The sequence below is a fragment of the Diachasma alloeum genome, unplaced genomic scaffold (assembly GCF_001412515.2).
Source record: "Diachasma alloeum isolate Michigan unplaced genomic scaffold, Dall2.0 Dall_scaffold_00288, whole genome shotgun sequence".
NCBI lineage: Eukaryota > Metazoa > Arthropoda > Insecta > Hymenoptera > Braconidae > Diachasma > Diachasma alloeum.
In genome coordinates, this window is record NW_021680427.1 from 577,741 (window position 1) to 640,819 (window position 63,079).

General features: G+C 35.0%; 6 protein-coding genes across 11 annotated transcripts in view; 2 read left to right on the forward strand and 4 right to left on the reverse strand.

Annotated features, from left to right (window-relative positions):
- LOC107038822 (molybdenum cofactor biosynthesis protein 1) overlaps window positions 1-558 on the reverse strand; it is a 10,628-nt gene extending 10,070 nt beyond the window's left edge. For all 3 annotated transcript variants that reach the window (XM_029126155.1, XM_029126153.1, XM_029126154.1), the window contains exons 1-2: window positions 386-558; window positions 98-213 (exon numbers count right to left, since the gene is read on the reverse strand). In XM_029126155.1, the coding sequence (XP_028981988.1) occupies window positions 98-181 (84 nt within the window). In that variant the 5' untranslated portion in view covers window positions 182-213; window positions 386-558. The remainder of the gene's footprint in view (window positions 1-97; window positions 214-385) is intronic.
- LOC107038823 (MIP18 family protein galla-1) lies at window positions 505-3,276 on the forward strand. Its single transcript, XM_015258124.2, has 4 exons — window positions 505-597; window positions 689-997; window positions 2,632-2,895; window positions 2,966-3,276. Exons 2-4 carry the CDS (start codon window positions 844-846, stop codon window positions 3,061-3,063), a joined length of 516 nt encoding a protein of 171 aa, XP_015113610.1. The 5' UTR covers window positions 505-597; window positions 689-843; the 3' UTR covers window positions 3,064-3,276.
- A 1,913-nt stretch (window positions 3,277-5,189) lies between these two features.
- LOC107038754 (dynein regulatory complex protein 10) lies at window positions 5,190-8,799 on the reverse strand. Its single transcript, XM_015258007.2, has 5 exons — window positions 8,541-8,799; window positions 7,603-7,738; window positions 7,373-7,522; window positions 5,624-5,753; window positions 5,190-5,548 (listed from the first exon to the last, which is right to left on the reverse strand). Exons 1-5 carry the CDS (start codon window positions 8,797-8,799, stop codon window positions 5,333-5,335), a joined length of 891 nt encoding a protein of 296 aa, XP_015113493.1. The 3' UTR covers window positions 5,190-5,332.
- Window positions 8,800-11,746: 2,947 nt separating this feature from the next.
- Window positions 11,747-17,050, reverse strand: LOC107038820 (putative uncharacterized protein DDB_G0282133). 4 transcript variants are annotated; one of them, XM_015258114.2, is made up of 5 exons: window positions 16,808-17,050; window positions 16,461-16,676; window positions 16,201-16,359; window positions 12,014-13,575; window positions 11,747-11,939 (listed from the first exon to the last, which is right to left on the reverse strand). In XM_015258114.2, exons 2-5 carry the CDS (start codon window positions 16,668-16,670, stop codon window positions 11,837-11,839), a joined length of 2,034 nt encoding a protein of 677 aa, XP_015113600.1. In that variant the 5' UTR covers window positions 16,671-16,676; window positions 16,808-17,050; the 3' UTR covers window positions 11,747-11,836. The 4 variants fall into 4 exon arrangements, with proteins under 4 accessions (XP_015113600.1, XP_015113599.1, XP_015113601.1 ...); XM_015258113.2 differs by having other exon boundaries at window positions 16,800-17,049; XM_015258115.2 differs by having other exon boundaries at window positions 16,201-16,254; window positions 16,285-16,359; window positions 16,461-17,049.
- A 760-nt stretch (window positions 17,051-17,810) lies between these two features.
- LOC107038777 (26S proteasome non-ATPase regulatory subunit 2) lies at window positions 17,811-24,067 on the reverse strand. Its single transcript, XM_015258035.1, has 2 exons — window positions 23,871-24,067; window positions 17,811-22,130 (listed from the first exon to the last, which is right to left on the reverse strand). Exons 1-2 carry the CDS (start codon window positions 23,946-23,948, stop codon window positions 19,452-19,454), a joined length of 2,757 nt encoding a protein of 918 aa, XP_015113521.1. The 5' UTR covers window positions 23,949-24,067; the 3' UTR covers window positions 17,811-19,451.
- Window positions 24,068-24,202: 135 nt separating this feature from the next.
- On the forward strand, window positions 24,203-52,626 carry LOC107038828 (uncharacterized protein CG10915). Its single transcript, XM_015258127.1, has 8 exons — window positions 24,203-25,111; window positions 29,056-29,157; window positions 32,282-32,506; window positions 40,848-41,478; window positions 42,222-42,320; window positions 43,651-43,901; window positions 46,355-46,684; window positions 52,027-52,626. Exons 1-8 carry the CDS (start codon window positions 24,896-24,898, stop codon window positions 52,039-52,041), a joined length of 1,869 nt encoding a protein of 622 aa, XP_015113613.1. The 5' UTR covers window positions 24,203-24,895; the 3' UTR covers window positions 52,042-52,626.
- The last annotated feature ends 10,453 nt before the right edge of the window (window positions 52,627-63,079 follow it).

Sequence of the window (63,079 nt, forward strand, 5' to 3'; positions counted from 1 at the left end):
AAAAATTGCATTTCCGAACTTTTTGGATCATCACGAGTCGATACAACACGAAAAATCCAAAACTAAAATTTGAACAATAACAAAAACAAAAACTTACTCTGGAAGTTTTCGGTTGGAGAATCGTCTCAACGGAGTAACATCTTCGTATTGCCATAATGAGAACATTATTCCTGAGGTACATACTCCGCGAATTATGTGACAGACTGCTGAATACTGGAACAACCACAACAAGCACAAGTTTCTCAACGATTCGAATTGAACTACCACACAACTAGAATGTCATCAGCTCCAAAAAAATTGCGTAAGTGAGCCGAGTAATTTCGAGCACTCGATAATTATCTGCACGACTTACAAGATTACATGAACATGTGATGGTTAATGATACCTCGTTATGAGCTCTCCAGTGCCTCTGGTGCAACGTGTCCCTGATAAAATGATAAAGTGTTGGGAGACCATTTTTTACTGCTGTCCACGTTCTCCCACACATGGATGTTGACGTGCCTGCGACCACTGATGGGCATGAGAGCGCCACACACACAGTAAAGCCGGTGTTGTGATGATTCGGAGCATCAGATGGTGCACAAACATAAACACCAGGTGATTGATGAATTTAAAAATCGAGATTTCGATCGATAATTGGAGCGAATCGAGTTTAATGACTGATTTGACATGACAATGATGTTCGCAGTTTTTATGGACTTTTGGAGCCTCGAGGGTGTGAGAAACTTGACACTTGGTTAGGTTGTAGATCATGAATGAAAACTCATTGTCATAGTGGTTGGAAGGGATTTTTTGACCCACGAATGTTCGGCACTGCGATATCAATTATATCTTGGATAAGCAATGTTTTCACTGTTACGCAAGCTATCGATCGGGAGCAAAGTCAAAGATGGTTTGATGCCTGATCATATGATGGGGACTGCCAGGGATTTGACTGATGAGAAGAATCAAAACTGCTTTATTGTGGATGCTGCGGAGCTCAAGGAGACTGTTTATGGCAAGATTTTGGTGTTTTTTTTAATTTCAAAACATGCGTCAATCATTAATTTAGTAATATTGTGGGAAGTGGCACCTTACAATAATCAAGATTTCCTTATCTTCATTGCAATTTGAAGAATAATATAATAATTGGTAATTTAATTTTTTTTCAATTCACTATTAAGTAAATAATTGACAATATGGGATTGTCAATTGACTATTGAGCAAATATTTCTAAATACTGAAAAGTATTTTTCGATTCGCCAAATAATCGTTAATCTGTTGAACTCAATTATTGACTGATAAAATCATTCGGAATTTGAATATTTAAAGTGATGATTAATTTAATAATTAACAAATTGGTGAGTACTATTAACAATTGAATTATTCAAAATTTTAAATTTATGATAATGCCGGTGTCTGTTTTAAAATAACTTATTGTTTTTTCATTCTATTGTGCTTTTTTTTCATCAAGAAAATGAAACAATAAAACTTGAGTTCATTATTTATAGTAAGGTTCTCTTGAGAATATTTCCTGCAATTCCTGAAGATTGAGATGATTAAAACATTAATAGGTCGAACGATTTCGTATTTCTAATTCCATGAATGATATAACAACAATGAACAAGATTTTTATTTTATATTTTATTTGTGATTTTAATTCAATTATTGATTTGGGGCATAATCAATTCTATGAAGAATCAAAACTGCTTTATTGTGCAAGCTACGGAACCCAAGGAGACTGTTTACAGCAAGATTTTGGTGTTGTTTTGAATTTTAAAACATGCTTCAATCATTAGTTTAATAATATTATGCGAAGTGGCACCTTACAATAATTCAGATTTAGTTATCTTCATTGAAATTGTCAATTAACTATTGAGTAAATATTTCTAAATGTCATAAAAGTATTTTTCGATTAGCCAAATAATCATCCATCTTCCGAACTCAATTATTGATTGATAAAATAGTTCGGAATTTGAATATTTAAATTGATGAACTTAATAATAAAAAAATTGGAGAGTAATATAGACGATTCTGTTGGATTTCTATTGAACTTTGTATTAGTTTTTGATCGATTCGACTGAAATGTTTAATAGAAATAGTCTACAGAAAACGTCAATAGAACTCGATTTTTCCTCGGCTCAAACTTTCTAAATTTTTTTCATTATATTTTGTTTCATCATGAAAATGAAACAATATACCTTAGGTTCATTGTTTATCATGCGGTTCTCTTGAGAATATCTCCTGCAATTCCTGCAGATGGAGATAATTATAGTACATTAGAGTACAAGGGCACAAATTTCGTTTTCGACGAATGTGAAGTTTATAGGCCGAACTGAAGGCGAGGTCTGTACTCACATTCGTTGAAAACGAATTTTACGACCGAGTGATCTATAATATTTTATGTCACACTGTGTGGAACAAGAAACAATTAACTACAGGGAAACATGTTCAGTTTTTATGTACCAAAGAAAAATTGTTCAAAAGAAAAGTTCTCTCGAGATTTTCTCAAAAGACAATTGAAAAAATCCCACAAATTGATAATTTATCAGGTGAATGATTTCGTATCTGTAATTCTGTGGATAATTCCTTGTAATTTAGATCTTGGAGCGTCGGTTTTTACAATTAAATATTGAATAAATGTTTTCACAGATCTTCTCAGGACAATAAAAGACCCAGAGAAGCCCCAAACCTTAGAAGACTTGGATGTAGTCTACGAAGACTGCGTAAGTGTAACCCAAGGAAAACCCTGTGATGCCTACATAATTCGTGTTGAATTCAATCCAACTGTTCCCCACTGCTCCCTGGCCACACTCATTGGACTGTGCATTAGAGTTAAATTGGAGCGGAATCTGTTGGCATCATTTAAACTGGATATTTTCATCAAGAAAGGAGCACACTCCACCGAGGATGAAAGTATGTTTTCAATTCCGTCAGCTTTTTTCTCCATTGCTTATTTCTATGATCATGCTGTGCTCTTTTGCAGTCAATAAACAGATAAATGATAAAGAGAGGATCGCAGCTGCAATGGAGAACCCAAACTTGAGTGATTTGGTGGAGAAGTGTATCAAAGAGGACGAGTGAAAGTGATTTTTTATTGATTTAATGCTGACGATCTTTTCTGTTGATTCAATAGTGAAATGATGAACATGATGAGTGAATTTCTTTTTGGAAAATATCTTGGAATCGAAGAGAGATTGTGAAATTTTTATGAGAACGTTTTTCAGGGAAAGATTGAGCACTCATAAAAAAATTTAAGGCCTGGATGGATTATCTTTCGAACGTGGTCTTGGTTTTTTTTAAATTTTGATAATCTGAAATGATCTCCAATTGCTATTCTGTTTTACATAGCCCTGGAGTCTCCAAAAATTATGATTGTACAATTAAAAGAGCGTTGAAAAAAAGCTGAACATTTTCAAAGAGCGTTTTTGAATACTATTGGGAAATAAAGCCAATAGAGAGGAAATTGCAAATTAACAATATCATGTATCTAATGGCTGTTAGGTCGTCATTTATAATAGTAGTCAATGGCTGTCAGATCGTTAGTTACCATGATAAATTATCCATTCACTATTTCCTCTCTATCGGACCGATTTCTTAATATTTATTAAAAACGCTCTTTGAAAATGTTAGGTCTTTTTTCTATTTTTTTTTATCGTACAATCACAAATTTTAGGGACTCCTGCGCGATGTAAAATCCAATGGAAATTGTGATATATTTTACGTTATGAAGATGGAAAAACAATCGAGATAACGTTCGAAAGACCGGCCCGTTCCACCCGGCCCTTAACGAAAAAACCTAGTGTTTTCTCTGAAGAATTCTAGTGAATTTCTATTGGAAGTGTATAAGAATTTTCTTGAAGTTTTGTCAGAATTCTGTTGAAAATTGTATTTGTTCCTATGCCAATTCTAAAGAATACTATACAACTTAACTGCGTCATTTTGTTAAAAGAAATTTGATTAAAAAAAAGTCAGTAGTTGTTGATTTTTCTGTAGAAACACTTAGACGCAAATTTTCCAAGTTTTTTCTATTGTATTTTTATTTTTTTCTCATAACAAAATCCAAGAAAATTTTTTTTCTAAAAAATCATGTCCAAGAATTCTTACAGAAAAAATCCCAACAGAATAAGTTACAGAGAAATCAACATCTATAGACTTTTTTGTATAAACATATATCCATTTAAAAACGCACGGGGAAGTTGCATAATTTTTTATAGAATTGGAGCAAAAGCAAATAGAATTTTTCAATAAAATTATAATAGAATTCGTCGAGAATACACTAGATTATTCAATTAAATTTTTTCATACGTGAAATATTCAGAGTTTCGATTCAGAAATGTTTCACAATAAACACTATCTTACACACTATCAAATCTCCGTCCTCTTCAGGTCATTTTTGTGATTAATAATTACAATTTTCAATTTAAGGCCCGGGTGTACTATCTTTCGAATGTTATCTGGATTTTTTTCATCTTTCGTAATCCAAAATTGTCAATTGAGTGGTACATCATGTAGAAATTCCCAAAAATTATGATAGAATGATAAAAAAAATGGAAAAAATTCTGAACTTTTTCAAAGAGCGTTTTTAATTGAGATTCAGAATGAGTTGAAAAAAGTGGAAATTACAAATATCTGATTCGCTGTGGTAAATTATCTATTAGCTGGCATTTTCCATGGTGGATAACAAAACACTAAAGTCCTCATAGGAAGTGACAGCTAGGTATCTCAATTTTCAAAACAGTGGTATGTAGTCATCTGCCATTTTTATGTGATAAAAGTGTGATTAAAAAATTCTCCAAAATATTACAACTTTTTTCAAAGAGCCTTTTCCGTAATAAATGTCTCTGTGCAGTGTGGGAAAAGATTTACGAAATCAGTCTTCCCCCTGCATGATATTGGGTGACAGGCCGCCATTTGTCACCGTAAATCAGATACATTTTTCAATTTCTTGTTATCCAACTTATTCCGAATATAAATTAAAACTGCTCTTTGAAAAAATTGAGAATTTTTTCTACTGTTTTTTGATTATTCATTCATAATTTTTCGAAACTTCTACATGATACAGGACTTAATTGACAAGTTCAGAAGACTAAAGATGAAAAAAAGACATCGAGATAACGTTCGAAAGATAGTACACCCGGGCCTTTAATCCAGAATACATGGATTTCTACTTAATATTTTGAGTAGTAAATCCACTCCTCATCAGGGTCATCTTCATTCTCAGTGCATTTTTGGAAATGGCTTGGAGAGAAAAGAGGTTTCATAATGTCAATAATGGCTATTGAAATAATAATTCAACTAAAACTATCTTTTATTCGGAATTAACTGCTGTTTTGATTTTTTTACTACTGAATTATTTCTTTCGTTTTCCCTTCTTTTTAGATTTCTTAGATTTCTTCTTCTTTCTAGTTCGAAGAGAAGGGAGGATACTCCGCCACCAGCGTTGTATCTTCTTTGCTGCAATAGTTCTTGAGATCACTTCGAGCTTTGATCTTATTTCTGCCAATTTCGATTCCTCTTGTTCGTTGAAACAAGAGTCGTATAGACAGGATTGTTCCTCCATATTCTCCTGTTGAGTAAATTTGTAAAATTGGTCAGAATGGGATAATTGAAATGATCTATGATTTTTTAGAAATTTTATTACTTCTAATTGATGAATCTTCTTCGTGAGATCATTCAGGACGGACTCGAGATCAGAAACGGTTTTTTTTCTCTCCCCAATTTCTGTGTCGTATCGATTCAATAGTGACAGAAATTTTGCGGACATTTTCGACCTAATAATTAATTAATAATTGTTAATTATTAATTAACGAAGAAAGTTATTGATATTTTTTTGTATTATTTAATATCTAGGCATATTTTAATACTGACACAGTATTTTCGATTTTCCGAACAAAATGATCTATTTCGCACAATGGTGCCCACAATTTTTGGCAGATCACGAAATTTCATAGAAAAACCCAGCGAATTCGCTAGGATATTCTATTGTATTTTTCTAGAACTTTCCATCGGTTTCTGGCCAATTTTATTGGAAAATTCTGTAGCGGATCTTCGCGTAATTTTTTCCAATAAAAATGTTCAATGGAAAATATTCGGTATATAAAATAAATAGAATTTGATTTTTCTGTACTACAACTTATTTTTTAAAGATATTTTCTGTAGAAAATCCTCAGTTCAACTTTTTCTCGATTTTCTTGATTTTTCAAATGAAAAGAAAAGAAAAATTGAGTGAAAAATATTTAGAAAATTCATATCGAAAGATTCCTATAGAAAATTTTTCAACAGAGAAAGTTGTAGAAAGATGGAATTCTACTGATTTTTCTATTGAGGCTCTTCTATTGTTTTTCCATCTTCATAATGCAAAATATATCACCCTTTCCATTAGATTGTACATCACGCAGGAGTCCCTAAAAATTATGATTGTACAATCAAAAAATGTAGAAAAAAAACTGAACATTTTTAGAGAGCGTTTTTAATGAAGATTAAGAAATAATACCGATAGAGAGGAAATAGTGAATGGATAATTTATCATTAACTAACGATCTGACAGCCATCGACTACTGTGACAAAAAACGACCTAACAGCCATTAGACACATCAAATTATTAATTTGCAATTTCCTCCCCATTGGGTTTATTTCCCAATATTATTCAAAAACGCTCTTTGAGAATGTTCAGCTTTTTTCCAACGTTTTTTTGATTGTACAATCACAATTTATGGAGACTCCAGGGCTATATAAAACTGAATAGCAATTGGAGATCATTTCAGATTATCAAAATGAAAGAAACAATCAAGATTACGTTCGATAGATAATCCACCCGGGCCTTAAGTAGTTTCTATTGAATATTTTCTATCAAAAAATACACAGTAAAGTTAACAACAATAAATACTTGAAGATTGACAATTCGTCTATCCGCTTTGAATGAGTTCATGTGCGACAAAATCATACTTGAGTACAAAAATATTTGAAAGGACGCGACCTTTCTCGGGCCACGTGAATTGAGATCCCTGGAAGAATTAAGCGATCGAAGAAAAATTACTTGTCTCAAGTATGTTTCAGATAGTGAACATTTTTTCTCAGTGCATGTATATCGAGTAACTAGAATGCAAAAATTACAATTTCTGTGGACAAAGTCTTGGTGCAAAACATTGAATAGATAAAAAAATGAAGGGACTTCATTGGGTGTAATAGATAATTTTTTTATGAAAATGCTATGTCGACGTTAAAAAACACAAAATTCGAATTAAATTTGTCTTGAGACAGAACGAATCTAGGCAAAATTGTCTAGAGATCTCCCCTAGAGAAGATCTCTTGATATTTTCTCCCTGCAATTGCTCACTATTGAGATAATTCAATAAGGAATGTAATAAATAATTCCGAAATTGCTCCCTACCTTTTCTGAAAGATCTCTTGCTCCAACTTTCGAAGGCTAAACTGAAAAATCTGGAATTTATTCCTGGAAATTCCACAAATCTCCCTCAAATCATTTTTGCGATCCTCAGATTGTTTATATTCGTTAAGTTGCATACGCTCGAACTTTAGTCTGTACGTAGTAATAATAGAGAAGTGATTTTTATACAATAAAGGGATTTTTGAAGTTAGGAGAATAATGTTTGAATGTACCTAATAGTCACAGCATCTTCCAAGAATTTGTCCCCTATTCGCGATACTAATTGACAGTTTCGTAAATAATTGCTATGAATTCTTTCGATAATTTCTTGATTGAGATGTCTTTGCTCCTCAATGGCAGCTGTCAGTACTGAATGAGAAAAAATTAATACTGCAGTGATTATTTTGCGAATAATATTCGCCAAATGATAATAAATTATTGTTCACAAAATAATTATTAAATAATTATTTACAACAAACGAATAACTATTAAAATAATTATTTTGGAAATATGTTGTTTTATTTATTTATTTATTTAAAGTCGCGTAAACGACGAGGTTCTTAGCGACTTTGGTAAAAAAATTGGTACATTTCGTTTACTTTTGGTTTTGGTTAATAATTTATTATATTAGATGGTATACTTTCATCAGTTTGAGTAGTTTCAAGATTTTTGCAGCATTTTTTTCCTCATTTAATAATTCGTTTAGTTAAAATAATTATGTTAGTGTAAATAATTATGTCAATAATTATTCACAAAATAAATATTAAACATTATTCGCAAAATAATCACTACAATATCAATTATTTTGAATTTACTTCTAAAGAACTGTTTTTCGACAAATTCAAATTAATTTAATCATTTCTGAGATTTTTGTGGAATTCTCTAACCGTTACTTTTCCATTTCTTTCAATGGTTTCATTATTTTTTTCTCTGAGTGATGTCAATTAGAGAAGAGTTGGGGTAAAATGGACACTTGTGATTTTTTTAATGTTAATGACGGGTTGAATTATTGATGGAATGGAATATTTTTTTGTCAAGAAACAATTCTTTCTCTTTGAGTCTAAACTGATGAGTCTAAACTGATAAATCTGTTTCTGAGTTATAAATATTTTTTAAATAATCAAAAGTGTCCATTTAATCTCCCCCCCCCCACATAAAAACCTGTGATTACCCGTCAATTTTTCTCGTGTTTCCCTATTCTCGTGCCAAAGTTTCCAATAGAAATCTCTCCTTGTCTTCTCTTCAACTGGGGTAGTCCTCAACCTGAACTGCACGTGTTCAACTAAATACATCAAGTGTCTCAAGAAAATCCACGTCCTATCCGATTTCTTCTGTTTTGGTAACTCTTTTATAGCCGTAAGTAGACTCTCAAGCACATTCTCGATATTTGAGACGATTGTTTCGACGATTTTTTCAGAAATTTCTCCCATTTAAAACGTGATTTTGACATTTAAACAAATGAAAGTATCTCCCAATAATCCAAACATCGAATAATACTGGAATATGTAATGCGGATGCAGAATTATAAGCCAATTTATCCTTTGAAATTGCCTTTCTAGTATGAAAATTTATAGAATGAAGAGAAGGATTTAATAGTGAAGTGCTGAAATCTAGGAGAACAAGTTTATTTTCGACATTCTGTCTAATTATTTCAGTAATGAATTGATTTTCGCTTCCGAATGGAAGCTTTCACGCATGAAAAAATAGAATAGATAACGGAGCGAATTCATTCAAAAATTTTATCGGAATTCTATAGGAATTCTATGGGGAATTCCATTTCTATAGGATTTCTATTGGAATTCTATTGAAAAGTTCTACTAATTTTTTGCGCTGATTCTATTGCACATTTGATAGGAAAAAGTCAATATATTTTGAAGTTCTGCTAGAATTTTTCTCTTGAGATTTTTTCTATTAGAATTATTGGAATTTTTCTAATTTTTTTCGGCCGGATTTTGCTTTGTTTTGCATTACAGAATCCGAGTGGAAAAAACTTAGAAAATTGATGTTCAAGCATTCTTATGAAAAAATGTCAAGAGAAAAATTCAAACGGAAATTCGAAATGTTTTGACTTTTTCTTATCGAATATCCAATAGAATCAGCGCAAGAAACGAATAGAATTCCAATAAAAATTCTATAGGAACCCCATAGAATTTCTATAGAATTCTCAAATAGCCCGGTGGCTTGGCGCAGTGGGTAAGTTCGTTGTCTCACATGCGAAAGGTTCCGAGTTCAAATCCCGGCCGGGTAGAATGGTGCGATCTAACCAGTTAAAGTCGTTTGATCATCATCGCGGTATACCCTAACCGGGTCGAAACGATGTAAAAGAACGGTAAAAAAAAGAATTCTCTAACCCGGGCTAAAGAATCCTGCTGCTGATAGCATAGTTTTCGTCTGCACTATTTTTGGACTTTTGATTTTGATTTTGATTTATCATAGTTGGTCTGTACCGAGTTCTAGGACCGTTCCCATCAGCGGATTGTTTCAGGCCAAGTGTTTAGGCTAAATGAGGCTATTTTCTCTTACTTTGTACTTTGTTATGAGTTTAAGCTAAATGATGCTATATTCTGTATGCTTTTCTTCTTGTTATCTGCTAACTATTATTTTTCTATCAACTACTGTGCACTATTCTCTACCAACACTTGCAGTTACTCATACTGGAATGAGATGTATACCAGCATAGCTGATCTTTCTCAATAAATGAAATAGTGATAATAATAATTCAAATAGAATTTTCTAGCGAATTCGCTAGGCTTTCTATTGAATTTTTTCATACGTGTTGTAATCGTTGATTTTGACGATCTTCTAATTTTGCATGGAAATGACGTAGAGTGCCATGAAACGTTAAGATGTGATGTTTTTCGAAAATGTATGTATGTACGTTTGGATGTGTGTGCGAATTCTTAGGAAATTTTTTATAAATCTTCACAGAAAAAGGACTAAAGTTGAAGCTAAAAATCTGAAGTTTCGTCACATAATTGATATTACTTTGGAGCACGTCTAGACGCAAATTCAGCTCAATCGATGGAGTAGTTTTCGAGATACAGCAATTTCTCAAAAATCTTTTTTCCACAATATCTGGAAAACTACGTGACTAAATTGAATTTTTTCGACGTCAAAATATTCCCTGTGATAATATTTATCAAATCAAATCACAATATTGCTATTCAACTAGGGTCACTTTGATAATAATCGGCATTTTTCGTTTTTATGAGTGAATCGTTCGGCGCACGATAACTCCCGAAAAAATTTAGATAGGATGTTGAAATTTGGTGAGATTGTAGCTTTTATAACATTACAGGATGGGATTGTGGGTAGGCGAAATCGGACAAGTGGTTTAGAAGATATTCATCTTTTTGTGAAAAAATGTTTTGTTCAATATCTCCCCAACTACTGGTCTGATTAATTTTATTTGTCTTTCAAAATACTCGTCTTGGCGCGCCCTATCAAGATCAATCAAAATGTGAATATCCGTTCATACAAAGTTTTCGAGATATTGGTGTTTTTCTAATTTTTTCAATTGAGAGTTAATGTGGCGTTCCATAATACGCGTAAAACTCGGAATAAACATCTGAGATTCTGGCTACTAATTAGTATCATTAAGTCACACTTGTGTATAAAATTTTGTGTCGATCGATTCAATGCATCCTGGTGTAGAGCAAATCATCTAAAAATATTTTGTTCTAAAAAGTCACACATCGTCTTTTTATCGAGTGCTTTCGAGACTGGGCCCTTATCCTCGACTTGTTTCTCTCCCAAAATTTCCCAAAACTACCATTTTTTCCTGAATTCAAGATGATTTCACTGCAAATTGTTTTTACAAATTCATTCAATCTCATTCTACAACTTCACCTTCAAATAAATCACAAATAACAACCTCATAACTAACACATACCATATCTTTATTTCAATTAATCAATATCACTCGTCGCTATTGTCGACAGTACAGCCATTCAATTTGGTAAAAATCAAGCCCTTAAACACCTTACCACTCCCTAAAGTACATAGATCTGATCTCCACAATCAAAAGTATCAGAGAAAAAAATACTTTCCACCCACATTTCAGAAAACTCCAGGAATACACGTAGTTATAAAAAAGACATACACCCAAAAAACATTCATTTTGAGATTTCTCATCTTAAGTTAGAATTTAAAAATCTAAAGTTGAGACTCTCAGGTGGAGAAATTAATTTTTTTAATTTACAAGTTGAGACTTTTAAAAACGTTTCAACTTCAAATTGAAACTTTCGAAAATCTCAACTTAAGAGCTCTTAAATTTCCAATTTAAAACTTTCAGGATCCAGATTAAGATTTTTTGAAAATCCTCTATTTAAACATGCAAAATTTTGTTTGAATTTTTCGAAATCTTGAATTAAGTTATTCGAAAAATTCAAATGAAGTTTTTCAAAAAATCTTATTTCAACACCTTTGAAAATTCGAAACAAATATTTTTTTGGGATGTGATACTCGTTAGAAACCAAGTCTTGCGCGTTCTCGACCCTTCGCTCGGTCGTCATACCACACACCGTACTTGTCTTCCTCGTCAAAACGATATTTCCTTCTGCCTTGGGCCCTATCAGTAAAAAAACGAAAAAAATAAACTCTTCCCATTAAGAACTGATCCATAGTTTTGGTTTATTTAGATACCTTTCGAATTGCCACTGTCCATTCTTTCCATTCCCCTTTCGATCATTTTTCTCGTCAGTGTCGTGAGGTTTCGAACATTTCTTCGAGTAACAAACATTCTCATTCTGCCCTCTGTTATCATTTTCATTGAAAGATTGGTAGTTATTTCTGTGCTTCTTCTCCACAAAGTTCTCTTTCGGCTCTCCCTTGGGGGTTCCGTACTTTTTCAAGGGCTTGAAATCATTCCTATTTCCATTTTTATTCTCCTTTTGGTCGTCCGAAGAAGTCAAATCACTGTCCTCAGAGAAATTTTCACTAGATTCCTTCGATTGTTTGTTATACTTCTTCTTCGACTTTGAATGATTCTTTCCTTGATTCTTCATTCGTTCTGATGAATCAAAATCCTTTTGTTCGTTTGAATCCTCATTCGAACCTTGATAATTCGATTTAAATTTCTTAAACTCTTTTTGCTCGTCTGAATCCTCATTCGACTCCCGATGATTCGATTTAAATTTCTTAAAATCCTTTCGCTCGTTAGAATTCTCATTCGACTCCTGATAATTCAATTTAAACTTCTTAAACTCCTTTTGCTCGTCTGAATCCTCATTCGACTCCCGATGATTCGATTTCAACTTCCTGAAATCACTTTTCTCGTTTGAATTATCGCCTGAACCTTCTTTGTTGGAAACATACTGTTTCTTCTTTCGAAATTCCTCAGACTTCTGGTTCTTCCGCTTATTTTTGTGGCTCTCAGGGAGTTCGCTGCTCTCTCCCATCTCCGAAGACTCCACTTCGCTCGTTTCTTCAGAAATCGAATCAATTCCTCGCTCCTCTCTTTTACTCACTCTCCTCTTTTTCTCTGAATTTGGGACTTTGGGGGGCGAGTAGTTGCAGTTCTCGAGGGATATTGATCTCTGGCCCAGAATTTCTTGGATCTTTGCCCCCTTGTCGTACGTATTTCTGATCAGGCAAATCCTCTGGTAGAGCTTCCCTCGCATCTTCTCCACGATCTTCGACAAACGATCCAGGAATGATGTCATCATCGTCTCGATCTTCGAGTCTATGCCCTCGATGAACTTCTTTATCGAGGCATCTTCCGTGTAGCCGAATTCGTTGACAATGTACTCCACTGTCTCTTTCAACTCAATTACTTCGAAGATTTTTGAATTTCTGCTGCAGATGTTTTCGTAGTTGATTCTCTGATTTTTGTCTATCAACGAGCACAACGTTTCCAGGGATAGTTTCAGCTTCTGGAGGGAGTTCTTGAACGTGGGTATCTGCTCCAGTTTTCGAATGCGGAGATTCTGGTCGTTCATTTTAGTCAAGTGGTCATGTCTCATGGACTCTTCGGGGATATTTGGGGCATGTAGCGGTGGATCAAATGGCTCGGACTCAACGGTGATGGACGTCTCCCCTGAGACGTCAGTATTTGAATCCTCGACTCGTCGGAAAGACGGTTTTGGTGACACTTGAATGTTGGGTGATGGAAGTTGAGTCTTTCCGGTGCCAACGACGCAGCCAATGCCAAAACCAATAGCAGCCGCCAGGCAACACGCTGCGATGAAGTTCGCGTGCAGTCCGAACTGAACAAAGAAATCGACAGTTTCTTAGAAATGCGAAGAAATCGGATTCGTTTCTTTGTTCCGAATTGATTTTTATATGCTAAAAGTGTTAAAAATACTCTGGTATATACACATCTTAATTTAAATGGAGATACGTTTTTTCACACAAATTTTCAGGATTTTTGAAATTTTGGTAGATACGTGACTCTATTACTAAGCTGTTGAAATGGATTCTGTCAGGATTCAAGAGTTTCGAGGGTTTATATTTAATTTTTTACGTTGTTAGAAAATTACCTCAGATTGAGAAATCCGAGTCGAGTCAGAACGGTAGATTTTATTCTGCTAAAACCTATTATATCTAATATTCTAAAAATAATTTCGCAGCTACGGGGGAAGGGGGAGTCCATCGAATTAGGGATAGAGTGTGAGGCTTAACAGAACTGAACAGAACGCCAATTTTTCACGTTTTATGGGATATTGGAAGATTTTGATAGCGAGGGATTCTGGGAGAAAATATGTCAACTGTTCTTTTGAGATCTCAGAGGTGTTAGAATAAGCCTTTACGAAGAACGAAATTGGAGTTTTCACACAATTTGTTTTGAGATTTGAAAGTTTTGTTTTCGCATTATAAGACGCAAAATAATTTTTTTTTCTTTTTTTTTGTAAATTGGTGTCTTGAGATTTTCCTTTAAAATCACTCATCTCCAAGATGAAGGATAATCAACAAAAATGTTTTACAAAATAAAAAAATATCTCCGGAGTGTTTGGGTTTACGAGGTCATGCCGAAGGACCTTTTTTTATATAGAATTGAATTCCCTATGAAAAAAGTTTTTGGATATTTTTTCGCTAAACTGCTCACTCCGAAAATGAAGGAACGATTAATAGGAATTTCCTAATTGGTAGCTCATGGTTCACCGATTTGCTATGAAATATTAGAAGATAGTCTTTGTTGGAAATTTAATTCTTCATGTCATGTCAGCAGACTTTTCTTGTAGAGGATTAAATTTCTAATGAATAAGGTCTTTTGAATTTTTTTCACCAAACTACTCGCATCGCGAATAGAAGAACAATCAACAGAAATGTCCAAATTGGCAGCTCATGGTCCTCCACTCTACTATAAAATTTCGTTCGAACAATTCAGTAGCGAAGTGATAAAACGAGACAAGTCAATTTTGACTATTGACCAGTTTTCAACGAATATCTCGGAATCTGAGGAAGATAGCGAAATTGTTGTTATAACCTTTTTTGTAGAGCCGATTGAGAGTTACAACAAATGTAATTACGAAAATTTCGTTATCTCCGTTAGATTCGGAAATATTCCTCAAAAACTCAATTGGGAGCTAAGTCGACTTAAATCGTTTTACCACTTCCCTACTGAATTCTTGGATTATCTCTGGAGCTACTGGATTTTGCAGAAAATGTCACAAGCCAATTTTCGTCAGGAATGTAGGTCTCGACAAAATAGGTTTTTTAATAATTTTTTAAAAATCCATTTGTTTCTGAGATAAATGGACAATTAAATTTCACCACTCCACTATCTTTGTTCGAATCTTTCTGCAAATTTCGCTAGAATCCCAGGATCTAAGAAAAAATGGGAGACGTTTCATTGTTTCTTATCTTAACAAATCATTATCAACCCTTCCTTCCAATTTGACAAAAAAAATCGTAAATACGTTCACTCTCTCTTCATCTCTCCCTTCAATTACGTTCACCATAGGCAAGAGAATCGTAAAAAAACGTTTTCAATTATATCAATAACTCAAAATCCGTCGAGTGCAATTCGACATTTTTTTTTACCATTTTGAAGAAATTTTTCTCACGCTTTCAAATGAGACCTGATTCATCTCAATCACGTCATTCGGTCAATAAACAGATGATTCAGGATAATCTATTTTAGCTTACTCCCTACACCCTACATTATGAATTCTTACTTGTCATTTTCTTACGATTTAGGGGAGGGCGGGGTAAAATGGACACTTCTGACTTTTTTAGAAATATCCATAACTCAGAACGAGATTTATAAATTAAAAATCTCTCAAAGGAGAACAATTGTACTTTCAACTAAAACATACCACGCACAAAAAAATTTAATAGAAAAACCTATTGAATTCATTAGAAAATTCTATTCAATTTCTATTAAACTTTCTATTAGTTTTTGGCTGATTCTGTTGACATGTTCAATAGAAAACATTCAATAGAAAAAGTCAACAGAATTCGATTTTTCTGTATAACTTATTCTTTTCATATATTTTCTATAGAATTTGCTCGACTCAAATTTTCAAAGTTTTTTTCATTCTATTTTTATTTTCTTCTCATCAAGAAAATGAAACGAAAAAACTTAGAAAATTTCAGCCGAGGAAATTCTATAGAAAATATCTCACTAGAATAAGTTATATAGAAAAATTGAATTCTATTGACTTTTCCAACTGAATATTTTCTATTGAACATTTCGGCCAAAAACTAATAGAACAGTTCAATAGAAATTCAATAGAATTTTCTAACGAATTCGATAGGTTTTTCTATTAACTTTTTTCGTCCGTGACGTCATGAACATTTGAAAAAAATCTAAAGTGTCCATTTTACCCCACTCTCCCCTAATTCAGCAGTTCATTCACACCACGAGAATTCACAAAGCAATACTGCACCCGTGGGATTGTTTGTTCAACAGGCTCAACAATTTTCGAAATCTCTTCCCTCGCCTCATCCCTCTCAGTGATAACAGAAATTCCATCAGAATGTTCTTCACGTGGACGTACAGGTACAACAGAAGAGGCAAAAGTGGATGGATCAATCTCCTCAATCACCTGAAAAAATAATAAAAAAACAAAATAAACTCCATGAGTTGTTTTAAATGCTTTTCCCAAGGTCGTGCTCTTCCAAAAATATATTAACCAATTTTAAATACCTCACGTGCTTCCTCGACGACGTGACACTCTTCCTCTTTGTCATTATCCTCATCAATTTCCTTCGGTTTCACTTCCGTAACGTCTGGAACCGCATTTTCAATATTTTTATCCCTGTCATCATGAATTATGGTCCACTCGCCCCACGAAGACGAGTCCTGGGGCACCTGCTCCTCCATTGTCACCGATTTTTCACTTTTTGCGTCTTCCATTTAAAACTAAAAATAATTATCAAGACTGATTTTATCTTCAACCCTTTTCCCCTTGCATTGGCCCACGTAAACGCAGGGATTTGACTTTCTAATGCACTGACACTAAATCCCAACCGCAACAGCACTCACCAACTCACCGAAGAACCAAAATTCAATGCCTTCACATTAATGGAGCACTCGTGGTACGCAATAAATGCGGAAGGAACATGAATTATTTTTACAACTATTTGGGAATTTCGATGAGCCCGTGTCCACTGGTTGCGCCAGTCATCTCACGTAGATGTACGAAAATTGACAACAAACAAAGAAGTTGAAATTTACACACATTTTGGGGGTAAGTCTATTTGGAGTTGTGAATCGAGTGGAAACGGACTTGCTGTCGCTAATGTCAGCTGTTTGCGCACCATTGGAAATGGAACGTGTCGTAAACATCACGTGGGACTGCTGTCAACGCTTGAATAGAGGCGAAGAGCAAGTGGATAATCCATAGGGGCGAGTGGGGTAAAATGGACACTTTAGACTTTTGTTTTAATTACTCATAACTCAGAAACAAATTGATCAATTGAGCTCAGTTTAGGCTCATCACAAAGGGAAAGAATTGTTCTTTGCAATGAAGGAAAAATTAAATTTTATCAACATTTCAACCCGTCATTAACATTTAAAAAAAAGTCAAAAGTGTCCATTTTACCCCAACCTCCCCTAATAGTACAATTATCTCTTTTTCTTTCAATAAGTTTGTTTACTGCTGAAGTATTTCTCTTTCTGTTTAAGTGTCAACTACTCTCTTTTGAATCACTAGTTTGTACTGACGTTATTGACTTTTTTATTTATCAGTGCGGTAATTGATTCTGTACATGAATGAATGAATGAATGGATAGCATTTTTATTATTTTTTATGGATTCCATATCATTTAATCCTCGAAAATTAATCCTGAACAAATTAGTCCTAGTCAAAAAATCCTGAAAAAAAATCCTAGAGCAAAAACCCAGCAAACAGTATGTCGACAATTTGTCGATACATTGATGTCGATGTCCTGTTAAATTGTAAATGGCACTGGCAAAAATTGTTTTCTGGGAAACTTAGTCACAAAATTTTACGCTAAAAAATCGGAAAAATGGGGAAAACAATGCGCCGTAAAATACTCAACAAATTACAACCATTTATTTATGAAACGTAAACATGTAGACATGGTGCTGATATCAATCCGTGAAAAATGTTGCCAAGTCCCCAAATATCATAACAAACATGCACTCATGAAATATTAAAATAATTGTCCGAATCGTATGGTCAAATACTTAATGAATAAAAAAACAAACATGAAAAATTAATGACGTCATCAAAAAAATTGTGTTCAGACAACTTAAATTGTTGAAAGCCACACGGGCACAATTCAATAATTAATATTATAAGCGATTCCCTCGAGATACTTTAAGGATATTATTTCTGTTACAACTTTTAAGAACATTCAGGAGTTTAACATCAAATTTTCTATTCAGCTTCTTCTTTTCAGTTACCGGCTCATCAGATTCTTTTGATAGCAATATAATCGTTAAAAAAATCTCAGGATCAAATCATTCAGGATCTTTTTGTTCTGGGGAGCGATTTCGCTCGTTTTATGTCGACATAAAATCGTAAATTTCAACCAATGACAGTCCTGGATTCGGAATACTTGGTTGAAATTTATGATTTTAAGTCGACATAAAACGAGCAAAATCGCTCCCCAGGATTAATTTGAATAGAATCATTTTGCAGGATTAAATTGTCGCCGATCATTTTTATCAGGATTATATGACATGAAATCTTTCTTATGATGTCGTCGTCGCAACCAAAGGGGCGTATGTTTCTTTTTTATCGTGAAATTGACAATGATTTAATATGATTTACCGATTTTCCAACTATCCCATGATTCACATCTTGAATTGAAAAAAAAAATACTTTTCAAAACGAAGAACAATTTTTTGTCTTTAAAAATACTATAATTATTTAGAGAATTTTAGTTGTATGCAGGAATAAAGTTGTATCAGTTGAAAACGGCAACAAATGAATTGAATTTATTTGAATATGAGAATTGATGAAAAATTGTTGTGAATACAATTTTCCCTACCCACATTCCACCTCAATTAAGAAGATTCTAACTGTCAACAGTAAAACACCTTCAATATCTTGAAAGTCGTTTTATGCACTCTCCCACTCGCCTTCAACTTTGTTCGCCAAACAACCTATCCTCAAGAATATCCACAAAAAATTAAGATAACTCTTCCCAATCTCCGAATGATCTAACAAAACGGAATTTAATTCACGAAAAAAAATTTATTTATCAACTTCCCGACCTAGGGAAGTTATTTTATTGTTAGGATCCTTTGCATGGAACTGAGTTAATTGCCTGAGCATGGCAACCAGTTTTGCAAAATTCTATAACTATTTAATTATTTTTATTTGTATTCCAGCACAAGGTTGTACTTGTTTAAAACGCAAATAAATCAGTTGAATTGAAATTGAATTAAAAACGATGAAAATTGAAAAAACTTGTTATCAATGTAATTTTCTCTGTCTACATTCCCTTCCAAACCCACCATCGATATCCAGCAATTCGATTTATAAACCCCTGTCCTTAAAAATCCTCATAAATATCCTCAAGAATATCCACAAAAAAATTAGGATAACTCCTCCCAATCTCCTCAACATCTTACAAAACGCAATTTAGTTCAAGAAAAAAAATTAATTTATTTTATTTAAAAATGAAGTATAAAGTAAGTGGCTGTTATCACTGTAATCTAAACCTAAGGAACGAATTCCGGATTTTTTCTCAGAATAACAAATCCCTCCATAATCGGTGTAAGTGGTATGTACTCCTCAGTAGCGAGTTCAGCCCTCTCTCCATAAGCAAGTAGAACAGGTGTCGTGTGTGTCTGGAACCCAGTGATGGTCTTGGGCTTTCCAGCCTGCCCCACGACATCGACAGCAATACCAACCCTAACCGGTACAGGAAGAGGATTCAATTCCTCATCGAAGGTGACGAGCATCCTGGGCTGCATGGCAGAAGCAAGAGTATACAAAAGATAGTGAGACCTTCCCAGGATGATATTCTTGACATCCAGGAAGCCAATCAACGTCGCAAGAAGACCAGCAAGAGCAACAGGACTGAGAAGCTGTCGATCGCTGTGATAAGGCGACAGAGTGAGAGTACCTTTCCCCAAATGCGTCAGTCCCTGAGCAATCCTCACCATAAACAAATTATTAGGATCCTTTGCATGGAACTGAGCCAATTGCCTGAGCATAGCAGCCAGTCTTGCATTATTAGTCCCAGCCCCGACCAATCCCATCGCAAAGATGGCATTGTGAGCCACCTCAGGATCACTGTCATGAGAGAATTTCGAGAGAGTGTCCACAATATTCGGTTTAGGATTGGAAACAGAGATCAGTCCAAGGGCTAGTGGGACAGATCGTCTGATGACAGGCTCGCAGTACCTCAGCAAATGCCCGAAAGTCCTGTACGCCATCTCCGCCCCAATCTCCTCTCCCATGGAGATGAGAGCAATTCCAAGAACAGCAATTGCCTGCTTTGAACTCAGATCCTTCTCCTTCTGCTTGTCCTTATCGTCCTTCTCCTTGGAGTCCTTCTTATCCTTGTCTTTCTCCTTCTCCTTCTCTTTATCTTTATCATCCTTCTTCTCCTTGGAGTCCTTCTGATTACGATCGGACTTCTCGTCCTTATCAGAACTCGGTTCGTAGTGCTCTGAACAGATATGCAAGAGGTGCTGAATCTTCAAGACGTTCCCAGTCCCAGCATAGGCGCAGACCTCCACCAGAGTAGTTGACATGGACCTGAAGGGCTCAGGGACCACCTCGAGGGCAGCAATAATGGCCTCAGCAGCCTCCTGCTTTCCCAGGAAGCACAGAGCAAGCCCTAGAGGCAGAAAACGAGCATAAGTGTCCTTCAACTCAGTCTCAGACTTCTCCATGAGGCAGTGCATGATGCTAGTGGTGACGAATTCATTGCAGGATCCAACAGCCACCATTCCCAGGGCTAAACCAGCGACTCCAATGACCTCCCAGTTGGATTTTGGATCAGTCAAGACTGGGGCAAGAAGCGTCAGAACCGCCTCTCGATTGGACCCAGCATAAGCCAGCCCCAACCCCACAATGGCCCCAATCCTCATTGTGTTGCTGTTGTGGAGAACGTAGTCTGAGAGCAAAGCCAGGGCAGGATCGCACTCGTTCCTCACTCCACAGTTGACTATTCCACAAGCCAGCAGTGCTCCCGACTTGATGTAGTCCTCAGACGAGTACAGGTATTTATCGATGGGCGTCAGACCTCCATCGACGTCCCACAGGAGGACTAGCCCCAGTGATGCAGTCGCTGACAACATCCCATGCTCCTTGTTCTTGTACAGCCACTTGTTTCCATCCTCTATCAACAGTTTATCGTGTCCAAAGGCAGCATTCACGAACCCATTCACGAAGGATGCTGCCAGGTTCTGACGGGCAGAGTCCACCTGGCCCCCACCGAACGGTGGACGAGAATTCTCCAGGTGGGATTTGTAGACGTCCTCTGGGGTCTTGGGCTCCATGATGTCCAGCTCTCGAGCTAAGTTCAAAAAGTGATTGTTCAAGTGGGAGTTGGACATTATCTCCACCAGGTCGTCGTACTCAGCTGTGGACTCTGGCAGCTCCAGGAAGATTTGTTGACGACCCAGCATGAAGGCCAGCTGCTTCTGCATCGAGAGGTCTGTGCAGCTCAGGAAGATGTAGCCCACGAGGTTCAGGTCGTTCAGCTGCATTGCCAGGCGCAGGGCTTGGGGGTACTGTCTGAATTTTCTGTAGAGCTTCCAGGCTGCCCTCAGGAGGGTGCTGTTCTCAGGGTCCGCCACGTAGGGGACGCAGCTGGTGAGGTACAGGCAGACCCTCTGGTAAGCACTCTCGTCGACGTACTGCTCCAGGAGGTCCAGTCTCTCGATCTCCATGAGGAGGTCACAGGCTTCAGTCTCGGCGTTGTGTTTCATGTTGTAGGGGACGATCTCCTGGACGAGGGTGATCAGTTTTTCGGTGTTGGTCTCGGCGTCCTCACCACCGTTTACCTCGTCCCACTCGGCTGCCAGCTCACCGGACAAGTGGCGCACGTACTCGTGGCCCCACTCGCCGAGCTCTGAGGCTGAACCTGTTAGACGGTATTTCAGGCACTCTCTGCCCTCGCCCATCGTCATCGCGAGGACTGAGATGATGTCCGCGCAGAGCTCCTGGGATTTTTTGTCGGTCAGCTTGTCGTAGATGGACTTCATTGTGTCGTAGTGGGGGCGCATGAACTTCAGGGGCTTTGGGACACTCGTCATTGAGGTCGTTGATTCGCGGATCTTCGCGCGGAGGGCCTCCAGCGCCGGGTAGTGGTGCTTCTTGTCAGGGTCCTGCAGACGCTCCACGAATGTGTCCAGCTCCTCCTGCAGGAGCTTGTCCTCTTCCGACTGCAAAATTAAATATATCAATGTTTGAGTTTATATTTTTTGGCAAAGCCGGGTTATCAGTACTTCCGATAGTAAAAAAAGTGAATAAATAAAAGTCGACGAAAAAAAATTGATTAAAATTTTTTTTCTGATTGAAATGCGTCAAATAGTCGTTTTTCGGCCGTTTCATTTTGCCCCATTCTCCCATATTTTTTTTATTAATCTTGCTATTCGCTGCGAAGAAAGGTCTTGATAAATTCTTGTAAATATCACGTTTTTTGTAAATTCAATCAACTGAAATGAACATTTCCCCTATTCTTCTTTTAATTAACTGATGAAACACGTAATAACAACGGAGAAAGCTTTGCGACGATCCAAAATCAAAAATAGAATTTAACTTCGGTCATTATTGAAGCACAAAGATTCGAGATTCCTCCAAAATTTCTACTTTTTCTGTACACAACAATGATACACTATCACAACGAGTAAATTCATTTTTCTCAATATTAATTTTTTCAAACACCTTTGCTATTTCTCCATTCTCTGAAAATAATTCCATAAAAAGCGTCACCCCCACTAGATTAAAAAATATTCATAAAAATATCGTCATCAACCCAAATAATGAATTACCCAAAACACTACATCAAGACATCTCTCCTTTTTAGGGGAGGGTGGGGTAAAATGGACACTTTAGACTTTTTAAAAATAATTCAGAAACAAATTAATCAATTAATCAATCAAATTAATCAATTCAGTAGCGAAGCGGTAAACCGGTTTAAGTCGATTATGACTTTCGATGTGTTTTTGATGAATATCTCGGAACCTATAAGAGATAGCAAAATTTTTCTCATGACCTTTTTTATAATCCACAATTGGCTCTACAAAAAAGGTTATGACAAAAATTTTTCGATCTCCTTTAAATTCCGAGATATTCGTCAAAAACTGGCCAAAGTCAAAATCGACTCAACCCGGTGTACCGCTTTGCTTCTGAATTGAGCTCAGTTCAGTCTCATCACAAAGGGAAAGAATTGTTTTCTGTATTGAAAAAGAATTATTGAATTTCATCAACATTTCAACCCCTCATTAACATTTAAAAAAAAGTCAAAAGTGTCCGTTTTACCCCACCCACCCCTATTTCCATGGTTCAATCAAGTAAATTTAACAATTCCAATATTCTTCATTTAATTAATTGATAAAACATGAAATAACAAAGGAAATAGTTCTGCAATGTTCAAACATCAAAAAAATAATTCAACTTCGGTGATCATTGAGGCACAAAGATTTGAGATTCTTTTGAATTTCTACTTCTATACACATTGATGATGAACTAGCACAACAAAATAGATGAATTTGTCTCAGTAATTTTTCACTAAATATCTCGCCAGCCAACGCAACTGAAATTTTCTTTTCAGACACCTTTTTTGTTGCTTTCCCCACACGCTGCAGAAAAAATATCTCCATAAAAAAATTAGTAGAAATATTCATAAAAATACAATCATCAACTCGAGCTAGCTCATCCCACAGTAGAACTTGCTGCTGAGCATCTCCAAAACAACCCAAATACTAAATTACCCAAAACACTACATCAAGACAATTTCCTCAACCTTTGCCCCCTCGTTAATGTGTCCTCCCACAAATATACCCCCCAAAAATCAGCCCCATCCCCATAAAAACAGAGTAAACCCGGAAAACCCCGGGCACAATCGCCCGCAAAGAGCCCCGACTTAACCCCAACCCAAACCCAACAACACCCCAACTCACCATATCATTTTTCTCCTCCTCTTTGCTAGCCTTGACATCCTTCGACGTCTTAGCCTCAGCCTTCGTGCTCTCCGGCATTTTCTCTCCCCGAATACTCAAATGATCTCCAAATACCCAAAAAAATCCCCGAAACTTGACAAGAGATCCCGTCACAGCGATTGAGGTTATGATATCTCGTAGTTTGCGAGTCACTGTGCGCCCAGTCGCCCTCTGCCCTCCGTCCGCCAATCCGATCCCGCAATCTCCCAGGTCCCCAGCCAATCGGGCTCCTCCATCATTCGACCCACTGTACGAGCAGAACTGCACAAGTGTGCGTCTTGAAGGGGCGGGGGTGTTCGCAGGTTCACACACTCACGTGTAACCGTAAAAATAGTCTAAAAAAATCTTAAAAAGCCAGCACACACACACACACACGTTAAAGGATTGACGGAGAGGGGCTGAAGTAACTCTTCAGAGGCAGTAAAATCTGTCGGTTGAATTGGTGGTAGTGCATTAATCCGTGTGTGTACAGGGCCACAATCTCAATGATTGGTTTCGTTTGGAGTTGGCTGCGTAAAGCTCACAAGTTTCCCTATGGTTGTCCCTCGCAAGCTCCCAACAATTGATCGGTTTTCTTATTATCCCTCCGAATCCCGAGGCGAATATCTCTGTGTGGCTTATGACAAAGTGGACAGAAGGTGAAACCGATGATAATAGCAATGAGAATGACGCGCGGCATCAGTGTTAAGTGTGTTGAACAGTGTCAACTCGATGTATCACACGTAGCTGATCGTAGCTTCAAGTATCTAGTGTGAGAGACTTAGTTTTGTAATAAAATAGGGTAGTGAGCGAGGGGCTGGGGTTTTTTTTCTGGAAAATGGATAAATAAATTGTGAAAGCTGAAGAGATTAGCGTATCCCTCGTGCCGGGTTTTTCCGAGTGGTTTGAGCGTCAAGAGACGACGTACGGATAACATCAGCTCTGGGGAGGACGTTGGAGGACCCAGTCGGAATTGCAAGTACGGTATTTTTGACGTTGATGACAATATGGCAACTCATGGAGGCAGTGCTGGGGATGGTGGGTCGATTGCCGGTGGTAGCACTCTACCGTCGACGTCTTCGCCGACACCACTGTTAATGTCATCGCCACCCATCTCCGGGGGAGATTTTCGACTGACGCAGGGACAGAATCAAACACAAATGCCACAGCAGAAAGCGAATAACTTTGAGCCGCTTGACAAGAGCTGCTCCAATACTTTGAAGGTTTTTATGGTTTTTTATTCGTTGGATTTTTGGGGGAGTTGGTGGAAGGGAGTTCATTTCAAGGAGAGGAAGTATTTGTTCAGATGAAATATTTTGTATTCCACGTGAGAATATTTTGTGGAGTGGAACACATTAACCAAATCGATGAAAGGAAATTTAACATCATTCACGAAATTAAGTTTTTAGCATGATGTTTCTTTAAAAACATTTGGCTCAATTCACCGGGAAACGACATGGAATTCGATTTGAAGGGTAACAGTCCATAGAATTTCAAGTTGCTCTGAAAATTTGAGTAAAATCGTAGGTTTTCTAGTGGCAGGAAGACGGAAATTCCAGAATTTACATGAATTTTCAAATGAAAATGAACATTTACTGCTAAATCCCCTTGAATTTTCAGGGAATTCCTTTACAATTCTTGAAGTTTCAGGAATTTTTAAGGAATTTCCTGGATGTTCAGAGAAATCTGGAATACAAGGAAAACGGAAATTTCAGAATACTCTGAACGTTTTTATGGTTTTTTATTCATTGGATTTTTGGGGGAATTGGTGGAAGGGAGTTCATTTCAAGGAGAGAAACTATTTGTTGGGCTGAAATATTTTGTGTTCCACGTGAGAATATTTCGTGGAGTGGAACACATTAACCAACTCGATGAAGGGAAATTTTAAATTAAGTTTTTGGCATGATCATTAAAAATATTTGTACACTGTTGAAGACATTTGGCTGAATTTACTGGGAAAGGACCTTGAATTCGATTGGAGGGGTAACAGTCAATAGAATTTCAAGTTTCTCTGAAAATTTAGGCAAATCCCAGGTTTCTAGCCACAGGAAGACAGAAATTCCAGAATTTATGTGAATTTTTGAATGAAAGTGAACGTTTACTGCTAAATTCTCCTGAATTTTCAGGGAATTCCTTTAAAATTCTTGTAATTCTTCAATTCCGAAGCAGAATGGAACATGTCGATATGCGAACATGTCCACCGCCACCTTCGCTGTACTAAACTTTTAGAAAATCGAGTAATTAACTGGCTAAAGTAATTCCAGAAAATCTTAAATTTTGTCAGATTATAGACCTTAATGGGTCTAACTCTGTGCAAAATTTCAGCCCGATTGGTCCAGTAGTTTTTGAGAAAAAGCTATTCTTTTTAAATCATTTTCCGTGAATATCTTACAAACTAGTGGACCGATTTCAATTTTTTTCCAAAACATTTGTTTCGATGCCTTCTACATAAATCAATCAAAACGTGTGTACGCGTTCAGAAAAACTTGTCGAGATATTCCCGTTTTTCTGTTTTTGCATTAAAATCCTTGCACGCGCTCTAACTTGTGCAAAAATAGAGATATCAATTTGTTTTCAGTTGATTTTTCTTGTAATCTAATATCGAAAATCATCCTGGTTCCCCTCGTGCGTACTCCAAAATTCTATTCAACCATATTCTGTGACGTGACAAGATCTGGAACTCTTTACAAACTCCTGTTTTTAGTGAAATATAAAAACCGGCTATTAAAACACCAAATAAACCCCTATATAAACTCCCGTATAAACTCCTGTCTCCAACTCTTGATTTGTCGGTTAAACATTGACAGTAGCTCTGCTTTTTTGTTTCCTCAAAATTCTGCATTTCGGTAGGCAGAATTCATCTCACTGAGGGGAACCAGGATGATTTTCGATATTAGATTACAAGAAAAATCTACTGAAAACAAATTGATATCTCTATTTTTGCACAAGTTAGAGCGCGTACAAGGCTTTTAATGCAAAAACAGAAAAACGAGAATATCTCGAAAAGTTTGTATGAACGTGTATACACGTTTTGATTGATTTATGTAGACGGCATCGAAACAATTCATTTTGCCACTAGTGCTACAAAATTATCGGTTATTTTTCTCAAACTTACCTGGAGAGGTAAAACATGTATCAAATTTTGCAGAACCATGATTTTGCATTCTTTCCTGTGCAACGAAGTTATCAGAAACCGATAATTTTGGAGAAGTTCTGGTATTACTACTGAACATTCAATGGAATTCTCAACTTTTGAGCCGCAGAACGACGAGAATTCCTAATTTTTGTCTAATTGTCAGTAAAAACTTGAATGTTCAATACCAAATTACACTGAATATTCAATTATATGAAAATTTAAGGACATATTTACCTGAATTTTCATGAGTTCTATTAATTTTTATGAAATTATTGAACTCAAATTGACAGCTTCCATTGATTCTTTTACCAAACTGTTAATTTTCAATGACGAAATTTCGTGAAATTTCAGTGGATCTGTCGTCGATAATAATTTCGAAGAAATGATTATCTCTATTGGAAATTTCAGACAAAAATTTTCAACAGTCTAATAGAGTTGGAGAAAATTCCCATGATTCCTTTGGTAGAGATTTCTGTCGGCCCTACAAAAAAAATTGGACCCTTTGCGAATTTATAAAGAACGAATTTAGGAATTATTAATTTATGAATTTGAATATTGGATGTCTATTTTGATTGTTGTTTTCGGTTTTCATTGAATAACGCAAATACACTTTTCTCATGGGCTCATTTAAAGACCTATCTGCTCCAGGAGACAATATCTTGGAATATTGAGCTATCTCTTGAATTGCGTGATATTTTGTGGAAATTAATCTTCGAATGACATTGATTTATCACGAGATACGTTAAATCAACTCCATGAGCCTTTGATGAATATCTTTGAACCCCAGAAAGATTGAGACATTTTCATAAGTTTTTTTTTGTGCAGAAGAGGGGAGTAACCACTCATGAAATGCGATGAAGAATTGATTAAAATTCTTTCAAATATCTGATATACTATGAAATCTTATGAAACTCCAGAAAATTTGTGAAGAAATTCAGGAATTTCATGAATCATTTCATTTTCAATTGATCACAATATGCGTAGAAAGGGATATGTTAATCACCTGAAATCTTAAAATTTAACTCTAATCGCTTGGAAGTATATGAAATTTTGCAATAAGTCTTTGAAATCCTTTGAAGCTCTATGAAATTTCCTAAAATTCTTGGAAATCTTTGAAAAATTTTCAAGATTCATTGAAATCTCTTGAAATCTAAAAAATATTACCCTCGGTTTATTTCATTTTAATGAAGCCGAAATTAGCGAAAGATTTCACAGTGGGAGATTCAATTTCTGCGGATCTAGGGGTGTTCAAATATTTTGAAGTCATGCACAAACTTCTTCGCACTTGAAAAACATTTTTATATATTATAGTTTGATCTTTGCACCCCTAAAATCCCCTAAATTGAATCCTCTGCTGGGGAATATTCTGCTTATTCCAGCTTCATTTCTTTTCACTGATTGTGAATAATTTTTCCAATGATTCATCATGTTGAGTAATTCTGAAGTAATTCTCAAATATCGAATGAAATTCTTTCAAATATCCGAAATAACAGAAAGTATCATAAAATACAAGGAACTTTGTGAAGAAATTCAAGAATGTCATGAAATCTTGCGGAGAAAGGCATATGATTGAAATTCTACTCTAATCGCTTGAAAGTACATAAAATTTTTCAAAAAATTTCTGGAATCCATTGAAAGCTCTATAAAATTCTCTGAAATTTTTTGAAATCCTTCGAAATCTTCAAAGATCTTCAAAAATCTTCAAAGAAATCTTCTCTTCAGATCGAAAAAAAAAAATTACTTTAAGTTTATCTCATTTTAATGAATTCGAACCGAGCGAAAGATTTTCCAATGGGAGATTCAATTTATGTGAATCTAGGGGTCTTCGAATATTTTGAAGTCATGTACAAGCTTCTTCGTACTTGAAAAACATCTGTACATATAATTGTTTAACTCTTGCACCCCTAAAAATCCCCTAAATTAAATCCTCTGCCGGTCAATATTTCGCTCCATCAGTTTCATTTCATTTCACTGTTTGTTAATAATTTTTCTAACGATTCTAACGATTTCATCATTATTTTGGGTTGACAGCGTAATCCGAAGATGGAGCTGAGTAAGACGGACTTGCTGAAACTGCTTGGTTATCTCGAGGGAGAATTGCAGGCTCGAGATATTGTAATTGCTGCTCTCAAGGTAATTCAACATTAATTGAGTTTTGTTACGGTGGGGGAAAGTTGAGGGGTGGGGGAGGAGTTTTGGTGATGATGGTAGGTAACTAAGAGGCTTGCGGGAGAATTTGTCGATTGGGCCAACGAGAGATGTTAAAAATCTATTGAGTTTTCGTTGATTCCCAGGATGGCAAGGAAGGGGGAAATTGCAGGTTGAGAATTTGTTCACTAATTATACCGGTGATTTAGGCCTCAGCCAAGTCAATTCATTAACAATAATTTAGATGGACTGTTCAAAAATAAATAAACGAACTGTTGAAGTACGAGTTGAGTTTCAGCATCGATAATTGTCCTTGACAATTGTTTAATACTGTTCGTTGCACTAGTGAATTTACACGAAAGATTGAGGTGAATTTACCGGTGATGTAACACAAATTCAACCGATGAACTTCTAGAGATTGCAATTGGTGAATAATCAATTTTTTTTGTCAATTTATTGAATGTATTAATCCTTCAGAATTATTTACAGCGATAGTTACATTAATTTTGTTGGAAATTTAATACATCGTGTCTCTTGGTTGTACGCTCTAAATTTGAATTTTACATTTTTGGATCAAATCGTTAATTATCATGAGGTGTTCTGGCGTCGTTGAGACGAATAATCAATTGATTCGAAAAAAATCGATTTTTGGAAGTGTCAATTTTTTCGAATCCGTATGCAAAATCGATTGATTAATTTTAATTGGTGTCAATGAGTAGAGCTTTTAAAGTCTATATTCATGAAAAAATTCATGAAATTCGATTGATCCTTTATAAAATTTCGAGAAATAAAATGAAGAAAAAAGACTACACACAGAAACCATCTAAACATCGCATATTCGGATTTTTTTTAGACCATGTTTATTTCCTCTACCCCAAAAATTAGAAACTTAAATGTGAGCTATTACAAATCATCCATTCCGAAGCAAATGATATACAATTCAATCTCAAGTGACAGAGCAGATATAGATTTTTCATCGGAGGCTGTTTTGCGGCTGATTTTCGCTTTTTTGATCAATAACTTTGTCGTTAGAGTTTTTGTCCTCAAATAAGCCCTCCGAATTACCCTCATGAGTAGAGATGCCAAATGACCGTCATTTTTGTGATTGTGTCATGTGAGCAAAAAATGACGGTCTTGTGACGGTGATGTGACGTCCCGAACTTTCTAATGGCAAATGACGGTCACAAATTTTTTGTGACCGTCGCAAAGAATTTTTGACCGTCAAAAGAGTAAAATAGTAATTTCCGTTACCAAACCATATAGGTGCAAAATAAATAAACCGTCATAAATATATTGCTTTTTGTGACGGTCATATAATTTCTACATAATTGGCATCGTTTATTCGTTCAATTTATTATTGATTATCAATTACTGTTTATTATAAGGTTTTTATGGAAGACTCGAAATGTATGTGTACAACTGTACAATAGTTTTTTTTAATTATAAAATTATGAAACATGTACTTACATATATTTTTGTATACTCATGAGAGAATGATTACACTTTTCATCTTTGGAACAAAATAAACGAAGCCAAGAGTTCTAGATACTAAAGTAAGTAAATAAAGTCAATAGTTCTAGTTGATTAGAAAAAAAAATAGATGAACAAAAAAGTGTTTCATCTATATAGATGCAAAATGACCGTCATGGAAAAATTTTTTGTGACCGGATCGGCGGTCATTGGAGCCTCGACGCATTGACGGTTATGTGGCCGTCATTGACGCCTTCGCATCTCTACTCATGAGGATGAAATTTCATTTTGAGATACCCTGTATTCCGATTGTTTTATATGAGTTACGATTTGACGCGAATAATTGGGTCACGTGGTGAAGAGAGTCCTTGACAGCCTCACGATTTAGACAGGATTTCAAACAAGAGGTTTTCGTGAATTATTAACACATGTATAATACTAATAATAATCATAATAATAACAATAATTATTATTATTATTATTATTATTATCATTAATAATAATTACTATTATTATTAATTATTACTTATTAGTATTAGGGGAGGTTGGGGTAAAAACTTGAAATTTGGCACGAAGTTTCCTTTTTCCATCAGAATGCATTAGAAAACTGGCATTAGAAAGAGTTTGGTTTGGGGGGGGGGAGAGGAGAGGCATAAACTGCAAAAATGGAGAAAAATATTCGAGAGTGAAGAAAATTTATTATGCTCAAACCATTCGGAAGCATACCATCAATTTATTGATGGCGAAGAAAGCATCAAAACATCACTCAGTTACATGCTCACTATGATATGCTTGCTATCCCTGCTTGTTATTATTATTATTATTATTATTATTATTATTATTTCCGGATTTTTCCCCGGAGAAAAATCCCTGGAAAATTGTTCCCCTGGAAATTTTCCCCCCAAAAAAAAAGTTCCCCAGAAAAGTTCCAATGTTCTCTAGAAAAAAACGCATGTGAAATTTTCATGAAAAATATGAAGTCAGACATATTCGTAATATCCATTATTTTCTTGAAATCAACAATTTCTGAACATTATGAATAATTTACACACACCTTTTCGTTAAAATAAAATTCAATTCTAACAAGCCAAAATTATTTATTTTCAATGTAATCAGCAACATACAAAAAATTGAATGTCAATTTAAAATGTACATATTAATATTGGTCGGTGAACAGTGAATTGACTAAACAATTGCGAATGAAAAAAAAAGATTTTTGTCATTAATTTCTTCATGTTTTTGCTTCTAAGAGAAAGAAAAAGAAATTCAATTAGCGTTTTCGGAAGAAAAACTCCAAACAAAGTTCCGCATGAAAAAAATTCGTAAGGAAAATTAATCTCAATGAGAACAATTAGCGGAGAAAGGATTGGCGGGGAAAAAATTTGCGGGAATTCTTCAATGGGAAAAATTCACCGGGGAAAAATTGACGAGGAAAAAGGTCCGGGAATTTGTCAACGGGGGAAAACTCGGGCCACCAGTATTATTGCACTCTGCAGAGTGATCCTGAATACTTGATAACTATAAAGCAATGATGAATGGTTTATGGGGCTTGGTGACGGAGAACTGGGGCAATTGAATCAATTTTGAATCTCAGATTGTGATGGTCTGACGCTGATTGGGTTATTTTATTAATTTCAAGTCAGAGAAGATGAAGCATCTGCTGAATTCCCGGTATCGGAGTGGTACTTCTGATCCCCATGTGGCTCTGGCACGAGACGTTGCAATTGTCGGGGGAGTAATCCGGAATGACAATGATCAGATCGAACGAAAGATTCCGGATTTTAATATGAGGATGCTCAAACAGAAAGCCTGCCAGAGACGAATGGTGGAGATGTTGGAGGACGCGGAAATCCGGCATAGAGCGGTATGTACTGCATTATCGAGAGAAATGTTGAATTATTACGAGAATTCTTCCCATCCAAATTTCAGCCAATAGAATTCCACTATTCGACTCCTATTTTATATAGTCAACACAGTATTCAACTGATTATTTTTCCCAATCGGATTTTGACTAATCAGAGCGCAGTATTTGAGGCTAGCCGACAGCTTTATTTCGGATAATTTCTCCTAGCTTTGGAGATTTCGAAGTTCTCCATTTTTTTACCAGAATATTTCGCAGTAGCTCTTCATTTTTTCGGCTCATTGCAGATAGAATCTTATATTTGACAGTATATGGAAATCGGGTTATTCTATCAACATAATTCGTTCAAATCTTCCCGAATTCACCTCCTGATGTTGTCCACTGCACTCTGCTTGGCCAAAATCCGATTGGGAAAAATAATCCGACAAATACTCCTCGAGATTCCAAATTAATCGAGTATTTCCCTCAAGCTCCCCTGTAAACAAACCATCGTGTTAAGTTTTGCAGAAAAGCGCTCCGGATTTTTTGACCTGCACAACTTGACACCTTCATTTGTTTGCAATGAAGCTATCGGGAAATAGCCGATAATTTTGAAGCTATTGGGGTATTACTACTAATAATTTTTGATAATTCAGCTGGTATTTTTAAATGTTGATATACTATATATGAAAAACAAAAGATTTCCTGGTCGAATGAGCCCCTCATTGGAACTGATAGATGGATTTTGTCTCATTGTGCAATTCTCTTGGCCGAAATTTGGATGGAAAAATTCTCTTCCGAATACCACTCGAGCTTCAAAATTGATCAGGTATTGTCAAGTTTTTCAGAAAAAACTTGACTCCTTCCTTCCTTTCTTGGTTGGTTGTTTGCAACCAACCTACCAGGAAATCTCTGATAATTTTGAAGCTCGAGTGGTATTACATGCGAAAATTTGCAATAATATATTCTGTAGCACTGCCAAAATGACCATTATCTTCGATTAATTTCCTTGAACTTTTATACAAATTTCATCAACTTGGTTCCAACTTATCTGAATTCAATGGAGGAGTGGTTAAGTCTCTCCAATTTTCTCAGGATTGCTAATTATCTGGATAATTACTTTATCAACTTTAACGAACCATTCATTAACATTTTTACATTATTCCATCTGAACATTTACCACTTCACAATCTCATCAGGTATGGAAATAACCGACTCTTCAGTTACGAATATCGCGCAGAATATTTTTAAATAAAAAGTAAATTTGACAAATCAGCTGAATTTCGATGTCAGTTTTTAATAGATATCTTTGAATGTCATGTCAAATATATCAGTTTTCATGAGGATTTTTCCGCAGGAGGAAGTTAAAGTTGTAAATGAGATTCCATATGATTGTTTTGTTATCATCGTTATACGGGGGAAAAAGTTGAATAAAAAATATCTAGAAAATCGCAAATTTTACTATACGAAAAGTAATCGTGGAGTGAAATTATAATTCAATAGAAAAACTTTTTGTGAAGGAAATCTTACGATTTGTTCAATAAAAAAACATCTGTTAATTAAAAATTCTCCTCCCTGCACAGCAAAATCCCTCGAACTGGTAGGGTATTTCATGAGGATTTTTCCGTGGAAGGAAGTCAAAGTTATAAATGAGATTCCGATTGATTTTTTTGTCATCATTATCATGGAGGGAAAAGTTGAATAAGAACACGTATGAAAAAATCGTTTAGAAATTTTCTATACGGATTGCGTACAGGATTTCTATAGGATTTTCGTATATGATATTCGGATATTTCTATACGGATATTTTTATACAAATTATTTCTATACGATTTCTATAGGTTTGATCCTATACGATCCACTTCCCCATGTATAGAAACATTTCGTATGGAGTTGCAACATTTCTCTACATTTTTCTCTGGCGCGTTTAGACATCTTTCGTATGAAAATAAAAATTCATGAAAAAATTTATGTATAGAAATAATTTGTATAGAAATATCTGAATATCATATACGGAAATCCTATAGAATTTTTATACGCAATTCGTATAGAAAATTTCAATACGATTTTTTCATACGTGAAGTATCTAGAAAATCGCAGCAAATTTTACTATACACTGAGAAAAAAAATTTCTAAGAAATAGAAATTCTATGATTGATCCAAATCGTTCATCGATTGAATAGTCGCAAAAGAAAATGCTATTGTAAGACACAAATATCGATTTGAACTAAACCAAAATTGGATTGTATGAAATCGATTTTGTTATAGTATAGTATATTTTGTTTATTCTATCGAATTTAGAAAATACTTGTTTTTGCGACAAAATCGATTTCATACAATTCAATTTTGGTTTAGTTCAAACGCTTCGGATTTGGCGCAAATAATTTTTTTTTCACAATTGCAATGGAAAAATAATCAGTTCAAATGATGAAGAATTGCGTTTGTCGTAAACAAGAAACTGCGCTTCGCGAAAGTCTCGCATCAATGAGTATCCAACAATATGTTCCTCATAGGCCAAATGAATATTTTATTGCATCTATGAATTCTGCTTTCAATCGAACAGATATTCTTTTGCGGGATATCGTGACGCTGATAAATTGGATAATTATATGCTTTATTCGAAGAAGATATCTGATAATACAGACATTGCTTTGTATGTACTGAAAAGTAGATAGCAACAAAAAAAAAGTTTAGACAACTGATCTCATTCTTTTTCAATCGAAAACATTAAAATTAAATCGATATTTGTTTCTTACAATAGCATTTTCTTTTGCGACTATTCAATCGATGAACGATTTGGATCAATCATAGAATTTCTATTTCTTAGAAATTTTTTTTCTCAGTGTACGAAAGGTAATCATGGATCGAACCTGTAATTCAATTAAAAATATTTTCTGCGGAGAATATCTTACACTAACTGTGTGGCCCGGTTTCGTCCGTTCAGAATAAGGGAATTTGAATACCAGGATTTTTAAGAGTTCCTGGAATTGAAAAAAAACACCCCAATGTTTTTGACTGTTCTAGAACACCCGAAAATTTTCTCATTTTCTTTGCAAAATCCTCAAATTTTCTTGACTTTTCGCGGGTTCTAGAAAAGTTGAAAACATCGAGGTGTTTTTTTAATGGCAGGAATTTTCCAAAATCCCGGTGTTCAATTTTCTCTCATTCTGCTCGGGCGAAGCCGGGGTACACAACTAGTCAATCAGAATTTGAAATTGAATTGCTGAATTGAAACAAACTGAATTGAAACAAACAATTTTTTTTTAGAAAACCCGAGAATTCCTTCAAATTTTCTAGATTATTTTTCTCACTCGGATTTCAGCCAATCAGAGTGCAGTATTTGAGGTTGTCAAACAGTTTTATTTCAGACATTTTTAAAAAATTTCTGACGGAAATTCACTAGTAGCTTTTCAAATATTTCTCATCTTTCAACGCATTTCACGTTTAATATTCTGTGTGACAGATGAACAAAAAAGTGGGTTGTAAATGTATGGCTGTGTAAATGTATCCGGATGCTGTCCACTGCACTCTGCTTGACCGAAATCCGAGTGGAAAACTAATCCGTCAAATACCACTCGTGCTTCAAAATTAACGCGGCTCGAGCGTAGCTATATATATAGGGAAAAGCGGGGATTTTTTGAGACATCCCCACGCTCTTATGACTGAACCAAAAATATGATCCTTAGCTAGAAATGTACCTTATTTTATCCGACTGCGGCTGAAGTGGATCCTAGATCGTTTCTCAGTTGGAAAATGGGGTAAATCATAATACAAACCTGTGAGTTGGTTTGACAGCCAAAGCGCTGTGAACTTGTCTCCAATGGCGGGGGTTATGTGTTAAACCAGCTTGCATATTTACATTATAATTCGCATCATTTTTCAATAGAGAAAAACTTTCTTATCTATTTCAGCCGCAGCCAGGTAAAGTAAGCTACATTTCTAGCTAAGGATTATATTTTTTGGTTCAGTCGTAAGAGCGTGGGGATGTCTCAAAAAATCCCTGCTTTTCCCTATGTATATAGCTACGCTCGAGCCGCGTTAATCGGATATTTTCCTCAAGCTTCCCTGCCTAGGATCGAGTGTGTAAAATTTTGCACAAAAATTTTTAACCTGTAAAATTTGACACAATCGTTCCTAGGCAACGAAGCTATCGGAAAATATCCGATCATTTTGAAGCACTAGTGGTATTACAACTGAAAATTCAAGAGTTCTTTGTTACTCTCTGTGAAACCAAAGAATTTTCTCAAACTTTCTGTAAAACCCGAAAATATTCTCAAAGTGTAGAAATTTCAAAAATAATCTCGTAAACTCGAGAATATTCCAGAATTTTTCAGAAGTTTCTGCGGTGCATTCTAAACTATGCACCGTAGCGCAATAACTTACAGCCTAAAGCCGATCGGGGACCCTAAACTATGTAATGGTAAAAATACCATTGAAATCCACTCACGCATTTTTCGTGAATCGCAGTCAAAGAATGGACAACAGATTTATTATATTTAAGATAAGAAGATATATATTGTTTAATTATCTGTATACCCTGTCGGGTTTTTACATTTTATTCCCCTTCCAACCCCTTATCAACTAAAATGAAGTAAAGTAAATGGAACTTTGGTGGAAATCTTTCATTTTGTTCGCTAAAAAAACATCTACAAATGCAAAAATTATCCTCCCTACACAGTAAAATCTCCCGCACTAGTAGATATTTTTTTTCATTTTTTTCTGGCACCCAGGGGAAGGACATGAGGAGAGATTACGGATCAGAATATTCCGGAACCATTATTCTACGATTAAAAATATTACGCAATAATATTACGACCAAAATTATTATGGAATATGGAATAACAAGATATTATTGAACTGTAATATTACCGTACACAGAGAGATGACATCAAGGACAAAACCTGATTTACGCGATGGGAAATTACCCGAAAATTAAATTAATACAATAATAGCGCAACGCTGAATAAAGGGACACGAGGTCAGTTATCATCGATTACTCACCAAATGTATGAGTCGGTACTGTTACATTAATAAAAAAAATGAAATTTCTCAAAACATTCACATGGAATACCGAACATTCTTCAACAGAAGTCAGTTATAATCGAATGCTCGAGAAGAGTGCCTCGAAATAATTATAATTACGCAATAATAGCATACCATTGAACTGTCGAACTGTCCTGTAATAATAAGAATAATAATGATAATAATAATAATAAAATATTATAGTTATAAAACTGAAAAAATCAATTATTTGAAATAATAATAATTCTTTTCAGTAAAATATGATGATAGGTTTTTTTTTTAGATAAAAAAAACTATCATTTACCTTAAAAAAAATATATCATATTTTACTGAAAAGAATTATTATTATTTCAAATAATTGATTTTTCAGTTTTATAACTGTAATATTTTATTTTTATTATTATCATTATTATTCTTATTATTACAGGTATATATATATACTACTGTATATCGCCACCGTCCTTCTAACGGCAAATATTATTAAAAACTGTCAGAATTAGCTCGACAGTTCGTTCCATGATAAAATGAACAAAACGAATTATTCAATAATAACGCTGTCAACACTTAATAATTTCAATAATATCTATTGAAAAAGTCAAAAGTTGTGAATAGTGTTGAAAAAACGAATAAAGAGATAATTACACAGCAATATTACTTCCTGTAATGAAAAAGACCAATAATAATTGGACCCTGTAACAATTTAGATTGTTATATTATTTACCGTAATAATTTGGCGTGATATTTTTTACCGTAATATTCAGACCGGATACCTAGGACGGACGAAAGTGAACATTTATCATAATGCGTTTGGTAAAAAAAATCATTGAGCAATTATTCACGTTTATGGGATAATTTTTGATGGAATAAAAAAATTGTAAATTTTACAGTTTTGGTAGAAATTACCCTAACGTTTAGTAAATTTTCCCGAGTCAACAGAGCAAAATTCACCCTGGTGGAAAAAACTCCTTAAATCCTATTGGAAGAAAAAAGGGTAATTGGAAATAATGACGTTATTGCCGTTGACCCATTATTTCCAATTCAGGTTAGTAGCGCAATGCTGACACGTATGGAAAAATCCAATGAGAAAACCTAGCGAATTAGCTAGAAAATTCTATTGGGATTCTGGAGAAAGAAATTCAAAATCTATTGAATTTTCCGTATGAAATATGCAATAGAATCAGCGCAAAAAACTAATAGAATTCCAATAGAAATCCCATAGAAATCCGATAGATTTTCTCCAGAATTCTCAATAGAATTTTCTAGAGAATTCGCTAGGTTTTCCTATTGGATTTTTCCATACGTATCAGTATTACGCTACTAACCTGAATCGGAAATAATGGGTCAACGGCAATAATGTCATTATTTCCAATTATCCTTTTTCTTCCAATAGGATTTAAGGAGTTTTTTCCATCAGGGCACTATCCGTCTCCCACTTTTTGCTCCGATGTAGGATGAAAAAGATCTAGAAATGGATTAGGCTGCACGATTACTTGATTTGTTTGATGATTTTAGCGGTACATATTTATTGAGGTTTTTTATGTGGTTTTATTAATATTTAAAAAGGCCTGAAGAAATCGTTCGTCGCCGCAGAAAAATTCCTACACATGTGCGAATGATTACGCAATGTTGAGCAATTATTCACGCTCATGGGATAATTTTGGAGTTTTCAGTTGCGGCACAAATTACCCTGACGTTTAGTAAACTTTCCCGAGACAGTTGGGAAAAATTGAAATTAAAATTGAAATTTTTAATTTTAATAAAAATTCCGCAATATTCAGAAATAGGGAACTTGCGTGAAACTTAATTCTTTATAATTCTCCTATGCACCAATTCTTCATAAAATATTGACAGCTAAATGGCTAAAATTATGGAGAAATATTGTCTAGATGTTTCATGATAATTGATTGAAGATCAGTCGTTTTCGAGACCAATTTTTCGATCATGACATCATGAAGACTGTCAAGTAACCCTTGATTGGTCGAGTGTGGAGAGAGTGGGGAGTTGCCGTCATCCATTGGCCGAGGCGCACGTCAAGATTGGGTTAGGTTAGCCCGAGACATTTTGTGATTGGTCCAGCGTTCGACCGTCTATATGACGTCATTAGCGACTCCAAAAAATTTAAAATCTTCAACTTTTAGCGATTAATTATTAATTAATGAGCAATATTTCAAACGTTTGTGAATGATAAATGAATTCAGTAGCGAAGTGGTCAAACGGTTTGAGTCGATTTTGGCTATTGGCCAGTTTTCAATGAATATCTCGAAATCTAAGACAGATAGCAAAATTTTTCTAATAACTTTTTTAGTAGCACTCAATTCGCTCTACAAAAAAGGCTTGTTTGGTGAATGACTAAATTTAGAGTGGATGTGGGATGAAAATGTGGAGGGAGTTGTTGGGAAAATTACTGATGAGCCGGATTTAAAAACCACACTTTATTTTGTGGGATCGAACCACTTTGTCAATTAATTATTACACTCTTTGGTCTTAAATTGTTGAATGTCTAATTAAATTGATGATTGTCTCTTCACTTTCAATTCGTTGAGTCACTGAATTTATACTGAGTTAATTAACAGAGGTGATGTACTGAACAAAACGGTGATCTTACAAAGACCGGTGATGTACTTGATTACTAGTGAGCTAGGTGAGGTTCAAAGAGCTACTGTACTCGGTGAGGTGCGATATAAAACTTGTACAGGTGATTTGCCCGAGATAGACTTGTACGATGAGAGGCTAAGCCTAAACTGATTCGCGTGTGTTTCGGTGACTTATGACTGATGACCCGAAGGGTCCCGGAGATTTTCGAAGTAGGCCGATAGTCGACCAGAATGTTCTGGAATTTTAGTTGCGTTTCAAACAAGGCTATTATGAAAATTTTGCTATCTCCTTTAAATTCGGAAATATTTCTGGAAAACTCAACTAAAGACTAAATTGACTAAAAACGGTTGACCACTTCGCTACTGAATTATTCAGGTCCTAAACTTGAGATTGGAAAATTGAAAAAAATTTACGTAAGTTCCCTATGATTTACGTTCATGGAATAATTTTGCATGGAATAAATGGTAAATTTTACAGTGTTGGCACAAATGACTCTCACGTTTGGTGAATTATCCCGAATGAGCCGAGAAAAATGAACTATTCGTCTCGCACTTTTTGCCCCAATATAACGGACTTCACTCCACGATTACTTGACTCGTTTGGTAATTTTTCTCTGTGTAGGTTTCCATATTTTTTCAAGCACTGATTACGAGTTGAAACGAATCCCTGTGATTTCACTTTCTCATTATTGATAGACTAATTGTCTCCGCTCAAGCTTAAAATTCAGTTTTTATAATTATAATTGAAGGTAATCGAAGAATTGGAAGAAGAGAAACGTAAACACGAGCATGACACGGCCCAGGGTGACGACATAACATACGGCCTCGAGAAAGAGCGCACGAGATTGAAGAAGGAATTAGAACTCGAGAGACAGGAGAAGCAACGACTGGAGATGGAATTGAAGAAGGAGAGTTTAGCCCTAGAAATGGAGAAAAGTAGACAGAAACAAATTGTTCTCCTCCTCCTAGCAGAACGAAAAAAGATAATAATGAAGTACATCGAGGAGCGTAAACGTTCCGAGGATTTGGCGCAGATACTGAGTGAGGAAAAAGTGAGGATTGATTCGATGGCAGAGGGTCTGGAGGAGGAGAGCAAGAAGTCACTTCAGATGGAGGCAGAGTTGGAGAAACAGTTGGCTCAATTTGATATGGAGAGGCAGCAGTATCGACAGGCACTTTCGAAGGAGGAGAAGAAGTCGAAGGAGTTTGAGACAGAGTTGGAGAGAATGAAGGCAGAGTTGGAGTCGTGGAAGAGTGGGGCTGCGATACGTGGGGGTATCAGGGCTCCCTTGGGTGCAACACCACCTCCACCACCTGCTAAACCCGCCAATTTGGCAGCTATGCCCACCCTGAGACCTGCTGGGGTGGCGACACAAGCATGTTAGTGTTTTTTCTTTTATTTCGAAGGAATAATCTTGATGATTTGATCCGTTTCTTTTGATTAGTTCTGGACGTGCACAAAACACCTCAGGACTCTCTTCAATTATTTTTATTATTCGTTTCTTGCTTTCAAAGTCTTATTCTCCATTTGAAAAATTAGTTAAATTCCACGTGAGTAACAAACGTTGAAATTGTTTTTTTCGTTGTAATCCTTTTCAACATTGGCAGTTGAATATCAGAACTACCATTTGGCTCCAGATTACCGAACATTTGGCAATGATTGTGTTGTTTTAACTTTGAAGGTATAAATTTAATTTTTCCTCTTGAATCGTTGAGAGACATCTAAAGAATTTGAAAAAAAAATTGGCGAGTGTATTTCTTAAATTAGAAAGAATAATTGAAATCATTGGAGAGTTGTACCTTTTCTTATCGACAATTTATGAACAATTAATTTCCCACCCTAGAAATAATCTCTTCAAAATCGTGAAAACTTTATTCATGTTAAAAATTCTACCAGAAACCAACGAGTTTGACAAAAGTTTGAACAATTTACAGAATTTATTAGGACGAAGGGAATGTTTAAAAGAAGAAAGTTTTAGCAGAATCTATTTTGATTTTTTTATTGACGACCACAATTCATTTTACCTGATAAAACCTATAATCAATCTATTAATGTTTAAAATTCTCCTCTGATTCGCTTTGATTCATTTGATGATTTTAACCCAAAAAATGAATTTTTACAGTGAAAGGAGCACCTGTTCTAGGTACGGGAACCCCAATGGTCAGTAGTAAAGTTGTCCAACCCACAGCGACAGTAACCAGTGTACCAGTGAGTGGACCAAGTGAGTATCCATACTCATTTGAAATTCAATCAGCCGTTAAAAGACACGTGGATGAATGGGAACTGCATGAGCGAAATGAAAACGAGCATCCTCGATAACTTTGAAACTAATAAAGCAGAAGGAGTATGATTATACTTTCAATGCCATTCAATGGTCTCTTTAGAATTGCCTTTCATTTCATTTCATCTCGAGCAGAAACGTTAAACTTTCATGAAGACTTTTGGAATAAAGGAGACTTATCCGAGGAAATATCGGTGGGGCATTTGTGATGGTGATCAGAATTTTATGACCAAGTAAAAGGAGGAATTAAAAATCCCCATTCAGACGTGGACAAAAGCTACAGAAATAAAATATTGAAACTGTCCTTCGTGAACTAATTCCCAAGATAATTTCAGAATGAGGAGAAAGTTTGGGGATCTCATGGGTATTTTGTGGATTTTTGCAAAATAATTTTGTTTTTATTCAGTAGAGGACGATATATGAGTCATTTCTATCAGAATCAGAATTAAATAACATGACTTGAACATTTGGAATGTATGAACTCTTGACAAAAATTATAATTATTGATAAAAATGATTTTTTTTTGTCAAATATTGTGAAAAATTGTTTAGTGAGATCCTCGTGACATCTGCAATATCATTTCACAATTATCTGTAATAATCAATGAAGTCAATTAAATGTATAAACAAAGGTTGAAGAGTTTCGTGCAATTTCTCCTTGAGTTTATTTTCTAAATTCATCGGTTTTTATTTATTTTATTCTTGAAACCAAAGTGGAGGATGTTTCAAGAAGTTTTGAAATTTTTTTGACCAAGCTTTCAGATGTAGATGGTGAAAATACACGACACTATTGAAATTTTTGGGATGAAATTTCCAGTGAAATTTTTGGGAATTTTCATCAAGTGCATTCTTCCACTGAAATTTCAAGAAATTTCATCACTGAAAATTCCGTGTAATTTTTCAGTGAATATTTATGATTTGCTATTACAAAATTTGGGTTTCCATTAAATTTTTAGTCACATTACAAACTGAATAATTTTTTATCCACTTTTATCGAATTCAATGTCATTTTCCTGACAATTACTATTAAACTATCAATGAAATTTCAATTTTTCCAACAGCAAAAATATTAATGAACCTTCGAAATCACATTCTCCCAAGTATTTATTTATATTCCTTGCCCTCGCACTCATTTCTAATAATTAATTAAGTCAATGGCACCCTCAATCTTACGTTTAGGCAATGAAGCTCCTTCATAAATATGACTTCATCATTCATTTATATTTGGTTCATCTCCATTTCTTATCACTCCCTCCATTTATTTTTTCCAGCAACTGGTATCGCAAGATCAGTGACACCGCGTCAAGTAATGCGAGGTGTGACGTACGGTTCAGCTGTCGCTCCAGCCTCTATCACCCAGGCACCGTCTCCCCCAGTGACTGGCACTATCACAAATGACAGTGCACCACCAGTCACCTCATCACAAGGATCAGTACCCCCTGGGCCAGCAGTGCCAGCTAACATTATAACTGCTGGTCCTCAAAATGTTGGTGATACAAATACATCGGCCCCCGAGCCCCAGGTAATCCATCAACAATTTTCTACTCGATCCACGTTAATTTAAATGACTTCTGTTCATTTCTCCTCTGTTTTATAATCATCGTTGTTTATTTTTCGACTATGCAAAGGACACGTGACGTATTGGTTCGCCACGTTGCAAACATAATTGCATGTATCTATTCCTTATTCATTATTATCTGGCATCTGTATTCATGCACGGAAGAAAGTCTTCCAGATTTTGTTTTTCAAATGTACCTATAATGTCTCCAAAACTCGATGCAAATATTTTTCTTTTGCATTATTTCCATGTGATTAAATTTTTATTTTATGTAAAATCACTAGGATTACGTAATTTGAGGGAGTAAAGTCGGATATAAATATATTATTTCTTCTTTTTTAAAATTTATTGTTAATATACATAAGAGTACATATGATAATGTGTGAGACTAGAAGAAACGTGAAAAACGTCAAACTTCATCACCTTTTTTAAACTTTTACTTTGTTACGAGTTGAATTCAGTAGTGAATGTGTAAAACGTTACGAATGAATTTCTCACGGGACTAATTGGTGGATCATCTTGTTAATTAGTGGATTGAGAAGAAAATGTCGAGACATTTCCTCTAGAAACACTCGTCTCCACAATATTCTTATATGCAACAAAAACATCTTAATGAAATTTTCACGTTCCACAACTTCTCTATTAAATCAGCAAAATTCAATCGATAGACCATATATTTTAACTCCATATTTTGTCAGAAATGTTCTAGTCTTATTGTTCATTATAATATGGGAGACTAGAAGAGAACAAAACCTCAAACGTAATTTCCATTTTTTTAAGTTTTAGTTTCTTTCGAGTTGAATCCAGTAGTGAGTTTGTAAAACGTTGGAAATTAATTCACCATCTAATTTTTAATCATTTTGTTAATGAGGGAATTGAGAAAAAAATGTCGAGACTTTCCCCTTCGAAATCCTCGTCTCCAAAATATTTTTATACCCAACAAAAACATTTTAATTAAATTTTCACGTTCACAAATTCTCTATTAAATTAACAAAATTCAATCGATAGATCATTTATTTTCTAGTCTTATTGTTCATTATCATATTTGTACATAATTACACACATGATAATATGAGAGACTAGAAGAGACATAAAAAAACCTCGACCGTAATTTCCATTTTTTAAAGTTTTAGTTTCTTTCGAGTTGAATTCAGTAGTGAATTTGTAAAACGTTGTAAATTGATTTATAATCTGACTAATTGTTTGAACATCTTATTAACGAGTGGATTGAGAAGAAAATGTCGCGACTTTCTCCTTCGAAACCCTCGTCTCCAAAATATTCTTATATCCAACAAAAACGTAATACATTATTTATACGTTTCACAACTTCACTATTGAATCAACGAACCGCGATCGACAGATCGTCTATTTAAACTTGATATTATGTTAGAAATTTTCTAGTCTTATTGTTCATTATCCCTTAGCAACCAATGAGTACTTACGAACATTGTATTCTCCACGAATAATTTCCCTCAATTATTTCGTTGAAAGTTATTTTAGCAAATGCAGATTAACTCTGTTCATCACCATTGAACAGTCATCAATTACGTATTATTTAAGCTGATCATTACAACTGCACTCTCATTGGTAACTAGACCTAGCGAGAAGAAAATATTTTTGCACTGCTTTTCCGTTGGTATTTTTCTTTTTAATGAGACTGCAGTTGTAACCCCACTATTTATTCCTTATTATTTCTCTCATAAAACTTTTATTGAATCCAAAGATGCTTTCAATACTCTCCTCAAAACACTACAATTATAATGAAGAGCAAAATTACTCTAGAAGTGAAAAAAAAAAAACGAATTGTAGAAGACGTAGAATAATTCTCCTTTTCCAAAATCACCCTAAACAATTTGAATATACTTATTGTACATAAGACGTATTATTTAGTATGTATATCAAATTAATTCCTCAATTAAATATTCGTATGCAACTCACTTCCGTGCTTTATTTACACAACAATTTCCCTGCTTGACCTCATGTGCAAAGACACGAAAAAAAAAAAACAGTACAGGAGATGAGAAAAATCCATGAATATCCAAGGGAACACCTGTGCCTGTGGGATAGTCTCCTGTGCAAAGAGAAAACGCAAAAAAAATCGAGATATTATTTTCTGCTTCGTTGTATTCATTTCATTAATTATTTTTCTTTTAATCCACAATACCTTCGGCAAACAAATGGTTCTCATATCTGTGCTATGCATCCACGTACTCCACTTCTTCGAGAAACCCATCAAGTACACAAGAAATATAGAAAAGCAAAATTCGTTGGCTTTATTTGGTTTGGTTGACGGTTGTTACATGGGCTTGGTTATTGGACACAGCAAGACCTTCAATCTTTAATGAACAAAACAAAAAATGAAACAAATGTTGACTAATTGTGATGCACATTGTGGCTGTGGTGTGTTAATTCCCCAGACAACTGATAAACGAGTCGTTGCGAACGAGGGAAAGGGCACAGCACCAGCATCAGCATTAAAATCGTCATTTCATGGGGCAACAGTTGCTGGATGTGGTAAAAAACCACTGGTGCCACGTGGTATGCCACCACCAGTGCCACCGAATAAACCTGTTGTTCCACCGAAAAAGGAGGCTGCTTACATGAGACGTCCTGATCCCAATCAACCACTTCAAGATACTTTAAAAATTGGGAAACAGGGGACGTGTCAGAGTCAGGGGTTAACACAGACACAACAGCCAGCACAGCCATCATCACCCATTCCCACTCATCAACAGATCCCTGATGAGGTAAATTCATTATTCAAGGTTTCATGTCATTTTCCAGGGTTTTTGGTGAGAAACATTTTGGCTGGGGACGATTTATCATTCATTTGCAGGGGGGATTCAATTGAGTTTTTAGAAATTCAGTGGGTGGGATTGAAATTAATATTTACATTCAATTTGGGAGGGGAGAAGGGGAGGTGACGAAAGGAAGAGTTCTTTTTTTCTCATTTCGGTAGGGGGCATTCAAGTATTACGTAAGAGGGGCTGGGGGAGGGGTTCAGGATTCCTGTACGTATTATCAATATGAGGAATATTTGCAGGGAGAGGTTTTTTGTTATTTTGTTAGGAGAAGATGAGGAAAAAGGGCTTTCTTGAGTGACAAAATGATAGGATTTGACAAAGTGAGATCGCATTTTATTGTCTAAAAAAAACATTCAAATGAAAAAAAATCGTTGGATTTGACTCAGACGATTTCGAGTTGTTAATAATTAAACAATAAATTTTAATCATCCTCCCCTAAATATGCAATTATGTTTCATTAAAAAAATATCGAAACTTTTCTGTAGGAAATTTTCTGATCCATAAAACAAGTTTCTTGAAATCTATTCTGGAAGCCTTCGAGATGAATGAAAAATTCGCAAGTAAAAGTTTTTTCAATTTTGTTAAAAGAAGATGAAAAAAAAATTTTTTGAATGACCAAATGATAGGGTTTGAAAAAGTGAAATCTCATTTTAGAAATGAAATTAAACTGGAATTTCATTTATTTTAGACTTTTTTTTTATAGTTTGAAAAAATCACTTCTAAATGAAAAAATCGTTGGATTTATGTCCGCCGATCTCGAATTTTTGATGGATAAAACATAAACTTTAATTATTTCGCCTCTCAATATGCAATTATGTCGGTAAAAAAAGGTTTCATGAAAAAAATATCGGAAGACATTTTCTGCAGGAGATATTCTGATCCTTAAAACAAGTTTCTTAAAATCCTCCCTTGAAGCTCCTTGTATTCAAGATGGGTAGAAAAAATTGCGAGACATATTTTTTTTTATTTGGTTAAGAGAAGATGAGGGCAAGGATTTTTTTATGACCAAATGATGGTGGTTGAAAAAGTGAGATCTCATTTTACAGTCTGAAAAATACCTTCAGAATGAAAAAAAAACGGTTGGATTTGACTCAGCCGATCTCGAGCTGTTAATAGTTCATAAGTAAATTCTAATCATCTCTGTCCTAAATATTTTTTGACTATTGTTCAACTTTTAATAAATATTTCAGAATAGAAGGCAACCAGCACCATTTCTGTTATAACCTTTTCTGTAGAGCAACTTAACAGCTACCAAAAAGATTATTATGAAACTTTGGTCATCTCCCTTAGATTCGGAGGTATCCGTCGAAAACTCAGCGAAGAGCTAAGTCGACTTGAACCGTTTTACAGCATCGCTCTACTGAATTACCCCGATAAAAAAAGATTTCATAAAAAAATACCAGGCGATATTTTCTGTAGGAAATTTTCTGATCCATAAAAAAGTTCCTTGAAATCCTCTCCTGAAATCCGTTGTCTTCGAGATGGATGAAAAATTCGCAAGGATATAAAGATAGTTATCACCTAGGATCTAGTAGTCCCGAGTTAAATTGCGGAAATTGCGAATTCGATGTTGAAAGAAAGAAAATCACGTCAGATTGCGAGGAGATGAGGAGCATTAGGGGAAGATGATTGGGCTGGCGGTATAATTTCCTGCCTCACAAAACCGTATGATTTTATTCTATTGATTTTTGAGCGGATCCAAGCAATATTTCTCCTGAAAAAATTTCTCTCCGAAAATTTCGCACAGAAAATAACGGGCAACATGAAGCAAGGAATCGAAAAAGAAATCACTTCGATTTAAGGATATCCAAGTACTTTGGCTATATTTTCTCCCGTGAAATGCTTTTTCTAATTTTGTAGTCGAACATCAAATCTTTCATTTGAGCTCTATTTGATCCTAAGTTTCCGGCCGTTCCATTTCACAATGATTTTATTATTTAAATTTTGCAGGTCTGAATTTGAATCTCGATATTGAACGGTTAGAAAACATTTTAAAAATCTGAAAAAAAATTAGACGGTCTACATTTGAAGGAAGATTGATGAAATAACTTGGAACATGCAGTTTTTGTAAATTATGAGCTTTTTCTATAAATAATGTATAAACAATACATTTTCCATCATAAAAATCATTCGTTTGGGATCGCAACAAATTTATTCATATTCAGAATTTTACTAGAAATCGATTTCATACCTAAAAAAATAAGGTTTCTGAAAGTTTAAATAATTTCAATTATTTAGGGGAGAGTGGGGCAAAATAAAACAGCCGAAAAACGACTATTTGACTCAATTCAAGCAATAATATTTTTTTTTATTTACTTTTGTTTATTAATTTTCTGTTATTATTGGGAGTACTGATAAGAATAATAACTTTCTATTCTGTAGAAAAGAACATATGCGTAATACAGTTATTCTGTAGAAAAGAACATATAGTAAAAAAATTTTTTTTTTGCTTGAATTGCGTCAAACAGTCGTTTATCGACTGCATCATTTTGCTCTACTCTCCCCTATAGTCATCGGTATTTATAAGTATATCTATAAATATTTATGGCTATAGTAATACCTATGGAGTTAAATTATAGCCGAATGGATCGGTGACAGAAAAAGTTACATGGATTTTTCTTAAAGGGATTCTCAAAACGTAATACTTCAAAATATTATTCAGATTGTTGATCTGCAAAATTATGATTAGAGAAATTTTCCAAAAGCGCTGAGAAAAAAAGAGAATTTTTTCAGGAGAAATAGGGGAAGGTGGGCAAAATGGACACTTCCGTCATCTTTTAATATTCACAACTCAGGTGTAAGTAGAGAAATTGAGCTCAGTCTGGGCTTACTACACCGAGAAAGAAGTATACTCTTTCTTTAGAATTAGTATTCTTTAGAAAAAAAAATCCACTTAATGAGCAATTGAATAAGGTTTTAATATATGAAAAAAAAATTGTAATGTCTCTTCCCCAAACATCGAACTATCTTTTGATGTTGTAAAAATGAATGGTTTTTCCGCGAAAAGGATCATCAACCGCATTATGCAATCGGAAATTGGTCTGGCTTTCTAATTAAATAATATCCCATCTCCTCCGCATTTCCAAGATGAACGTCTGACGCTCGGTTGAATACAATGTCATTAAAATCACACAACTCGTCCGAGGTAGAGAACGATAGAATTATATTTTTCTTATTTAAGCATTTTAAACCAATGGGTTTACTCTGCTGAGGAATAGTAATCATAATGCAAAAGTGAAAGAATAATCGACCATTTATTACACTGAACATCAGTATCTCGTACATTAACTTGAATTTTTTTTAATGGAAAACTACTATGAGTTTTAAAAGTCGCGGGCTATTGGAATAAGATTTCTCATAGATTGAAGATCAATTATACATGTCCAAAAACGAATAATTAACGCAAAAAAAATTGATTGTTTATTGTTCTTTTGCTCCGTAGACGGTTAAAATGTTAAAAATAGTGCAGGGCTTTCAATATTTTAGCTACAGAGGTTTTTTTTCAACATGTTTGAAAGAATGTGTGCAATAACAATTACGAGATGGTTTTTTGAAATTCGACTTCAACACTGCCAATTTCATTTATTAAATAAAAAATTTCACCATTCATGTAAAATAGTCCGAAAAATGTTTCTGAAAGAATCGAATATTTTACATGAATGACGCAAATTTTTATATTAAATAAAACGAAATTAGCTGTGTAGGAGCCGAATTTCAAAAAACTAATTCGTAAAAAAAACCTTTGTAACTCAAACATTGGAGACCCTGGACTAGTTTATTGCAAATGAGCAATAAACAAATAATTTTTTCGCACTAATTATTCGTTTTTAGATACATACTAGGGATCTACGCTCCCTGCTTGCTCCGCTCGCCAACCCCCATATGACCACCATGATCCTTATTCTGACTCTTGGTACTCTCAATCTGACCTTCTGGACCTTTCATTTCTGACCTTCAATTCCGGAGTTTTAATTTCGAATATTAAATTTTCATCACCAGAAGTTGATTCGGATTTTTATAACATAGAGAGATGTATAGAGTGCCTTATTTTGACCCTTGGGACCCTTATTTTCTGACACCCATAACCCTTATTTGGAGCCTTAATCTGATCCTTGCGACGTTCAATTAGACCCTTGTTACGCTTATTTGGACCCTTAATCTGACCCTTGTTTTCACTCTCGTAACCCTTATATTTTGACACTTGTAATCTTTATGTTGATCCTCATGACCCTTATTCTGATCCTCATAAGCCTTATTTTGACCCTCATCACCCTTATTCTAATGACCTTATTGTGCTCTGATCCTTCAGACCCTTATCTAGACCTTAATCTCTGACCTTTCTTACCCTTATGTGGACCTTTAATCTGACCCTTGTGACGCTCAATCAAACCCTGACCCTCGTTACCCTTATTTTGGCCCTCGTCACCCTTATTCCCATGATCTTTTTTATTCTAACCCTTCAGACCCTTATCTAGGCCTCAATATCTGACCTTACTTACCCTTATTTGAATCCTTAATTTGACTCTTGTGACGCTCAATCAAACCCTGACCCTCGCATCCCTTATTTTAACCCTCGTGACCCTTATTCTGATCCTCATGAGCCTTATTTTGACTCTCGTCACCCTTATACTCATGACCTTTTTTTACTCTGAGCCTTCAGATCCTTATTTAAACCTTAATCTCTGACCTTTCGTACCCTTTTTTGGACCCTTAATCTGACCCTTGCAAAGCTCAATCAAACCCTGACCCTCGCGACCCTTATTCTGATCCTCATGACCTTTTTTCACTCTGAACCTTGCGATCCTTTTTTAGACCTTTAATTTCTGACCTTTCTTATCCTTATTTGGACCCTTAATCTGACCCTTATGACGCGCAATCAAACCCTCGTGACCCTTGCGACCCTTATTTTGACCCTCGTGACCCTTATTCTCATCCTCATGAGCCTTATTTTGACCCTCGTTACCCTTATTCTAACCCTCATGACCCTTATGGCCCTTAATTTTAAAGTCTTAATTTCCAGTACCAAATTTTCATCACCAGAAGTTGATTTGGATTTTTATAATATAGAGAGAAATCGATGTTCAATGCATGAGACAGCTCATTCCGATCGCCCGCGACTTTTAAAATTCATAGTAGTCTCTCCTTAAGAATAAATCAGTAGCCCTCATTGCTCTTATGTTGAGCACTGAGGAAGGCTTTCACATCGAAGTAAAATTATCTCCAGTTGAAATTTTTCTCTCCCCTCGATCCCCGTAAACTCAATTAATCTTGTAAACATTTTCCAGACAAAACCACGCTGATCCGCTGTCGAATCACCATGATCTCTGGATAGAACGTGAATAACCCTGGATTCCGTAACAAAAATGTTAACAATCCAGTCATTCACTCCATAGCACATGCACTTAATTCGTTGATTAATTGTACATTTTCAATCTGTTCGATACAGATTACATAAAAGAGAGAATTTACGTTCGCTATCATCACTGCCGCCTCACTACATAGATGGATGATCAATATTGTGGAATTTATATTGTGAAAATGATTGAAGGTGGAAGAATTTTCAAAGAACGTAGCACTGATTGCTCGTTGATCGTAACATTAATACTCGAAAAACTACTTTGAACATGATTGATGCGAATTTAAGGATAAAACGAATAAAGAATGATGAATTTAGGAATCAAATTAGGGGAGGAATTTCACTCAGCTCCTCAACATTTGCTTGTAGATGTCATTGAATTCATTAATCGTTAAAGTAATTGTAAAATGATGGTGAGGATGTCATGGGGATCTCACAATATGTTGGATTTTTTTTCATTGAGTACATTAAATAGATTGAGAAAAAACATGAAGGAATGTTCCCGAACTAATTTCTTGAGTTGAATACATGATCCCTTTTTTGGTTGTCAACAACATTTACACTTGAATTCTTTGAATTTTCGTCATTAGAAAATCTGAATTTGTTGAAAAATCAATGGAACTGGGAATTTCAGTTCAATTATTCAATCGAATTGGGAAAATTCAGAAATATATCCTTAAATTTTTTTGGTAATTCTTCACTTATTTGGGAGTTATAGAAATATATTTTTGATTTTCCCATTGAAAGTGTGAATCTCTGTCTTATTTCTACTTGAAACAGTTTTATATGTGTTTTTCTCCCAGAATCGATTGCTATATCACTCCTGAAAATTTCTACTAGACCATCAAAATAATTACGATTTGTATGACTGACATTTCACTACAATTTCAGAGAATCTCGTCAATGAAAAATCACAATTGGATTGAAAAATCGAAGAAAATCGTGAATTTTAGTTCAATTGTGCAATGAAACAAAAATTCAGAAAATTCAGAAATATCCACAAATTTTTTAATGATTCTTCATTCATTTGGAAGCTATTGGAATATATCCTCGAATTTTCGATTGAAGTCGAGTCAATTTGTGAATCTCCGTTTTATTTCTATCTGAAACCATTTAATTGATCTATATGTGCTCTGAATCAAATGCATTGTCACTCTCTTGAAAAATGGTACTAGACTTTCCATAAAAATCTCTTTTTTTATGCAATTCTTATGTTCATTGATGCCATGTTTATTCATTTCCTCGGTAATTAATTCAGATCGCTACACTCAGAAAACAATTTCTAATATCTGAAACGTATTTACTTGAGACAAGTAATTTTTCTTCGATCACTTAATTCTCCCAGGCGTCTCAACTTAAAATGTATCTTCCCCCGTATTTTTCATAATTAACACTCCGTCGGTCGCGCAAAAGTTACGAACACCGGTGGTCCCGCCGTAAGCGCCGCACCGCATCAGCAGAAATCGACATAATGATCGATTTGAAAGATCTAGGAAAAATCTGAAAATAATCAAAAGTGATCTGGATCGTATACTTGAAGATGTCCCGTGTGATTTTTTATGTTCAGTGTTACCCTTAATTGTATATTCAAGCTCAAAGTTGCCATGTTTTTCTGAAAATTCGCCTTATACCCAGGACACGGCCCGGAGTGCCGGAATAAAAATTTGAAAATCTAACTACTTACGATTAGGGGTGGGCGATGTTTTAAAAAACATCGATTATCGAAGAATCGATGATTTTCAAAAACATTGATGTTGTGAATCGATTTTTCTGGAAAAAACACCAATTATTTAAAAAATCGATGTTTTTCTCATCACACACTGATAGAACGGATTAGTTATTGTTAACGAATGGATTTTGATTGGAGGTTAGGGTCTATTCGGTCTCACCAAATGTTCATTCGTTAATAGTTAACGAATGTATATTTGAGGAGCCTTGTTTGAGTTGACTTTCGCCATTCAAGTGAACCATTCGTTAACTATTAACGAATATTCATTTGGTCATATTCAACTCTACCATTCGTTAATAGTTGACGAACCCCGTTTGGAATAAATGAATCATTCTATCAGTGCACAGAAAAAGAAACAAATTGTTAAAAATAATTTTTTTCTTCTCGTTTTTATTGAAAAAATGTAATGATTATTTTTTGGTAATCGGGTCTGGTCTTCCCTGAGCCAGAGTGCAGTATTCAATAACATGAAGCACTTCCCAATTAAAATTACAGTGGTTATTTCCCCCTAGCTTTTGATAATTTCCCTGTAGCTTTTGATAATTTCCCTCTAGCTCTGCAATTGTTTCTCTAACCAAATAACTGTCAAATATTATCCTGTGGAGTGAAAGAAAGTCATGAAGAAAGTCAAAATGAGTCGGTTTGGGAAGGATCCGATTACAAAAAATAATCCGTCGAATACCACTCGACCTTCAAAATTAATCGGACATTTCCCTCATGTTTTCCTGCGTATCAACGATCGGGATAAGTTTTACACAAAAATCCGTTTTAATCTGCAAAACTTCTCCCTCTCGTTGCTACGCAACAAAACAATCGCGAAATATCCGATAATTTCGCAAGTCTCGTGGTATTACTACTGAATATTTACCGTGGGGACGTTAGTTGTAATAATTGTTAAAAAATTAAATTAAGAACAAATTTCAAAATAAAAAAAACAATCGATGACTGGAATTGTTCACTTATCATTTATACCATACGTACTGCAGAAAATAATGACTTCTGATTACGGATAAATTATTATTTTGTTTATTCTCAATCAGTCAACGAAGCGGAGCGAAAATTTGTGATCATATTTTAAAAACTATTCCGAAAAAAAATACGTTGAGAATTTTTCAAAAGTTGATTTTTCGATTAGAAAAAAATCGAATCTCTAATTTTTAGCGGTCGGAGACGAATTGGTCCTAGAAAATCGGATTCCTGAGGAAAAATCACGCGGAAAACAGTTTTTTTTTTCCCCGAGGTATTTATCCCTCCCCTTAGTATTTATTGTTTTCATGATTTTTTTGTACTTCCAATGTTTTAATACGTTATATATTCCCGATGTAACGCGGAACGATACTGATAAATGAAAATTTATTCGTACCGTGAACCGCAAAACTTTCTGCAATTTAAGCCGTTGAAAATATGTTTCTCCTCTCAAGTAAATATTGTCTACATATTAGAAAAATTTTCTGTCAGTGTAGATAAAAACAATAACGCGATCGATGAAAAAAAATCATAACTCAGAAATAAATTCATCAATTCATCTTAATGTGGACTTATTGAAGAGCGGAAGGAGTACTCTCTGAAGAAAAAAGAGAACTCGTTTAGTGGAAAATTGAATGGGCTATAAGAGTTTTAAAAAAGTAAAAAGAGTCTCACAGTGATAGAAAAAAAATTAGTTTCGAACAATCGAGAAGTACCCACGACATCCTCAAATTCACGTAATCACGTGAGTCCTCTGATCTCTCAGTACATCCCATGAAATAAAAATGGTACAGTCTTCCAGAATCGCAGAGCCCCAGGTTTGCTCTCAAGCACTTTATCGCTCGAACCATAAAAAGAAACCGCAACAAACAATTCAAGAGACGAAACAATTGGTATTGCGCTTTAGCTTCAAGTCTCCCCGTGAAATTGTACTCAATGGCCCAATGGAAAACAATTGACACATACACACACACACACACACCAATGCCTTCGTCATAATGCCCACTGGAGCGGGATGTAAATTTTATTGCCCTCTTGGAACCCAATGAAAATTAAAAATTAAAGAAACAAAAATAATGATAAATCACACCATCGTAGATTGTCCAACTATTGTAATCGTATGCGAACCTGTTAACTGTAAACCGTAAGAACAAAAAGGAGTAGCGAAGTGATAAAGAAGATGATTGAATTGCACTTTAAGGATACTCAAGTAGTTTGGCGTTTTTTCATTCCAAAAAAATGAGGTTTCCGAAAGTTTAAATAATCTCAATTATTTATTTATGAACAGCCAATGTTTGGAAAATAATGGTTCTGTGCAAAATGTGATTTGAATGACGCTGAATATTCATGATTTAAAAAAAAAATTTCACGCAATTTAATTGATAAATTTGATGATTGAATTAAACTGTAAAAAATGCTTTAATATCCTTGAAGATGTCCAAGTACTTTGGCTGTTTTTTATGCTTTTCTACTTTTGTAATCGAACATCAGAGCTTTTATTTGAGCCCCATTTGACCCTAAGTTTTTGGACATTTCACAATAATTTTATTATTTAAACTTTGCAGGCCTGAATTTGAATCTCGACATTGAATGGTAAAAAAGATTTTTTAATAATGCTTCCCTTCGGAAGCAAAAATCTGAAAAAAAATTGGAAAGTTTACTTTTGGAGGAAGGTTGATGAAATAATTTAAAAATTACAATTTCTGAAAATTACGAGCATTTTCTATAAATAATTTATAAACAATCAATTTTCTACCATAAAAATCATTTGTTCGGAATCGGAAGAAATTTATATTTGAATTTTTACCAGGAATCGATTTCATGCCTAAAAAATAAGGTTTTCGAAAATTTAACCATTTCAAGTTTTTATTTATAAACGACAAATATTTAAATAAATAATGATTCTGTGCTCAATGTAATTTGAATGACACTGACTATTGAAATTTTTTTCACGCAATGTAATTGACAAATTTAATTGCATAATTGAAAATGGTTAAATGAACCAACCAACCAACCAATACTGTGGTTCATACGAAACTGTAAAAAATACTTGGCTAAATTGGTAAGTTTCCGGACATTTTACAATGTCCGACAATGATTTTATTATTCAAACTTTGCAAATTTGAACTTGAATCTCTATATTGAACCGTTAGAAAACATTTTGAAAATTTAAAAAAAATGAAAAAGTTTACTTTCAGAGGAAGATTTATCAAATAATTTTAAAAATTGACATTTTGAAAATTATGAGCATTTTCTATAAATAATTTTATAAACGATCAATTTTCCACCATAAAAATCATTTATGCGGAATCATAAAAAATACATTCATATTCAGAATTTTACCAAAAATCGATTTCATGCCTAAAAAGTGAAATTTCCGAAAGTTTAAACAATTTCAATTATTTATTTATAAACAGCGAATGTTTAAACATTCGCATTAAAAAATGCTAATTCTGTGCAAAATGTAATTTGAATGGAATTCATGATTTCTAAAAAATTTGTCGCACGCAATTTAATTTTCAAATTTGATGATTGAAAATGGTTGAATGAATAGTGTGGTCTGTACCAAATTGTAAAAAATACTTGGATATCCTTAACTTCAGCTTTTGAAAAATACTTCAAAAACTGATCTCGAAGTACAATCAACTCATCGTCTTTCACCCCTTCCCAACAAAAATGAATCGAACTAATTATACAGAAAAAAAAACTTTAAAAAATATATGTAAATATACATATATATAGCACGTACACGTTCTCGATGTACCGAATTGATTAGTCCTTGTAATTCAAATTGTAATAAAAGAATCAAACAGAAGGAGAAGGGATGGAAAAAAGAAACGAATAACTCAAGCTGAAAATAAAGAATAAAAGAACTTGAAAAAAAAGCTAGTTTTTTTTCTTACCCATCATTCTCGAAAGGTTGTAGGTGAGTCTATTCAAGACAACTCGTCGAAAAAATGATGCTCCGACAATTGTGCGACGAACTTCGAAGGAACGGAACATCCAACTTCATTTATATAAAAAATATGAACATGAAAATTGGAAAACTTCAACTAAAAATAAACGTCGCTGCAGAGTTGGAAATTAAGGTAAATGACCCTTCGCTCGTCTAGTTAAGATGAACGCATCATTAGTAGAATATTTCTATCGTAATGAGCGTGAAGATGCGATTATTTAAATTACATATCAGAGGGTAAAACCTTCAGAATTGAAATTTATTTATATTAATCATGATAAGTATTTAAAACAAAACATGATTAGTATTTAAAAAAAAAATTTTTTTTCATCACGCTGTGACGAAAAGTGAACTTTTCGGCACGCTCCGCGTGCCTAAAAGTCCAATTTCCGCCGCATTGTGATGAAAAATATTGTTCGTAACTCGTGAAAAAATGTTTTTTAGCTAGTGGGATTATATCACTCGCCTTCGGCTCGTGATATAAACCTCCCACTCGCCAATAAACACTTTTGCACTCGTTACGAAATATACTATTCCCACACCTGCACGGAAAGTTCGTACTTTCCTCCCGCTCATCAAAGAGCAAAATGTGAACTTTCCTTTGCAGGCGTATTAAAAAATAGCATGTGCACCTCGGGCGGGAAAACATGACGTTCCGCCCTTGATGCACAATATACTATTATTCATATTTCTTTCCTACTACCATTACGGTTTTATAGGCTCCCCATTCGTCTGCCTTGCCTCTCTCATTTCTCTCTTCTGACTTTTATCTGCGTTACCATGGTCCGTCTTACTCTTAACTCTACCCCATTCGGGCTAAAACTGCACGAGAAACCATGGAAAACCCCAGCCGTACAGTCGGCCGATTGTGCAGAGCCGCACTGAGAGAAATTTCAATGTTAATTTCAACTACAAGGAAATCGTCAAAAAAATTATAATTACGGTAACGATAAACATTGTAGATTCAAATATTACATTACAGTGAAAATTACATCATGATGTTGATGACATCATTTGACATAGTAAATCGAACGATTAATCCTAGTATAATCTACAAAGTTTATTGTTACTGTAAATATAATTTCTTTGATAATTCCCTTGTAGTTAAAATTATCATTAAAATTTTTCTCAGTGCTTAATGTAGGGGAGGGTAGGGTAAAATGGACCCTTTTGACTTTTTAAAAAATATTCATAACTCAGAAACAGATTTATCAATTAAGCTTAGTCTAAGCTCATCACAAAAAGGAATCATTGTGTTTCAATTGAAAAATAAAATTATTCCATTTCACGAACAATTCAACACGTCATGAATATTTCAAAAAAAGTCAAAAGTGTCCGTTTTACCCTACCCTCCTCTACCCTTCTGTCACACTGACTATGGTAATTAGTATTTTTTAATGAATCTTTCATAAATGTGAAAAGTTCCATGTCCCTACGCTCACTCATTTGTCCCCATGCACGTTTGACACATGTCCCTATCCTCGTCTCGTGATTTGAGTGATATGGAAAGGTTACACCCGAACTAATTACATCGTGAGTATCCTATTTTGTGATAAAACAGCATTAAAAAATATCTCGAGGCACAGACTTATATTTCCGTTAAACAGTCCAACTTTTTAAATGATTTTTTTTATCCGTTTAGTCCGTTACCAGTTGACGGTTGGTTGCAAACCAGCGTAGAATCAATGCCATTTTCATAGTCCTCCTCTGGATTAAATATTTGAGTGCACTATGTAAATCGTTATAATTAAGAACTAGGAAAAACAGGACTATGTAAAAATTAAATGTATATATTATATGTATTTTGGTAAAATTTTTTTTCTGCATTTTTTTAGCAGAATAAACCAAATGGTTTGAATGCTCTAAATAAAAAGAATGCCATTTTCATAGTACCTATTCTTTTAATTGGCGATATTTCAGTGAAATATCCGGATATTACTATAATCTATGCATTTTTATTAAATTTTTAACTATTGGGAACCTTAGTCAAGGGATTTTTAATCTCATTTTAGTATTGCAATGGAGATATCAACGTTTTAAAATTGTTTCTTAACTTGTGGCTTAAGAATCGACTCCGTCGCAGCAAGAATTTATATGACAGGGATATTTCTCTCATATTATTCAATAAATCACTCTTCATTGGTGTCTATAAGTTTTATTATTAACTAAAATAATAACTCCAATCGTACTTCACTCTTAATAAATTCTTGGGACTATCAAAGTGATTAAAATGTCATAGCTGGCAGGATCTAGACGAGCACAGGGACAAAGGCGAGCATAGGTACATTTACCGGATGTGAAATTTAAGAAACAACTGCATTTAAATTTCCAATGTGGTGGATTTGAATTCAATTTAAAGTAGTGTGGATAAACTCTAGTGGAGTCATTGAGTGTAATGAGGAAAAATAAATTCAAAAAGCCCAAAGAAAATTTTCATCACAGATAATTTTTCCTATAAATTCTAAATTTGATGAGTACAAGAAATTGGTCCATCAAATTCTTTTTTTTATTACGCATTTTTAAACCTGAAAGGTTTAATTTGTATACAGTAAACAGTATAGGTAGTTTTTCGTACATAAGACTCAGATTACATTGACTTTACGTTTTGCTCGAGCATTTATCCAGGGATTCATTAATAATTATCCACCAAACTCTTCAATTTTTTTTTAAAGGGACTCAGTCACTTATAGATGGTAAAAATTTCGCAATGTACTAAATACGCAAAATTCGGATTCCACACCGATAAAAAAAATTTTTCATTTATGTTCGTAATAAATTCATTTGTAATGTCATAAATTTCATAAAATGCATTTTTTTTTTTGCCGATCATATGACGCGGCCTCGTGATGGTCATATGACCCACCAATTTTTCAACTAAAAATGATGGTCACAAATACTTTATTTTAAACAATAAATGATGGTCGAAAAATGACCGTCATTTTTGGTCATATGACGCGGCCTAAAAAATGACGGTCATTTTGCATCTCCGGTCGAAATAAATAAGCCCTTTACGGAACCACCGGTTACCTTTTTTAAATACCATCGCGAAGCAACAAGCGCGCCTGCGCACCCTCCCCCCAACAATTGAGTTTGCGTCCACAAGAGGTCGACACTCAGCGCGCGCGCATGCCGTCAATCAGTCCAAAATCTGGTGTTCCCCGATGTTCCCTCGCCCCACGAAGTTCCCCGCTTCCCCCTCAAACCGCTGACGTCAGGCAATCGCTCTGCAGTCACTCCGTTCCGTCGTTCCTCTTCAAACCAATGCTGTTATCTACAAGCAGCGTTGCCAGATTGGGCGACTTGCCGCCAAATAGGCGATATTCAAAGTTCCTTTGGCGTCTAAATATGAACGTTAGCGGTTTGGCGATAATTTGGTGTGTTCGTAATACTTAGGGCTCGAGAGAAAAATATATTATAATATTTTAAAATCCTCGATGTGATGCGGTATGGTATCCCGGCTGGATGAAGCGGAAATTTTTTCTCTCTAAATTCTAATTCTCTTAGAATTCTTTAATGCCTAAAGGAGGTTAGGCGGTGTATGAGGTGAATTTCTGTGGTTCCCGGTAGCTTAGTCGGTAAGAGTGCCCGGCGCGTATCTGGGAGACCCGGGTTCGATTCCCGGCTGCGTGAAGCGGAAATTTTTTCTCTCAAAATTCTAATTCTCTTAGAATTTTGCGGTATTTCTAGCCTGAAATAAGAAACGAGAAAATAGTTACACTCACAACATCTACTTTCACAAGTTACTGATTTTCTTGTTTATTACATCTCTCTACTCATTACTGCTGTCCCAACTTTATTTAGCCATCGTTGCCGACAATGAGGAGCAGAAAATATCCGTTAAAATGTCCCTTAAGGTTGTACCACCAGAGATCGCCAAATTTGTAATATTTTATTACGGTTACTTTTGTAGCCCTTAGGCCCGGTTGCACCGAGCCCTGTTAGCTATTTTTACCCCAGGGTAAATTTATCCATGTGTAATCCTTATGGACTACCAGACCGTTATCTGGCGGTTTAGTTAACAGACGATGGTGCAACCGGGCCTTAAATAGATAACATCACTCTTAATAGTATTTTATCTCCCGTGGTGAGAACGTTATTTTTCAGGAAAATGTGTCCTTTCCGCCCGCCGTGGTGAAAATTTTTTTGAGTACTTAAGTATCATCAATTCAAATATTCAAATTTTCAACTATTTTAGCAATCAATAATTTGAGGTAGGAAGATTGACGATTACTTGTGTAATCGAAAATCCCCTTTCAAGAAATTTGAATTACTCACTTAGTAGTGAATTTACAGTTTCATATTGAGAAATTTTAAATATTGGAAATTCAGATGCGGGCGCGGCGTAGGTCGCGGACCCTACATGCACGGGTTCACATTTCCGCCACTCGACAGTAGCTCCTTGGGTGAGATAGGGCTCGCAAACTTCTTACACGAGTTCCTATCCCGTCCGATTGATAGAGTATTCGAGTTCTTGACTTCCCAATATCATTATTCGTAAACAATCAGATTATTAATATTATATTATTTTAAACATTGAAATTCAGTCGATGTCTCATTTCAATCGATGTCTCCTTTTCAGAAGAGAGACATGAGGGCAAAAAGTCGAATTGGAAAAAGTCGAACTCGAAATATCTCGAATGAGAACGAGCTTCAGGGAGAACGCCGACAGATGGCATTGAAAAAATGGGTACCTGTGAGTTAGCATTTTTATAAGCCATTTTTTGCAAAAATGAGCGTGAGTTTTAAAGCGTATTTCTAGCCTGAAATAAGAAACGAGAAAATAGTCTACAACAATCTTTTTCCCCAATAACTCGGGTTCAGGGTTGGGCGTGTAAATTGCGTTGGTAAATTGCACCGTTTTTACCGATGTAATTTACGTAAATTACCTCGACGGGACGAAAAGCTGCAATCTTCGATTACTAGAATGTTTTATTTTATTCGGCGTGACAAAGACGCAGTATTGGACACATAAAAAATAGTATATTGTGGCCCGAGGACAGATAAACTGCGAATTTTAATTTCACTTTGTTCGGTTAGAACGCGGTTCTCGGTACTTGAGGCGTAAAATATCATTTTATGTCCCTGGGACTGTAAAAATTCAAAAAAATCGATATCAATTTCCAAGAGACTGAGGCTCAGCCGTCGACTCATTCGCCCCGGAATACCCACACCCTCAGATAATAATTATGAACAATTAACTGTGCAGAAAATTTGTAAAGAGAAAAAAAAAAACTCAAGGAATGGACACCAACACCGCGCTAGCTTTCAAAAAAATCGCCCTTCCCTAGCGATACGTCGGGGAATCACAGGCTCGGCGAGCCTCTGAACTAT

Bases quoted from the DNA above. Each gene is read 5' to 3' on its own strand.
- LOC107038823 (XM_015258124.2), top strand. From the start codon at position 844: ATGTTTTCACTGTTACGCAAGCTATCGATCGGGAGCAAAGTCAAAGAT. The intron at 998-2,631 runs GCAAGATTTTGG...ATGTTTTCACAG, and splicing joins GCTCAAGGAGACTGTTTATG to ATCTTCTCAGGACAATAAAA. The intron at 2,896-2,965 runs GTATGTTTTCAA...GCTCTTTTGCAG, and splicing joins ACACTCCACCGAGGATGAAA to TCAATAAACAGATAAATGAT.
- LOC107038754 (XM_015258007.2), bottom strand. From the start codon at position 8,799: ATGGGAGAAATTTCTGAAAAAATCGTCGAAACAATCGTCTCAAATATC. The intron at 7,523-7,602 runs GTACATTCAAAC...TACTACGTACAG, and splicing joins GAAGATGCTGTGACTATTAG to ACTAAAGTTCGAGCGTATGC. The intron at 5,549-5,623 runs GTAATAAAATTT...TTTACTCAACAG, and splicing joins AGAAGATTCATCAATTAGAA to GAGAATATGGAGGAACAATC.
- LOC107038820 (XM_015258114.2), bottom strand. From the start codon at position 16,670: ATGGAAGACGCAAAAAGTGAAAAATCGGTGACAATGGAGGAGCAGGTG. The intron at 16,360-16,460 runs GTATTTAAAATT...TTATTTTTTCAG, and splicing joins TCGTCGAGGAAGCACGTGAG to GTGATTGAGGAGATTGATCC. The intron at 11,940-12,013 runs GTATCTAAATAA...TTTTACTGATAG, and splicing joins GGACAGTGGCAATTCGAAAG to GGCCCAAGGCAGAAGGAAAT.
- LOC107038777 (XM_015258035.1), bottom strand. From the start codon at position 23,948: ATGCCGGAGAGCACGAAGGCTGAGGCTAAGACGTCGAAGGATGTCAAG. The intron at 22,131-23,870 runs GTGAGTTGGGGT...TTAATTTTGCAG, and splicing joins AGGAGGAGAAAAATGATATG to TCGGAAGAGGACAAGCTCCT.
- LOC107038828 (XM_015258127.1), top strand. From the start codon at position 24,896: ATGGCAACTCATGGAGGCAGTGCTGGGGATGGTGGGTCGATTGCCGGT. The intron at 32,507-40,847 runs GTATGTACTGCA...TTATAATTGAAG, and splicing joins CGGAAATCCGGCATAGAGCG to GTAATCGAAGAATTGGAAGA. The intron at 41,479-42,221 runs GTTAGTGTTTTT...GAATTTTTACAG, and splicing joins TGGGGTGGCGACACAAGCAT to TGAAAGGAGCACCTGTTCTA.